Raw genomic sequence first — 72,089 nt, forward strand, 5'->3', positions numbered from 1 at the left:
TATTTTCGTTAAGCTCAGCTGATGGGGATGCAGATGACTGGGCAGCTCTTGAACATAATGAAGTTGTATGGGTAAAAGACCCACATAAAGAGTAAGACAGGGCTCGATGGCCCGTAAAATGCCTGCTAATCAAGGCTAGATCAATGACAGACCAGTCAATCCTTTGATTTAATCTTTGGATGTACATTGCCCATTTAGCCGAGAAGGATTTATGATATTCATAAAAGAGTGTGCACCCATAGGTCATAGCCAGATATGAAATAATACTCAAATAGGTGTCAAACTCTTTTCGACGCTCGGGAAATGACTCGCAGATTACGTCTCTGTATACACTGAAAGCAACGTTAAATTCTGCCATAGTAAGACTCTTTTGCAGCCAGTGATCATTGTCTTTTAACAGTACAGAAATGTCCCGCGCATTCAACTATTCGATTGTCGTGAACATCAGAGCAAAGCAGGATTTTTACTAAATTGATGTCATTACCTGCAAGTGTCTGAGCTCTCAAATTAGGAGAGATGGCTGCGGCAGGAGGGAAGAAAGATGGTCCGATAGAAGGAGCCGGAATAGGGGTTGTCAAAGACCTGTGCGGCGTGATATTGAAGGCAGTTGCTGGATTAGCTGGAAAAGCTGTGACATCGGTAGAAGGGCCTGGAGAATTGATGGTCGCAGTGCTTGAAGAAGGCTGTTGAAGTTCCAAAGCTTGTATCCATGCATCCATGTTTGTGATAGAGCTCTGAATGTTTTGTAGTGCCGATAATACTGGATCCTCTTCCGAAGATTGAGCAGTTTTCTTCTTAGCTGGAGGTGCGCTGTTTGGACGAATGTTTTTCCTCTTGGAGGTTTCTTTCCTGACCGAGGAGGAGCGGAAGACGGCTGATTTGGGTCCTCTAGACTGGCTAGAAAGAAGAGAAAAAGTTCCTCTTGAGTGAGTCCTCCGGGAGCTTGAATATTATTGCCGTGCAAGGTCGAGATGATCCTCTCAGTTGGCCATTCGGAGATGGTTGGCGAGGGTCCTTTGCTAGCGAGACGTGAGCTTCGTCTAACGAGCGGGGGGCTTTGTTCTGGCTCCTCTTCCGGAGAATCCAGGGGCTGATCATCGGACGAAACCGAAACTGACATGATCAGTGCGAGAAAAAGTAAAACAGAAAATAGAAGTAATCGAATTGACATCGCAAATTTAGATGTAACCTGACTCCATAAGCGTAGCATATAACGAGCAGAGCATTAACGAGCAGAGCGTGGCGATCAAGCAGCTCTGAAAGGCTGGCAGGTGCATTTAAAGACGCAGCCTAATCAGAAACGCTTCCCTATTGGATGGCATCGATCAGCTGAATGTCAGCTGACGCGAGCTTGACTAACGTGCCTTGCCAGAACTAACGCTTACGCTTGATGAGTTAAAATATTTTATTTACTGACAACAATAGCAAAAATGAATAAATGAGTAAAATAATGAATAAAGGATGTTGAGTAGAAGAATGAATGAATGACGGTGAGTGCTTCACAATCTGGGCAGAAGCAGTAGGCCATCCGGGAACTTCTCGCCTACTCTTTTATGATTACTGAGGTTTCGAACATACTACTCCTTTCACATACTGTTTTCTCCTACTATATAGTAGGTAAGTAGGCATATTCGAACTCAACATTAGTATACACGTCTGAATCTCGCGAGAAATAGTCCAAAAACCAGGTAGTTCTCGCCTACTCTTTTATGAATACAAAGGATTCAGACATACTATTCCCTCGCCTACTGCTATATAGTAGGGAAGTATGCGGTTTCGAACGCAGCCAGTGTGTTTGGGAAGTTAAGTGAATTGTACATTCTAATTCGTTACAATCTGATTCAAATGTTATGTACCCAAAAAAATGTTAATTCATAGTGTTTGGAAGTTTGCAGAGAAGCTCACAGAGGACTCTGTTATGGGGATGAGTGCACTGATGCCTACTTCTTACCTGTGTTGAGCACGTTACTTTAAAAAAGTAATTAGTTATAGTTACTTCTTACAAATAGTAACTGAGTTACATCATTATAAAAGTAACTAATTACCAGGGAAAGTAACTACTGTGTTACTTTTTTTTCTTCTTCAAATGTTCAAATATGTCAAATAACTTGGATGCCCCCCAATATTAAATATGTTAAACTAATGAATTGGACACTAAATAGAATAAATTATTATTATAAAACATTGTACATTAATTCAAGATTCAAGATTCAAGAGTTTTATTTGTCACATACACAGTTATATACACAATATACAACTGGCAGTGAAATGTAAACAGGTCCGCTCCATGGACAGTGCAAATAACAGTTACAAGAAATTAAAATAGAAATAGAATAAAATTAGAATAAAAAGTATTAACATAAGTAGAATTATAAATAAATCAAGTAAAGATAAAAATAGGAAATAAGATAAATAAAAATATAAAAAATATGTGGATATGATAAGTGAGATAAACTGTAGACTTAAAAATAAGTGGTTAACATAAAATATATATATATGTATATATAAAGAAGTATAATGTGCAAGGTTTATTACAGGTTGTTACGCAGTAACAATAGGAAAGTAAAGTGCAGTGCAATTGCAGTATGTGGATGTTAATGTTAAAAAACCGTATGTTTATGCGTGTGCGGGGTGAAGTGAAGTCACGTGACTGAGTTCAGGAGTCTGATGGCCTGGGGGAAGAAACTCCTCCTGAGTCTTTCAGTTTTTGCCATCAGGCTACGGAAGCGCTTACCAGATGGCAGCAGGGTGAAGTGAGAGTTTGCAGGGTGATTAATGTCTCTGATGATTTTGGTAGCTCTACCTCTGCAGCGTTTGGTGTAGATGTCCTGCAGAGACGGGAGAGCTGAGCCTGAGATGCGCTCCGATAAGCGCACCACTCTTTGCAGGGCTTTGGAATCGTGACTGGTGCTGTTCCCGTACCACGCTGTGATGCACTGAGTCAGGACACTTTCTATCGCCCCTCGATAGAAAGTTTTCAGGATGGCTGGTGAAACCCTGAATTTCCTCAGCTGGCGCAGGTGGTACAGTCTTTGCCTGGCTTTTTTCACCTGTGTCTGGATGTGTGTAGTCCAGGTCAGATCCTCGGAGATGTTCACACCCAGGTATTTGAAGCTGCTCACTCTCTCTACCGGTGTCCCGCTGATCATGAGAGGGGAGTATGACCGATGCTGTCTCTTCCTGAAGTCCACAATCAGTTCTTTGGTCTTGTTAACATTCAGAGAGAGACAGTTGTCCTGGCACCATGATGTCAGTTGCTCCACTTCGTCCAAGTATGCCGTCTCATTGTTGTTGGAGATGAGACCCAGGACAACAGTATCATCAGCAAACTTGATGATAGAGGTGGAGCTGTGTGTGGACAAACAGTCATGGGTGTAGAGAGAGTAGAGCAGGGGACTCAGCACACAGCCCTGTGGAGCTCCAACACTCAGGGTGATGGAGGTGGAGGTGAACTGGCCTATTCTCACCGCCTGGGGTCTGCCAGTGAGGAAATCTTCAATCCAGAGGCAGAGAGAAGAATTCAGGCCTAGATCCAGGAGTTTGTGTGTTAGCTTAATGGGAACTATGGTGTTAAAGGCTGAGCTATAGTCAATAAATAGCAACCTGACATAGTTCCCACTTTTGCTGTCGATGTGAGTGAGGCAGGAGTGAAGGACGTGAGAAATGGCATCTTCAGTCGATCTATTGGGACGATAGGCAAACTGAAGAGGGTCCAAAGTGTCAGGAATGGAGGAGCAAATGTTGTTTTTAATGAGTCTCTCAAAGACCTTCATGACTAAAGATGTGAGAGCCACTGGACGATAGTCATTTAGGCAAGAGGGTTTACTGATCTTAGGTACAGGGATGATGGAGGATCGTTTGAAGGAGGTGGGGACAACAGATGTAGCAAGGGACTCGTTGAATATGGATGTAAAGAGCCCTGCGAGCTGATCAGCACAGGACCGCAGAACACGACCTGAAATACCATCCGGCCCAGCAGCTTTCCTGACATCCACACGTTTGAGTGCCCTCCGAACCTCGTCCTCCGAGACAGAGATCACGTGACCGTTGCTGCTCTGAGGGACTCTCTCTGACGCGTCACTCGCCGGAGTCGCGCTGCCGCGATTACCATCAAAGCGAGCGTAGAAAGAGTTTAACTCGTTCACCAGCAACGGATCAGCTCTCACCTCTGCAGAGGATTTAGTTCCAAAAGCACAGATGGTTCTCAGTCCCTGCCACGAAAATACTTTTTGAGCGGAAAAACAACAAAAATAACGACTTTATCACACTATTATTGTTGTTCAATTTGAGCCTCTGACGAGAGTTCTGAATAGTGTACATTAATGTACACTATTGTAATGTTGCTGTGGGACAATGTGAGAGACACCAATCACATTCAATACATTATTGTAAATATTATCAGTAGGCCTACTATAGTGTAAATATAGCGGCCGCCAGTTTCCGCTGAGAGGCTAAGCAGTGGGATTAACATCTCTGACGCGTTTTGTTTCAAATTAAGATAGTTTTATTAAAGGAACAGACAAGTGTTGTATAATGATAATAAAGCAGAAAACATAAAATAAACAAAATAACAATACAAAAATATATGGGACGAAAACCCGTCCCAGCTACTCACCCCCTCCCTTTACCAAATATTTACCTGCAAGCATGTAAATCATGAATTTTACAAATAAACAGTGTATACAAAAAAAAAAGTGTATGTGTGCAAATGTCCAGTTCTTCAATGTGTGAACAATGTCCTGCAAATCAATCAAAGTCAATAAGTCCATCAAACAGTCTATAGTCAAAGTATCCAGTAAGTCATTTGAGAGCTCTCATAAGTCGGTCAATCGGTCAGTCAGTCAGTCGGTCAGTCATAGAACAGTTAGAAGTCTTCTGTTTCAAGGAGAAGACAAATCTTAGTAATGGGTTGGGTCAAGCAGGTGCTCTTTGTCTTGATTCTTACTTGACGTGTCAATCCTCTTTTATCCTGTATGATTTCAATGATTTTGCCCATAATCCATGAGCTCCTTGGGGCAGTCTCATCCACTACAAGCACAATATCACCCAATTGAAAATTGCGTTTCTTCACCAGTCACTTCTGACGTTCTTGTAGTTGAAGTAGGTACTCCCCGATCCATCTCTTCCAAAATAAATCCGCCATATATTGGACCTGACGCCACCTTCGTCGTGAATACAGATCGTCCTTATTAAACAGTCCAGATGGTAAAGATGGCTGTGTTTTCAGCAGGATGAGATGGTTAGGTCATGGTCATGTAAAACCTTCGTTCATCTTCGGAACATAATTTAGTATATTTTTGATGAAATCTGAGAGCTGTCTCACTCCTCCATAGGCTTTCAGAGGGACTGAAACTTGATGGCCCAGAATAGTAAGTAAAAACGTCATTTACGGAGTCCAAATGACTACAGTGGCTCTGTATTAAGTCTATCATGCGACGAAAATACTTTTTAAGCGGAAAAACAACAAAAATAACGACTTTATCACACTATTATTGTTGTTCAATTTGAGCCTCTGACGAGAGTTCGCGGGAGTGCCACGACGCATGCGCGAGAACTGAGATTAACCCTACTCCGAAAGAGTGAGCAGCCAGTCAAGTAGTAGTAGAAGAAGAACGCCGTAATCTCAGTTCTTGCGCATGCGTCGGGGCACTCCCGCGAACTCTCGTCAGAGGCTCAAATTGAACAACAATAATAGTGTGATAAAGTCGTTATTTTTGTTGTTTTTCCGCTCAAAAAGTATTTTCGTCGCATGATAGACTTAATACAGAGCCACTGTAGTCATTTGGACTCCTTAAATGACGTTTTTACTTACTATTCTGGGCCATCAAGTTTCAGTCCCTCTGAAAGCCTATGGAGGAGTGAGACAGCTCTCAGATTTCATCAAAAATATACTAAATTATGTTCCGAAGATGAACGAAGGTCTTACATGGTTGGAACAACATGAGGGTGAGTAATTACTGACAGAATTTTCATTTTTGGGTGAACTAACCCTTTAACATCCATAGATGCTCTGGATATAGGACGATTGTTTAGGATGGATTCAACTTCACAAAAGAGTGTGTAGAGACCCTCCTCGTCCAAACTTTGTCCTCTAAGGATAGAATTTAGAATCTTTCTATTGTGCAAATATTATCAGTACTCCTTTGGTAGTGGAGCTCACGCTCGCACGCACCCACACACACACACACACATACATACATGTCTATATTACCAACAGGGGACTATCACTCTACACTGGCCAAGAGGGGACCAGTGTTTCTGGTCATTTTAAAGAAACAAAACTTGCATACAAAATTTTCTTTTAAGGTCTTTTTTCATAATATAACTTCAAATATGCATTTTTTTTATTTTAAACATGCCAAGAGGGGACCTGACCAATGTCTACCTATCCAACAGGGGACCTCCATAGCCTGCAATGGAGCTGTGTGTGTGTTAAACACAAAGTTAACTGGCAGTAAAGTCTTTCTCAATGATATGTTATTTCATGGACCTTTTTTGGGGATCAAAACTGTGTTCATTGTGTTCATCAAAAAAAATTTCATTTGTCACAAATAAATTATGTGAACTGAATGACTTTTAACATTGACACTTGTTAACATTGAAAACTGAGTTTTAATTTCCATAATATTATTATAGTGTATTTTTATGGCAAGAACTGATGTTTTAAATCAAGCAGAAATCACTCTTTAAGGAAACAGTTGCAGGTCACACTTTATACAGTGAACAGTGATTTCCTTAAACTGACTTAATTCCCTTGCTGGATGGTAAAACACGACAACGCCTGTTTGATTGCTTCACAATTTCTTGCCATCACAAACACACTGTAGAGATTTTGGAGGTCATATCTCAATTTTATGATGACTTGCATGAAAATGTTCATCCGTCTCAATTAAATTATGTGAACTGAATAAAGTATGTGAACTAATACTTTTAATAAAGTATTAGTAAATCTTGAAATTAACATTAACAAAGATAAATAAATGCTTTTTAATGCAGTTCATAATGTTGTTAAAAAATTGTTAACTAATGAACCTTATTGTAAAGAAATGTCTATGATTGGGCTAATGGTTAAAGAAAATGTCTCCTTTAGTAAGTAGCCAGTTATAAAAAGCAGCTCTAGAGTCTCAGAGCCTCTGGGACAGCAGGCCATTCAAACAATAGAGGAGTGTGAATGACATGTGTGTTTAAGGGCCCTTACAGTTCCTGCTCCAGCCTACAGGGACGCTGCTGAGAATGGGCTTAAACACACACACGTAGATCACCAGAGTGTTTTTACTTTATTTTAACATGATTCAAACTAGGGGTGTCGCAATATACCGGTATTGACGATAACCGTGATATTCAAAGCACGAAATATCGACATCGTGTTAATTTAGGGTGTGGCAATATACCGGTATTGGCGATAACCACAATATTGAAAATTAACAGGACTGGTATGATAACATGACGCGTAAATACTCCGGTGTCCCGAGTCTGACTGTAGCCATGTTTTTTCCTCCCTCTCTATTACACACTGTTGCAGCCATAAAAATAGTTCAGCTTTGTTTGTAATGTCAAATTTGTTATATTTCGTTTCGTTTCTTTATTAAGTTAATTTAGAAAAAATGTTTGGGGCAATTTTCGTTAGTTAAATTAAAGTTTTAGTTTTTTTCCTACTGACCAAGCGGCCAGCGGCCGACAGTGAGTTAACCGCATGTTTGATCAATTTATCCTCTCAAATCAACACTTGACTTGTCTTGCCTAGCCTATAATAAAATCCATATATATAAAACACTTCAAGCATATCACAATGTAAGTTTATATGTTTACTATCACCACCACAGTAAAAACGCATTTATGACAAGCTGAGGCAGGCCCGCACGCAACGGCGCCTGCAAACGAAACGGGCTACACAATCTAAACTATAAAAATAAAAACATGCATTGTCTTACCTTACACCTCTCCGCAAAATGAATATAAATCCAATCTTCAATTTCCACTCTATAGGCTATGCAAATTCAGTTTACGACAACGAAAGCAACAGATATGAGTTGAATTTTATTTATCGGCTCATTTCAAGTTCAAAGGCCGTAATAGGAGAACGAGCGACCTAAGCACTGGTAAGAGCATTTAGTCTCATTCGTTTTAATGGAGATTATTGTGTTTTTGAGCATCTGATTCTGAGCCTTTGGCTACTTTCACTTTCACTGGCGGCCGTTTGCGTCTTTTCTTCCATCTTCGTGTAGTGCCCCTTCAGCACTCGGTGCGCGCAGCGCGTGGTGGGAGCGGTGGATCATCTGAGTGATCGGATTTAAATCCGCCTCGAAATAATTTCGGAAGACATTTACTCATGATCTCTTCACAATATGATAGATATATGATCAGAGAAAACGAATGAAGTGAGCAGGTGTAAAAAGGCCATAACTCTTGCAGCTACGCTGAAGGAACTATTTATTCATCATCATACTGTTGAACTTGACAGTAGGCTATTTTCTCTCTTGCTATTTCATAGGGAGCTTCAAAGACAATTTATCAGTAACATAGTATTACCCTGTTTATCATTATCCAATTATGTTTGTTGGGTAAAAAATAAAACTAAATAAACAAAGTAAAAATTAATTGGTAACACTTTACAATAAGGTTCCTTAATTAACATTAGTTACATTAGTTAACATGACTTAATAATGAACTGCACTTATTCATCTTTGTTAATGTTAATTTCAACATTTAATGCATTATTAAAATCTTACTAAAATGCACTGTGAACTAACATGAACAAACCATGCTTTATATTACAGCTTTATATTAACTAACATTAACAAAGAAGATTAACTAATGCTATACAGCTGTTGTCAATGGTTAGTTCGTTAACTAATGCATTAACTAATGTCAACTAATACAACCTTATTGTAAAGTGTTACCAATTAATTTGATAACTTTCTCCCCCAAGGTTCTATAGATATCGCGATATATCGATATCGTGATTTTTTTTGGCCACAATAACCGTGGTGTGAAAAATCTGATATCGTGACAGCCCTAATTCAAACACACGCACCTGTAGGTCCCCTCTTGTTCAAAAGTAAAAAAAAAAAATCACCAGAGCGTTTTTTTTGGTTGTTTGTTTTTTTTACTTGAAAATGTTTACTTGATTTTAACATGAGCATGACCAACAGGGGACAAAAAAAGGTCCCCTGTTAGATAGGTAGACAAGTACACACACACATACCAACCAGAGGAAAAAAAAACGTTGCAGTCCGTTGTCTGACTGACAGAAAGCCTGTTCAGATGAAAACCGCTTCAGTGAGCTCAATTATAGTAACGCCGCATTTTATTCTCATTAACACTGATGGCGTTGTAACGGGAGAAACAGTAATTAGTTTGATTACTCGTTACTGAAATAAATAATTCTGTTAGTGATGTCGTTTATCTATAACGGCGTTATTCCCATCACTGCTTCTTACCTGTGTTGGATTGTGTCAGCGCCTTAACTAGGATTTAGGATTGGATATCTTCATTGCCTGCTGGGACTGGGACTTCTAAAACACTCGGATAAAAGACTTGCATTGCAGAGTGCATATCCTTTTCCCTACAGCATTTTGAATTGTTTGGTACACCTTCTTTATATTTTTTGCTGTTTTTTGTTTATTTGTGTATCACTTTAGTATTTAGGGTTTGAGTTTGGTTGACTGTTTATTTGTTTACTTTCAGTGTTGAGCTTTTGATATTCACAATACCGTCTTGGATTTCGTCCATGTGCAAATTGTTACTATGTTATCATTCTGTGATTCAATAGCTACAGTTTATTTTCACTCCCTCATTGAGACTCTTACAGTTATAAAAAAAAAAAACTATGGTGAGCCAGTTACAAGCATGAAGGGGTTTGTTTGTGTTTTGATTGTTTATTTCTGAAGTCTAAAAAAAACATTAACCTTGCATCCTTGAGTCCTTCTTCATCCCTTGCCTCACCTTTATTGATTTTAGACAATTTTTTTTATACATAAAATCTATAATAAGACTCCACGACATTTGCAGTAATAGAGATATATGTCAATATACGGAATTTCTGATAGCTGTGCATATTGTTACAATTACGTTTGTCTTGTCTTCACCTGTTCTCGTTTATCCCTGATTAGTTTATCAACTCAACCTGTGTCTAACTAGTTCCCTCCATTACCTTGTGTATTTATACTCCCTGTTCTGTTCAGTCCTTTGTCGGTTATTGTTTGTCTACCCATGTCTGTGTGAGCGTGTACTATGCCTTCTAAGTCTGTGTTTGGATTAAAACCTTTGTTATTCCTCACCTCCTTCGTCGTGTGCTTACTAAGCCACCCAGAACCGTGACAGACAGGGCCGGCCCGTGGCATAGGCGGAATAGGCAAACGCTAGGGGCGCCACTCATCCATAGGGGCGCCAAAACTTATTACTGATACTATTTTATTAATATTAATTTGAAATATTACCAAATAAAGCGCAAAAAAACTTAACTAAGTCCCCCGCATCTTCCCGGTCCGCCTCATCAATCTCCCCCCGCCGAGCTACTTGAAGTGCGTCAGCAATATAACGCGCGATCAGTTTAATGTTGGGAATGTGTTGTGTCGCGTCGCCTCTCGCCGCATCTAATGTAGACAGGATTGCTTTCATTTTTTAGGGTGCTTGGCCGCTCGCTCCAGGTGTAGACCCGGTGAAAGTTGCCTGATAATTTATGACGGATTGCCGAATTGTAGTGTCTTAAAAAAACAGAAGCCCTCTGATGCTGGCAAGATAAGGGAAACACTGCAAAAATGCTCTTCTTATTTAGTATTTTTGTCTTGTTTCTAGTCTAAATATCTAAAAATTCTTAAACCAAGATGCATTTACTAGATAAGTAAAATAATATGTTTTCTTAAGTGAGTTTATGCTTAAAACAAGCTAAATTATCTGCCAATGGGGTGAGAAAAATAATCTTGTTTCTGATTGAAATCTTGTTTCTTGTTTCTGTCCCAAACTGAAATAATAGGCCTATAATTTTCTCACCCCATTTGGCAGATAATTGTGCTAGTTTTAAGCTAAAACTCACTTCATTTTGATTTTTTCCCCCAGAAAACAAGGAAAAATTATCTAATGTAATTTTACTAGTAAATACATCTTGATTTAAGAATTTTTTGATGTTTGGATTGGACACAAGAAAAATTATTAAATAAGAAGAGCATTTTTTGCAGTGTAAAGACAGGTAAAGTGATGTAATGAATGAACAGTTTATTTAATTGCATAGTAAAATACTAATGTACGCTAATTAATTCCAGTTTTAACTTAAACCATATGCAGGCAGCAGTTCTGGGTTCTCCAGTGGCCACAGACAGTGTATTTTGTAAAAATAAATAAATAAATCATATCTGTTTTTTTTAAACGCATGTTATCACTTTTTTAATAGCCTAATGTTTTTAGTTGTGCAGTTTTAAGGGGACATATGGACATTTTAAAATGTATTTGCCGAAATTAGTAATGATATTTATATACAGGTTTATTTAAAATAGCTACATTTTATGTAAATTTCACATTAAATATCTAAATTTCTCCAAAGTTTAATTCATGGTGAAAACATGAATGTGCATATTAGTGGAAGATTGCTGCCATCTACTGGAAAACAAACACTTTTGCTAGTTCTCAATAGTTTGTGCATGAATGCAAGATGCAATTACTTGTTAATTGTGTTTAGGCTGTAATGTGGCATAGGTGCTATTTTTGTATAGTTTAACTATCATCAGCCTTTAAAAAATAAAATAAAAATAATAATATCATGAACATAATGACGGGGTAGAATGGACTGGACATCATATAAAACAACAACAATAAAAATTAAAAAACATCAATGCATTAAAAAAATAAAACAGTACCAGTGTTTCCGCAATTTAGACTGAAAACATGTAGTGCTAAACCTTGATACAAGGGGCACCAAGTAAAATCTTGCCTAGGGCAGCAAATTGGTCAGGGCCAGCCCTGGTGACAGAATAACCGACCCTCAAAGTGAGTATTAAAGAAGATGGACTCACCCATGCTGCAACTTCTTCTCCGTCCAGAGAGCCGGCCGTACCTGGGATACCTGGCCTGGATGATCCGGAGTGGCGGTCTCCTTCCTACAGCCGGTGAGCCCGAGGCACCCACCGAGGTGATTCGAGTGTTGGAAGACGCAAAGGCCCCGGAGTTGTCGCAGGTTGGTCAGTCCATCTTAGAGCCAGGAGCAGACTGTAACCTGATCGATCTGTGGTCCGCGGATCCTTTTCCCACCCTAGTCCCCACCCTCTCTTCGTCACCTTCTTCGCCAGTCCAGCTGGTGTTGTCCAGCTCCTCGGCTCTACCCCCGCCGCTCACTCCGTGCGGCCCATCATCTGCGCCTCGGGCTTCCCTGCCACCAGCTCAGCTAGAGGCCAAGTCTCCGGCTACACCTCGGGCCTCCAGGCCCATATCTCCACCTCGGCCTGTCAGTCCGTCACCATCGCCTCGGCTCTCTGCTCCTTCAACGCCTCCGTGGCCCGTCTGCCCAGAAACTCCGCTGGGCTCCCTCGTCTCTCCAGGTCAGCCTCCGGCGGTCGACGCACAGCCTATGCCACGGACTTCCGGGATTCGGGCTACGCCCTCACCCTGCACCCCTACGGCGTCGGCGTGCTCCTCCCTTCCTCCAGCCTCCCCGTCGACCTCACTCGCCACATCGTCGTTCCGGTCATCCGAGTCCCCGTCACCGCTTCAGTCCCGTGAGCCAGCGACTCAGTGCCAGGCTTCCAGGCCTGCGATGTCGCCCTGGTCCGTCGGCCGCTCGGTTCCGCTGGTTCCTCCCCTCACCATGGTTCCGCCTCCGCCGATCGGTCCCAGGGCTCCATCCGCCCCTGCAGTCTGGACTCCGTCCTGGACCCTCCCTCTGTCAGCGCCACCATGGTACTGGTGCCCGCCTACTCCAGACGCCTGTCTATCATCAGCTCCACGCCCTACACCGAAGCCTCCGCCCCATTTTCTACTTCATGGACTCTGTTGTCTTCACGGCGCGAGGACGCGCCTTTCCGAGAGGGGGCGTAATGTTACAATTACGTTTGTCTTGTCTTCACCTGTTCTCGTTTATCCCTGATTAGTTTATCAACTCCACCTGTGTCTAACTAGTTCCCTCCATTACCTTGTGTATTTATACTCCCTGTTCTGTTCAGTCCTTTGTCGGTTATTGTTTGTCTACCCATGTCTGTGTGAGCGTGTACTATGCCTTCTAAGTCTGTGTTTGGATTAAAACCTTTGTTATTCCTCACCTCCTTCGTCGTGTGCTTACTAAGCCACCCAGAACTGTAACACATATATGTGCATTTATGTTTTTACTCTATATGAGCATATTAGGATATTTCATATATGAGACATTTATGTCAAAATATGTATTATACATGCATAAACATATATAATATATGGGATACATGTATATACATGTCAATATATGGAATTGTTCCAATTTCTAATAGGTTTCATAAATACGTTTTTACTTTATATTTTGCATATATTGATATTTCATATATACACATATAGGCCTATTACATTTCCGTATGGGGTGTATAAATCCATAAATCTACACTCACAACTAAAGCCACACATTAAATATTTTTGCTAAGCACCCTCAAATGCAAGCCAAAGCCCCCTCAGTTGATACTGTAGTAATATTGGCGAAACAGATTTGGCTGATTCAAATGCATCTATTTACAGCGAGTTTTTGGAGCGGTGAGTAATGTAGCCAATCACAGATATAGTTGGTGATTTCTCGAATACAATCAGAATCTCACCCCTCAAAACGCATTCAGTGCTTAGTTATACTGCCTTCACATGCTTCACGATTATCGTGAATACGATTTTCTTAGGTAAAATTGCATATGAACGCCCTCACATTGAATGCAATGAAACTTGAATGCAATGAGCTCATAATCACGATTTCAGAAGTCGGAATTAAATTTCTGATACCATGTGAAGGCGGCATTAATGCAGGCTCACGAAACCTCTCATTAACAAACAAAGTCAAGACACGATGTAAGTAAGAGATCTATTGTTGACGACTTCATTTTTATAAAGGAACTTTGTGAGATCCTGATGAACTGACAAAGCAACAGCATTTTAGTGATTGTAGCGATCTTAGCTTGGCTCACTTTCAAGGCTACAGTCATTCATTGAATAAAACTATTATTGCTAAGAGGACCGACGGCCAAATACATGCAGCAAAGTTTCGGAAGTGACATCTAAATATAAATGCCACTCTGCACAAGACAGAAATATCCTCCTGAGACCCAGAATAGAGGTTTTGCCTCTGTTGAGGACATTTAGCGAATTTCTCTGACAACACAGTTTTTAGTCTGGATATTCTTATGAAATACAAGACATTGTTATGAAAGTATTATTACACGTCTTTTACATTTACATATTGTCCCAAAACTCTTTAATATGCAAACTAGATACAGTGTATTGATGCATTGCCTAGAAATGTGAATGGCATTTATGGCCATGTTTGGACACATATTGCATAAAGTAAATTGGTATATCAAATTATTCTGTATCTTTCATAACATTGAGAATCATCTTTATACGAAGTTTGGATAAAAAAACTTGGGCCCCACTTTATATAATGTGGCCATAACTACTATGTACTCACATCAAAAAATAAGTACAATGTACTTACTGTGTTCAAATTGTATTGCAAAACACCTGTGCTGATATTGAAGTGGGATATGGGTAGGGTTAGGGACAGGTGTGGTGGTATGGGTAAGTTTAAGGGTAGGGTTAGGTGTAAGGGAAGGGTCAACTGTGTAATTACTAGTGGTGGGCCGTTATCGGCGTTAACGTGCTGCGTTAACGTGAGACTCTTATCGGGCGATAAAAAAAATATCGCCGTTAATCTATTCTCAAAGTTGGGTTGGGAGCTGGGTCTATACTACGCACGCTATGATGACTTTCACCTTGATATTTTAGCGCGGATGTACACCTAGCCGAATTGCACTGTAGCGGGCGAGAGAACGAGTCTTCGAACCTGTGTGTATGCCTACTAGTGTTGTCAAAAATATCCATATTTCACTATGTATCGATACTGAAATATCTGACAGAACTAAACTTTGGCTCATCATAAATCTGATATTTGATGGACAGACACATGATCTCTTGTTTTCTGTTATTACCCTTATGAAAATTAAGCATGGTTTTACAACAAACAAAACCAAGAAACATAGTTTTTTATAGTTAAACCATGGAAACCACAAATTAACCATGGCTTTGCTACTCTAACCATAGTTTAACCATGGTATTTGTGAAAACTGTGGTTAAATGGTCATCAATTAGCCACAAAACGTGATTACTACACTTTTTCTATAATAAAACCATGGTTAATTTCCGTATGGGTAAATCAGCGTTTACTTAAAACTTCACATTTATCCTCCTTGAACTGGTTTTATATACTAAATGTTTTATTTCAGACTCAATGGCCCTCATTTATCAATCTTGCGTGGAAACGGGCGTATATGTTGGCTTAAGATTATGCTTACACTCCTCTCACCACCTGATTTATGAAGCTGTGCGCACCTCTGAAATCCAGGCGTACGCAATACCTGCCCTTGATAAATGCTGCGGCGGAAAACAATCGTCATTAGAATAACACGCCCCTATATATTCAAGTCTCTGCCTCCCCCACGCAGAGAAGCGCACTCCAGGAGAGGTAATAATGTTTTATTGCTTAATATAGACTAGTGATCAAGTTAAGTATGAGTTTTCTTGTTTATTGTTGGTGAAAAAAAAGTAGTCTGATATAAAGATCGCCACAAAGAGGCGCGTCTCGGCACTGAAGAGGAGCCAGAGTCAGATATCATTGACAATTGGTGTACGGTGGAAATCCAGTTTAAATAGCTGTTTGAATGAGAAATTACCTATCACAATGCATTATATTTACAGCAGAATTAGCATTTAATTTCGTATCACGTCACATGTATTGGGGTTTACAATAGTGATGATGATGTGATGTGGAGTAGCTACCATTCATTCACATTAATAATTGCATGACAATTTGTAAGATTCTTCTTCTTATTATTATTATTATTATTATTTTAATTATTAATGACGCTTATTGTTATTTAGAAGAAGAAAGTCATTATTATTTATTTTATTATTATTATTTAAAAGAAGAAGAATGTAATTTTTATTATTTTGTCAGTCTGAATTATTTTCAGTCCCAGTCCGTGCGCAGCTGCCGGGCCTAACCCTGAAACGTCAGGTAAAGCGAACAGGCTCGCAACTGGAGGAATACATATGCCTACAAATCAAATGCTTTGGTAAAGTCACACAAATTAAACATTGAAGTCCATGTTGCACAAAAATAAACACTGAAGTTTATAATTACTATGTTGTTGTTGTGACTAGCAGTATGAGCACCATTTTCTCTAGTACATTAGAAACGGTTGCACCGATCAGATTAAAAAAGGTGAGAGAGAAAAGTACTGCACCGTGGTACAACAGTATTACTCACGCTATCAAGAGAGAAACTTGTAATCTAGAGCGCAAATGGAAACAAACACATTTAGAGGTCTTTACAAAGACAGCACTTCCCGTTATAAAAAGGCTCTAAAAGCAGCCAGGGCTGAGCATTACCATAAACTGATAGAAAGTAACCAAAACAACCCCAGGTTTTTATTTAGTACAGGGGCCAGGTTAACAAATAAACGCACATCACCTGAACAAAATATTACAGTACAGTTTAGTAGTAATGACTATGAATTTCTTCACTAAACAAATTGAAAACATCAGAAATACAATTATAAATGTACAACCTTTGACAGCGTTTCATGCTTCAGCCTCAATTATCACCCCTGAAGAACAACTGCAGTGCTTTACAACTATAGGACAGGAAGAGCTAAATAAACGTATCATTGCTTCTAAACCAACGACATGTTTATTAGATCCAATACCCACTAAACTACTGAAAGAGCTTCTTCTCAATACTATTAATTCATCTTTAACTCTAGGTCATGTCCCAAGACCATTCAAGATGGCAGTTATTAAACCTCTCATTAAGAAACCACAACTAGATCCAAATGAATTAGCAAATTACAGACCTATTTAAAATCTTCCATTTCTGTCTAAAATACTAGAAAAAATTGTGTCTGCTCAATTTTGCTCTTACTTACAAGAAAACGATATCTATGAAAAATTTCAATCTGGATTCAGAGCCTATCATAGTACAGAAACTGCGCTCGTTAAAATCACAAATGACTTACTCTTAGCTGCTGACCAAGGCTGTATCTCAATACTAGTTTTACTTGATCTTAGTGCCGCATTTGACATCATAGATCATAAAATACTCTTGGATCATCTACAAATTTACACTGGTATTCAGGGACAGGCATTAAAGTGGTTTAGATCGTATCTATCAGAGCGTTACTATTTTGTCTATTTAAACAGGGAACAATCTATGATAACGTTGGTAAATAATGGAGTGCCGCAAGGATCTGTGTTAGGCCCTCTGCTATTCTCAATATATATGCTGCCACTTGGTAATATTATAAGAAAACATGAAATTAGTTTCCACTGTTATGTCGATGATACTCAGTTATATATTTCAGCACGACCAGATGAAATCTCTAAATTATCCAAGCTGACAGAGTGTGTTAAAGATATAAAATATTGGATGACTTGTAAATTTTCTCCTACTAAATTCAGTTTACCAAAAACTGGTACACAGAATCTCTTGGATTATAAGTGAAGTTCACAACATAATTTCGGGAGGAGTGAACCCATCTAATCTTTCAATCAACTGCTAAGCATATAAGCAGCCTCCTACCTCCTTCAGGCATCAGTCGTTTTGCATCCCTCCACCTCCCCAACTCCACCTACTTACATTCATGTTTACCTTTCTCTTCTTCCTAGCACTAGTAGTCCCTGGGGGGTAAATCTAAGCTTGAGTGGAAGCGGCTTCCTCGAGCCCCTCCACCGCAGTCAGCAAGCCAAATATGCTTAAACCTAAATCAGCTAAAGAGTATATGGGTAAACAAACTCGTGAACTTGCATTTAGAAGGATGTACTGTTACTTCATCTGCTACAGTAAAAGACCTGGGTGTTATATTAGACAGCAACTTGTCTTTTGAAAATCATATTTCAAATACTACAAAAACAGCCTTCTTCCACCTCAGAAACGTCGCTAAGCTACGAAACATGCTATCTGTCTCTGATGCAGAAAAGTTAGTTCATGCATTCATGACCTCTAGACTAGATTACTGTAATGCACTACTAGCTGGCTGTCCTGCCTCCTCAATAAACAAGCTACAATTAGTCTAAAATGCAGCTGCTAGAGTTCTTACTAGGGCAAGAAAATATGATCACATAACACCAATTCTAACATCCCTAAACTGGTTACCTGTTAAGTTTCATATCAATTATAAAGTATTGCTACTGACCTATAAGGCCCTAAATAGTTTAGCTACTGTGTATTTAACTGATCTTCTATCGCCTTATAACCTATGCACATGATTCTCTTTGCTTAATGCTTTGAACAGCAGCTACGCTAATTATTTTTCTGTTGTTTTATCTTGGGACGCCCATCCCAAGGTAACTAGAGAGTCCATCAGCTCCAGTCTGGATCCAGCTTCTCATAAAGACTTCAGATGACCAACACCTGTGAAGAGACGACTCAACTCCTGCGAGGACTTCAGATGACACAGCTCTGCATCAACACGTACCCATGCTCATCTCTACATATCCTATTCATTAACAACATGTATTCTTATTTCACTTATTTCTGTGCCTTAATTATTCTATTGATTAATAATAGATTGTTAGCTAATCTGTGTGCTTTGTATATGTGCATTTCTGAAATGCATAACATGGCTAATCACTTTCAATTGTAATGTAGACGCATACATTTTCTGTGAAGCTGCTTTGAAACTATATGTATTGTGAAAAGCGCTATACAAATAAATGTGAATTGAATTGAAAGACAACCGTTTATCCTGCCCCTCGGATTGAGCCCTGCCAATGGTGTGCCAATCCCTCCATGTTGAAGTAAAATAATATATATTTACAAATAACTTATTTTGTTACATTTGTTTCTAGTCTCTTTTATTTTTGTTATTTCTTTCAGTGAGCGTCCAATCAAATAATAATTCAACGATATTCACATGAATAATTTAATAAAGCACAAATCTTGTGGCATTTCACAGCAACACTAGTTTATTAGTTTCACATGATTTACATTTTCTGATCTGAAGAAAACATTTGCTCACTGTGACACAGAACGACACTTTTTAATATGAGCCACTAGATTACTTGAATATCTAAAACTCTTCTCACACTGAGTGCAGTAGTACGGCTTCTCTCCAGTATGAACTCGCTCATGTGATTTCAGAGATCCAGACTGAGTGAAACTCTGGTCACAATATGAGCACTTGTAAGGTTTTTCTCCAGTATGAATTCTTTGGTGCTGTTTCAGATTTCCTGCTAGAGTAAAGCTCTTCCCACAGTCAAAGCACACATGATCTCTCACTTCATTATGTGTTTTCTGGTGCAGTTTAAAACTATTCAGCAGTGAAAAACTCTTTCCACAGAGAAAACACACATGAGGCTTCTCATCTGAATGAACTGTCAGGTGTTGTTTTAGATTTGATGATGAAATAAACTCTTTACCACACTGATCACAGTTAAATGGTTTTTCTCCAGAGTGAGTGCGCAGATGATACTTGAGATCCGTTACACATGTGTAACTCTTTCCACACTGAGTGCATGTACACGGTTTCTCTCCAGTGTGTATTCTCATGTGTTTGTTAAAGTTTCCTTTATGTGTGAAACTCTTTCCACACTGAGTGCAGGTGTGCAGCTTTTTGGCTTTTGTTCTTTGAATTTGAAAGTTATGATGTTCCTCCTCCTCTTCATTCAGTTCTTGTCTTTGCTGTTTCACTTCCACCTGGTCTAAAATACACATCAAGTTAGAATCAGTTCAAGTGAACCCTGATTTAACAGCAGAAAGCAACAGAGATCAGGTATCAGATCTTTCATGTGGCAAAGTTTTGTCAATCACTTTTCAATATAGTAAACAATATACTTGACAACTACTTTATACAAGGTTATGATAATTTAGATGCATTTCTCTATCATTTATCATCCATATACATATACTTAAGAATCAAGAATGGACACCAACCTGTTTGTTCCTCTTTATCTTCATGTTTTATTCTGGATGGATCTGGATAACTCATGTCTTCAATCTCCTCTTTAATAAACTCCATCTTTAACAGTCACACAGATTTCAGCTGCTACACCTGGAGTTTGTCCTTCTCTTGTAGGATGATGTGGATATTCCCAGTATTTATTGGTGAATTGTTGTGGGAGGGGCTTCACTGCAGGTGTGAACTGTGATCACTGTGTTTTGATTCAATCTGCATTTAAAAAGTACAGGCCATAATGTTTAACTTGTTGCTAAAAAGCCAAAAGTTCCCTGTTTTCACTAGGGGTGCATGATATATCGATTCAATATCGTTATCGCAATATCACGTTGCCCGTATTATATCGTAAGTCTCGCGATAATTATGCGATATTTTGTTTATGACAAAATGAGACGCGTTTCACTGTATATACATTTTTTATCAAATCTATTTTTTTAAAAACAGGGTCCCTCCTACTCACTCCAAAGCTAACCGTCACTCTCTCACTTCTCCCTCCCTCTACACACACACACACACACACACACACCCTTGTCGGGCCGGCTCGATGCACACACCAGCGCACAACAAAACGAAGTGAAAGAAAAGAAAGGACCTAAAGAGAGAGCGAAGGGAGCGAGAGAAGCAAAAGAAAGAACACAAAAGTAAGAAAATGAGTGTTGCTCAGGGAGAAGATGAAATAGTTAAGAACCACCACATTTAATTACTTATTTTTATTTCTCTCCGTTTTAAATATTTCTCTCAGTTTATTTCGGCTCTGTTTGAGTGTGCCTTTCAGTCTACGCACTGATATGAGCATATATCCGATCACTATGCACAAGTTAGGGGGTGAATAGCCACGCTTGCAATGCTGGTGTCAGAGAGTTATACTCACGGAACACTATAGTTATTCACAATCATGAAAGTTCATTATTTTAATGCGTATAAAAGCATTACGTTACCGGTTAAACATTTAATTAGCGTGCTCATGCACTGTTTAACATGCACTAAAAGCCTGTCAAACACGTGATTACTGGACTAAGTAGTCTTATTGCGCTAATACTGTCAAATACACACAAGGTTAACATAAACACAGTCGGTTATGTCTAAAGTGAAAGTAAAATCGTGTGTGTCTGTATATTAGATGTGTAGAGATCTTACATTGACAGCAGCGCAGCCTAGGGAACACACTGCAGCTTGTCCTTAAAGGGACAATTCACCTCTAAAATAATGTCATTATTTACTCATCTAATGTTTTTCAAACCTGTATTCATTTCTCCTGTTGAACACAGACAGTTGAACACAGACAGCTGATGGTAGCCATTGACATTCATATTATTATTTCCTACAATGGGGAGCAGCAACTGTTGGTTTCCAACATTCTTCAAAATATATTTTATGTCCAACAGAAGAAAGAACTTTATTCAGGTGTAAAACAACTTGAGCGCCAGTAATTGATGACAGAATTTTCATTTTTGAGTGAACTCTCTCTTTAATTTTACATTTATTCATACACTTTAGGGATGCACGATATTGGATTTTTGCCGATATCCGATTTGCCGATATTTTTCAACTAATTTTCGCCGATATCGATACCGATATATGTTTATTTTTTTCCCTTTGTTTGGAAACCACTATTTTGAGCAAAAAAACTATTTTTTTTTTCATTCTGGTTTCAGATTTCTGAGGTCTCCTTACTAAAAGGACACTTGTTAAAGATAAATAAATGTTAATAAAGTTATTTTTATAATAAGAGTATATTAAAAGCGCTGAAAATAACAATAATAAAGTCAGTAATTTTTCAACCCAGACAGATGCAGTTGTAATCTAAATATTTTATTTTTGGATTTAATGTTTGTGCACATGAAGTGGGGGTGGCATGGGATCAGTTGATGCTGTATTTAGCTTCAGATAAAAAAAAAATTACAATTATTTTAGAGCTCCTTGGATTATTTTTCATCATCAATTTCATAAAATTTTATTACAGATGAATAAACTGTATGTAAAAGTATTTAATTTACAAGTGCCATGCTTTGACTTCATTACTGCTTTATTTATTCAGATAAAGAAGTAACTTCTATTTATTTGTGTATTCTACTTTTCATTCACTATTACTGTAACAACAGCGCCTCCACTAAATAGGCTATATCGTCACCTTCCTAAAATAATTGCCTAAGTCATTTTTTGACAAAAATGATTTTTTTGCTTAAGTCATCTCCTCATGATGCTGGCCACCTCTGGTAAAATCCTCCACATCCTCAGTTGAACAGATAATACAATTCTACCCCTGTAGTATAATGGCCTATGTCAAGTGTGTGACTTAGGCCGTTTTATTTTGCCCAAGTCAAAAGGTAATTTGACTTAGGCAATTTTACAAGCTTTTCAAGATGGCAGGTGCATCAAGAAGACCAAAAAGCTACTCAACCTCTGAAGTTATTTCCATGATTCAGGGCTCACCCCCTATTGGTAACTGATGAGGTTTACTATAATATAGGCTAGACTATAAATATGCCATAGTTTTTTGTCTTTTTATTGAGTCTTTTTAGTCAGCATTTTAGTCAAGAAAAATAGGTAATTCAATAAAGCTAGCATTAGGGTTTCAGTTAACTCTTTTAAAACAATTTCATCTTTTTGTCAATTTTTTCCACATTACATGATCTAATTAACCCTCTGGTGCTCTTCGTTTAGGGGTTGCATTGGTTGTCTTCCCGGTCATAAGTGACCGGACACCTAAAAATTCAACTTCCTCCACCCCAGTAAAACCCATGCAATTTATTTTTCTTCAATAATATTTTTTCTCTTTAATTTTGAGATTATTTGATGGTATTTTTTAATATTTATGCAATAATTATGGTCTATTTTTGCCATTGAAAATTATACAACATTTTTTTTAAATTATTATTATTATTGCAGTATTTCAGGTTAAAATAGAGACTAGGCCTTCAAAATATATTTTTTTGAAGGCAGATTAGCACCTCTTTTGGAATTATTGAAGAAATCATGCAACCATGGGTGTAATCACTAGAGGTCTCTATGGAGAATTCCCTAGTTCTGTTTTGAACACATGTAATGATTTTTTGTTGATGGATTTGAATATATATTTAAAAAATCTCAAAGACTATTTATTATAAAGTTTTAGATATTTTTTTTGTTTTGTTATAAATATAGATTTTTTTTCTGTGAATTTGTGTTTTTTGCAGATTTCCCATTCATTTCCTATGGTGTCATTTTTGACCAAAGAGAACAAGTGGGAGTATTTTTTTACGACCACTTAGCATGCTCAAATCATGCCCTCAATTTTTTTGGTGTGTTTACATACCTAATGCAAGAAAAGTCACCAAATTTCATATAATTCCAATGAGGCTGTGATTTTTAACATTTCAAAACAGAACATTTTCCGGTCAGAAATGACCGAAGAGCACCAGAGGGTTAAGAAAGATTTGAATAGGCAACCGAACACCGAGAAATTATGTAATCTGTTTGGTTGTAAAATGTATTACCTGAATGAAATGAAATCGAATGTATCGTCCTGTGGAATAATTCATTCACAGACAGCATATTAATAAAGATCTTCATCGCTGGCAAACAAAATAATTAATTTTCAGATTTGCTTTCACTTGACTGTACTGTAGGTCCACCTCCACTTCACCCGACGCTTGAAGTTCTTAAATCTTCCTGTTACGAGACAGAGTGTGAAACCGCTTCAGATTCAGTGCGCGCAGGAAACCAAACAAATAATTCAAACTGATTTGCGAGCTGAAATCGCACGGACATCGCACAGTATGCCCGCCTTAAGACAGTTCTGCCAACTTATTTGAATTTGAACAGAATCGACACAAAAGAGTGATTCATTTGTGAATTGAGCATCGCTCATGCCCAGACAATGAAGATACAGCACGCTTGGAATAAAATATGCATTTAACAACTTAATGTGTTAAAATAAAGTAACAAGAGGAATGTTGCCCAACGTAAAAGTACAGTTTTTTCATTAGAAATTTACTTAAAGTAAATGTACCCACATTTAAATCTACTCTAAAAGGAATAGTTCACCTTAAAATGAAAATTGTGTAATTTACTCACCCTCAAGCTTTAAACACAGAAAGATATTTTGAAGAATGTCAGTAACCAGACAGTTGATGGGTCCCATTGACTTCCATAGTAGGAAAAAAAGTAATTGGGTACCATCAACTGTCTGGTTACCAACATTCTTCAAAATATCTTTCTTTGTGTTCAGCAGAAGAAAGACATTCATACAGGTTTGAAACAATTTGAGGGTGAGTAAATGATGACACAATTTTCATTTTGAGTAAAAATATTCCAAATAAATACTCAAGTAAATACTTCGTTACCATTTCAAGCTTTCCTTTCCGGGGACTCTGTGTGGGAAGAACTGACACAGAGGGTGTAGTTGCCAAAAGAGCCAATACTATGGATAAGAATATTTCCATGTGCTCTGCCAATCAAGGAGAGAAAGTTCCAGGACCTCCAGTCAATGAAACACATCATGCCTGTTGAGTGTAATCTCTACTTTGATAATTTGCCAAATTAATAGGCATCAGGCAAGAACCCAACAAAGAAGAGCTGGAGGTGGAATTGATGAGATGCACATGCCTCCTCAGAATGATGTTTAGTTTGTTTGTTAGTGTTTTATTGTTGACAGAGTTGAACATTTAAAATTGCCTAAGTCACAAAGGCATGTTCAAAAATCTGCCTAAGTCATTTATTCCTGTTACGTTACATAGACATGCATTGTTATTAGTATGTCAATAGTCATCTTCCAACATGAACTTTTTGAGTGACATTATCAATAAATATCATATATTCAATTATTGGTTCAGTTTTTTGTGTTTTCTGAGAAACCTGGAAAAATGACTTCGGCAATTATTTTAGGAAGGTGACGATATATAACACTCTACCGGTTGGGCACTAGGACCTGGAGGAGCTTCAGCTGCTGTAGAGGCTGCTGCGTGCGCTATAGAGTGGGGAGACGCGATTGTGCTTGTTTCGGGCTAGTTTTTTTGTGAAAACCTGGCAATCTGCGTTGATTCACAAATTCAAGGCAGCATTTAAAAACTGTCAATGTAAATCACCATACATGCAATGCATTTGCTTGTTTTCACTTGAAGAATGACCACAGGGCTAACTTGATCTTATCGCTATAGAAGTCCTTGCACACGTGAGTTATTGCAGGCGCATATCAACACGTTATCATATCGGCAAGGCATATCGGCATAATTTTTTCATTTATATTTTAAGCGTTTATCGGCCGATTCCGATGTCGTGCCGATAATATTGTGCAACCCTAATACACTTTCATGCTGTACTGCTCTGAGACGCCACTGTAAATCTTTATATATATTTATTTTATATTATTATACTATAGACTAGGTATGTGTACAAGGTTTTTTTAAAGTAAAGTTTTAAGTAAGGTTTTTCCAAGTCTTTTAAGTAAAATAAAAAAGAGTATTGCAATAAAAAATAATTTATAATAAAAATAAAAATAACTCTTTCTGTTCCTTGGCTGTTGGCTGGGCGGCAGTGGCTCAGTGGTTCATGTAGGTTGGCAAAACGGAAGGTTGGTGGTTCGATCCCCGGTTCCACCTGACCAAGTGTCGAGGTGTCCATGAGCAAGACACCTAACCCCAGCTGCTCCCGACGAGCTGGATGGCGCCTTGCATGGCTGACACCGCCGTCGGTGTGAATGGGTGAATGTGAGGCAATGTGTAAAGCGCTTTGGATGGCCATTGGTCTGTTAAAAGCGCTATATAAATGCAGTCCATTTACATTTACCATTCCTGTCGGCTAAGAATAGAATATCAAAAAACTGATGTGACAAGCCATCAGAACCGAACCCGAGGTATGTATTGAACCGTGGACTAACTGTATTGTTGCATCCCTACTGTACAACCAGACATGATTATTTATTTATTCATGTTGTACCAGTCCAATATGACTGTCTGTTGAAATAAACCTTGTGTTGTAAGAACTTGTTTAATTTGTAACGAATCTATTTTGATGCATTTTCCGTAACTTGACCAACAACTAATTTGTAATTTTACGGTTTAAAAATACCGAAATTAATATCAATATTGCAATATTCATTATCGATATCGATATCGCAATATCACATTTTTGTGAATATCGTGCACCCCTAGTTTTCACCTTTGAAATTTCACTTCCATTGAGTCTGAAATAAAACATTGAGTATTTAAAATCAGTTCAGGAAGGATAAATATGAGGATTCAAGTGAATCCTGATCTCTATCAAATATCAGATTTATGGTGAGTCAATGGATAGTTCTATCATTCTACAGTCAAAATGTGAATAATAACTGCTGTACAAGATTATGATCTATAAGTGCATGTCATATATCCCTAACTAATTTTTACAGCTCTTATGATTGTTATCTAACAATATATGAACTAAGTCAAACAAGCCAGTGATCACAATTTATAAATGTAGATTTACAAACATACCCATTCAACTGTTATTGACATATTATACTAACCTTATACACCTATTGAATAAAAAATGGACTGAATCCCTTATATGACGTTAGTTGTATTTGTTTACCTCTTGTAGTTTGTCCGTTCTCTCGTCTATTTTCAGCTGCCGCAAACGCGCTCTCAGCTGTCGTGAACACCTACCGCACGCATTGAGCAGCAAACGTTACTCTCTTGTTTCCTCCAGGGGGCGCTCGGTGACTCGAAATAACCGAGAGAAATAACAACAGCACCACATTAACCCGAGGTACTGAAAACATCTCTGTCTCAATCCAGTTTAGATCCAGTTTCATTTATCAAGCTGAGACAAACCTTTGACATCAATGTTTTAACAGTTCAATGAACATTGATGAACATAGCTTGCATTTAAGACCAAATTAGACTTTTTAACATAAGTTAACATGACTAAAGTTTTTTACAAAATAACATTAATGAACACAAACCACAACATTAGCACTGACATTATAACACTTGCATAAGTTATTGAATTTTCTGTCTTGAGTTAGGACTTTCTTGGGACTTTCTGTTATTTCTGTTATTGAAAGTCCTGCTCTGCTACAGCTGTACGGATTCTTAACGCATTTATTGCAGCTACATTTAATCTTTTATTCATCAAACAACCAGACTAACGAATGACTCGACACAACACATACCGGGGCAGAGCCTAGACAGGGATTTCTTCTGTGTTGATAGAAATTCACATAGGCCTACACTTCGCATCAGCTGGGTATGACATGATAGGTCTATATGACGGCTGTCCACCCCGTTTGCCCAGTGTTTAAAAAAGAATAATAATTAAGATAAATTAATATAATTAGTTGTAAATGAAATATTTTAAACACTAATACAAAAAGGAAAAAAATAATGCATTGACTTGGGTATGTTGGGCCTATAACGTTCACACAAGAACTGTCATTCTGACTGACAACCGGAGTACAACAGTTCACACAGTTCCAATAGCCTAAGTTGCGATGAGTTAAATAAACTAAAGCAGATAAACACGCCAACAGTCAAGCGCAGACCAGTAGGCCTATTGAAGTGTTCAGGAAATACGCAGCTGTTAGTTATAGCTACCTTTTGTTTTTGAGTTTATCTTGTTAATAGTGAGTGTTAATTGATGTCAAGCAAAACGGTGTGTGTTATTTTCTCTGCCAAGTAAACTTCCAAAGCACATCATGTGCGTTCTCTCCACGCTGTCCTGTGTGTCCCGCAGCTTTCACACATATTGTGAGAGTTGACCATCCAAACAAAACAGGCCAAAGAAGTATATGGGACATGCGAGGTAGCCTACATTCATTTATGAAATAAACACTTACATAGCCTAGCCTATTTCTCTTTTACATGCGTATAGCCATAAGTGGATTGTAAATTTACAAGGACCCCCATAGCCTAATTATAACAGTGATCCAGCAAAAAAAATTATGTTGGTAGGGCAATGAACACAATATTTTTTGTGCATGTGTTTGTGTCTGTGCGCAAATGGCCTCCATCCTATGATTTTTGTATTAATAGCCTGCAACTTTTATAATCGACCGTCGCTATTTGCCAGAAAATGTGTCACACCTGGTCATGTTGAGAGAGAAGCGCGCGTTGCATCGGTGGTAAAACTGCACTTTATTATTAGCCTACATTCAGAATTAATTAGTATAAAATATGCTACCAGTAAATAAAATAGCTACAACAACACCGCATTCTACTTGCCCAAGAGACCAAACCATTGACCATTGTACAAAAGACCAATTCAATTAAGCAGAATATTTTTTTAATGTTTGGCTGTCTGTGTTTTATTTTGATAATAATGTGAGGCGCCAGCGCCAAATTAAATTTTTTCCTCAGCAGGGGAAATAACTTTGCCTAATACTGTCATCATCATAGGCTACAGATGAGTAGGACATCATAATCATCATCAAAACAGTAAAATGTATAATTTTATTTGGGCACATTTAAAATGACTACAATGTCATGCATTTGAAAAATAAATAAAACAGGATGCGCTGCGTGCCCCTCGGTCTCCTTGAACATCTGGCGCACACCACAAACCTGAAACAAAATAGCCTACAGCGAACGAGTTTTAAAACATTTCATTTATTTGATATTAAATGCATTATTTAGTCACTTTGGAATAAATCACAGTATGTTTCATGATGATAAAAAACGTGACGGAAAATACGGTATGATATAGCAAATTCGCGGACCCTCTGGCACTTTGCTGGTCTAAAGCCGCTGGTCTACACAGAATAAACTCCTGTCTAGGCTCTGTCCGGGACGTGTTGTGTCGAGCCATTCGTTAGTCTTGTGGTTAACTGAGAAAGAGATGAAACGCAAGTTCAATAAACGTCAAGAATCCGCATTTGCTCGCATTTGCCCATACATTGTTTTCAGGCGGATGCAAATTTGTAAAATAATCCTATGCAACTCGTGTCATAGGCTATATTCCAAGTGTTCTGAAGGAATAGTTACTGTAGGGTTTGCTGGTGAGAAACAACCGAAATGGCAAGTGAAAATCTTGTGTTGCAGTCCTATGTGCGTGTGCAGCATAAGCGCATTCTTTGAGATATCAATTATAATAAATGTTAATAAAACATTTTTTTAACATCTCTGTTGTTCTCCGGTTGTCAGTTAGTCAGAATGACAGTTCTTGCGTGAACATTATGGGCCATAGGCTATGTCAACGCATTATTCTTTCCTTTTTGTATTAGTGTTTAAAATATTTAATTTACAACTAATTTATTTATATCTTACTTTATTCATTTTTACTGGGCAACCAGGGTAGGCTATGAGCTGTCATATATCCTGCCATAGGCTACCCAGCTGATGCAAAGTGTAGGCCTATGTGAATTTCTATCAACACAGAAGAAATCCCTGTCTAGGCTCTGCCCCGCCCCGGTACGTGTTGTGTCGAGTCATTCGTTAGTCTGGTTGTTTGATGAATAAAAGATTAAATGTAGCTGCAATAAATGCGTTAAGAATCCGTACAGCTGTAGCAGAGCAGGACTTTTATTCTGCTGTGCGGAACTGAGGAAGAACTGATGACGGAACAGTTTGATCTTCGGCTGACCAATCAGCAGAAAGGGGCGTATAATTCCCACCCACATGTAGAAATCGAATATTCAAGCCTTTTGTTAATTTTTCTACTTCTGAACGAAAAATGAAAAATCAAGCTGAATTTTTCTTTTTCGTTTTGTTTAAAAAACGAAAAAACAAAAAAGGAGCCGTTTTTTTTTTAATACCAGTTTCTATAAGGAAAATCAAATGGCCAAAATATACACTGACCCTAAGACACAAGTATATATGTGAAAGAATGTGAGTGTATGAATGAGAGAGGGTGACTTCCTCGACAAATGTTCAATGCTTGTTCAGTGTTGTTTAGTGATTACAGATTAAATGCTAACAGTTTGTCAAGTCTGCGAACTAGGGTTGCCACCTTCAGTATGGCAAAATAAGGGACACCCAAAAAAAAAAACCTAAAAAACAATTCCCTAAAGGACAGAAATAAAGAATACATCACGAAATGATTATTTCAACATTGACAACTTGACAGCTCAACAATAAACCATAAGAAAACATGAGATCAAGTATGTGAACTTGCAACAGAACACATTTTATATTTTTTTTACATTTGATTATTTTATTTATTTCTAAAGAACTCTTCAGTAGCCTATGTGGTGCACTTTAAAGGGATAGTTAAAAAAAGTGATGACTGGTTCAGAATGACTGCTTAAAGGAACAGTTCACCCAAAATGAAAATTCTGTCATCATTTACTCGCCCTCATGAGAGTAAAAACCTGTATGAGTTTCTTTGTTCTGCTGAACACAAAAGAAGATATTACGAAGAAAGTTTGTAACCAGGCTGCTTTGGGGCACCATGTGTCCAATATAACAAAGAAAAGTATACATGTTTGGAACAACTTGAGGGTGAGTAAATGACAGAATTTTCATTTTTTGGTGAACTGTTCCTTTAAGCAGTCATTCTGAACCAGTAATCACTTTTTTGAATTTACATTTTTTTTTAAATGTCATAAACTTTATATGACAGGATTATTTATTATGTATGATTAATATAGCCTAAATTATAAATTAATATAAATATTTATTAGGCTCTAATATATTAATTAACCGGTCTAAAAAATAATAATTCTGTCTGCCAAGCTCTAATGTATGGAATATTATATTAATATATTATCCATTAAAAAAAAAACTATAGACCTAACTTATACCTTTAAAATCACGGATGTGTGTGTAGACCGGTCTGTCAGCGCTGCTGCTTTAAGACACTGAAATGCTTCTCATAAAGTTTGCAGTTGGCCTGAGGTTCATGAGTTACTGGACAGACCCATTGATACCTTTTTGATATTCAGCTCTATATCTGGAGATCCTCTTGCGTTCAAACGGTGGACGCGACGCGAGCTCGACATGTTTTTAAAAACCGCGCAAGTTTACAGGCACACTAGCACAGCGCATGTTCTCGAGACTCCGCCCATGTATGGACCGGTGTAAAATACGGGACAAATCGCGTCCCGTATTGGTTTGATACGGGACGCGTAATTTTGCTTGTAAATACGGGACGATTCCGTATTTTACGGGACGGGTGGCAACCCTACTGTGAACACATACAGAACAAGCATCACCACCAATCTTCATGACCTGATGTTCAGTCATGAAGAAGCTCCATCAGCACAGCAAAGGCATGCAACATCCTTCAACTTATCCAGGACAATCTCCTCCTTTAAAAGCACTGGAATGATCTCCATTGGGGAAAGTCGTTCTCCTTTTTTACCGGCATTCATCCCGGTCACCATCTGTTCATCAGTGGGTTAAAAAGAGGAAAAATAACATTACTAAGGAACACAAAACAAAAACCATTTGCGTAGGATGTTTCAATTTAGGGTGCAGTGTCTCCCTACACAGGGTGTAGCGTGGAGCCCTGTATGATGTTTTCCTGTCATTATGAAGCTCAACAGGCCAGAAAATTATTTTAGTAAAAATATAAATATATTTTGGAAAACGTTGTTGAAGTATTAAAACAGAAATGACATACACAAACCTCACAAATTTTGATGAACTTGGAGAGCTTCTCTTTAAAGGGTTAGTTCACCAAAAAAAGAAAACGGTCATAATTGACTCACCCTCATGTAATAATAATAATAATAATAAGGCAAGGCAAGTTTATTTGTATAGCACATTTCGTACACAATGGCAATTCAACGCTCTTTACATAAGAAATAAGAATACCATGTGTAAGAATTAATAATAAAAACAGGGATAATTAAAACAGTTGTAAAGAGAACTAAAAATAATAAAATATATAGATAAAACAACAATGAACAAGGGAAACTAAAACAGTTAATAAAATAATAAAAAAGATGATGCATAGATAAGATAAGGTGTAATCAGTCTGACGTACAGTGGCACAGCTCATTCAGTAAATGCACAGTTAAACGTGTTTTGAGTCTGGATTTGAAAGTGGCTACTGGTGGAGCACATCTGATCTGTTCAGGAAGCTGGTTCCAGCTATGGCTGGCATAATAGCTAAAAGCAGACTCTCCTTGCTTTGAGTGAACCCTTGGTATTTCTAACTGACTTGATCCTGATGATCTGAGTGATCTGTTTGGTTTGTAATTAATCAGCATATCTGCAATGTACAGGGTTGCCAACTCTCACGCATTTGGCGTGATACTCACGCTTTCAGGCTCAGTCTCACGCTCTCACGCTGCCCAACTTAATCTCACGCCAAATTGGCAAACCTGCTTTTGATATCAAACAAAGTCTAAGCTTTTACATTTTTTTTATTTTTATTGCAAAATTCAAACAATAAATAGCGTTTTGGTGCTAATATGGCATAACAGTTAAAGCCAAAGTGTTGAAAAACGGAGTTGCAACATGCTCTCTCATCTCCCGGGCGCGCGCGGTCACGTGCTTCACGGAGCTCTCAATACTTCTAGCGCTGTTTCAATACATTTGAATGCATGGGCGTCAGTTTGGTTTGAAATGTGCTGGGGACAGAGACGCATTCAGAAGTGCATTTTCAGAAGTGCTGGGTACATTTTTTTTCTCTTTCGCGCAGGTCATGTTTTGAAAGACTATGTCCTGCAGCTTACTAATGTAAATAAATAAAAATGTCAGATGAGAGACATATTGCGGGTCTTATAGCCTATCTTACTCATGCCGACGAAAGCGCCCCGCGAATTCTTTAATATTTTTCATTTTTGACAAGATGAGGCAGGCAGATCGCAACGGCGCGCGCAAACAAAACGGGCTACACAATCTAAACAAATAATTAAAAATAAAAAACATGCAGGTTGTCTTATCTTAGGCTACACCTCTCCGCGAAATGAATATATATCCGATCTTCAATTCCCGTGCTATATGCACATTTAACGGAGTTCATGTCAACGAAATCAACCGATATGAGTAGGCTATTTTATTCATCAGCTCTTTTCAACATCAAAGACCGCATTATGAGAACGAGCGACCTAAACACTGGTAAGAGCATTTAGTCATTAATTTTAATGAAGATGATTGTGCTTTTGAGCATCTAAAACTTAGCTTATTTTCAGTTTCACTTGTGGCAGTTTGCGTGTTGGCTCATTTGCGGCGATGTGTGTTGCATAGCGCCGTCCTATAGCCTAAAAAATCCCGAAGCCTGGCCCGCGTCTGAGGTAGGCTATGACTGGAAAATTGGCCCGAAGCCCGGCCCTAGGGCGTAAAAAAGTCGGGGCCCGTCGGGCTCGGGCAGAAATGTAGGGCTCTACTTTGAGTAAGGCTGAAAGCGTCTTTCTTTTTAATACATTTCTTGAATGTCTCAATTACAGTAGGCCTAGCCTATAGATAATTATGATATTTGTGGCTGCACCGGGGTCCGTCATTACGCTAAATCATGAGCGGTCCATGGCACCTGCTACCCATGGCTGTTAAGAACTGTACATCAATCCATTACAACAATTTCGTGTTATGGGCACTGCCACTGATACAGGCAGCGGAAGAGTCTATTTTACGGAGCTTGCTTCTGCTTTTCAAACGTTTTTACAACAAAAGATGTTGTTAAAACGACATAAGATCTCGTTATTATGAGAAAAGATGTAGTTAAAACGACATAAGATATCGTTATTACGACACAATTGAGCATAGCTGTCAACATTGAACATTGAAAATAAGGGAGATTTCCCGGAATCCATCCACAAAATAAGGGATTTTTTTTTACACGATTCTTACCCACAAACTTAAAAAAAAGAGTCTAAAGAGTTTACAACTACACAAAATATTTTGATTTTGGCCGTCAGCGTCCTGATCCATCATTGCACATCACACTCATCTACCTAATCTCCTTGAAGTTTACTTCCCGCTACTTTTTCCCTCTTCCTCCCGCCCACGTCTTCTTCTTCTTCGATAGTAGCCTAAGCCAGTGTTTCCCAACTTTTTTCAGTCATTTTATCATACGCTACGCTAGGGGTATAACGGTACAGATTGCTCACGGTTCGGTTTGTATCACGGTTTTAGGTTCACCGTTTCGGTACGGTTCAGTATTTGCTATGTTCAGGGAAAAAAGGACTACTGTCAAATAAAAAAAAGAAAATAATAAGAACAAATCATTTATATACAAGCAGCAGCACAAATAAATACTATTGAGCAAAGATACTAATAAAATAAACTATGCTTTTCAGGTTTTTCAGGTACGTCTAACATTAGTTTTCAGGTACAGAAATTGATCAAATGTAAAATAACATTGCATATTTGACTGTATAAATTAAAGATTAATGCTATTAAACTTACAAAAGCTATTCAATCAAGAGCAGTGAGTGATGCCCTTGTCTTTTGTTTGACATTAAACAGACAGCTGTAAAGGCTCCTGCCCCTTTAAGACCTCGGATATGCGTCGTCTTTTCTGGACTGTATAAAGTTTACTTAAGCCATAAACAGACTATGTCTGCTAGAATACTCATCAATATGGACATGTTGACATACTTTTTGCGTGAGTTTGTCCGTTCAAGAGCAAGACTTGAAAGAGAACTCAATATTTGCGCGCTGAGAGACGTGTGCGAGCTCTAGGATAAGTGCACAGACAAATTTTCTCACAGTGCGCGCGACTTCTCATTCGCGTCTTCTGGCACTAAAACAGATAGTTGCGTGTTCTGAGTTAACACAATCAGAACGTAAAAATACGGGATATTTTACGGGAAAATACTAAAACGGGAAGACAGCGGGAAAAGAGCTAAAATACGTGAGAAACCCGGAAAAAACGGGAGGGTTGACAGCTATGAATTGAGTGGAAAAAATAATGTGTGTGTGTCAGCAATGCTTCACCGCAAAATTGAACTCAAGGTTTAAAAAAAAAAAAAAAAAAGTGGTGGGTACAAAAGGACTCATGACGAAATCTGGTGGGTACGCGTCCCCCCCGCAATCGACGCCTATGTTTGAATGGCTTGATACACAACAGCTCCACTTTACAGGTGTTTGCAGCAAGTTTTGGTAAACAGTACAGCATAGTGTGCATTGATTATTATGTCAACCATACAGGATCGTTTTATAATGGAGAGTGATGGAGATGCAACAATGTTAACATTAGTGTTGTTTTTGGCGGCCTGTTTTAATTTTAGTCTTAGTCTAGTCTCTGTGTCAAGATGTAATTTTAGTTTTTATTAGTTTTAGTCACGTTCATACTCTTTTTAGTCTAGTCAAGTTTTAGTCGACTAAAAGTCTGAGCATTTTAGTCTTATTTTAGTCAGAATTATCCATGACTATTTTCGTCTAGTTTTAGTCGAGGAAAACTTAAGACATTTTAGTCTAGTTTTAGTCAATGAAAATTGTATTTTAGTCTCTTTTTAGTAATGCAATTCTATTCAACCCAGTCAATATAGTATAAGTAAATATGTTACCGTATAGACTCAAGAATACATCCATTCCAGACATGGAAGACGCTCTGATTTGAATTTACAACATATTTATTTTACCAACCAAACATGTTAGAAGTACACACACGTTTAAATAAAATAAATAAAATAGCATCACATGACAATGTCAGAAAAAAAAGTATACATTCAAGTTTAACATAAAGAGAAACAAGGTGCTTGAATGCTCGAGCTACAATAACGTAAACGTAATAAAAAGTGCAAATAAAATGTGTGTGTCTGTTACCTGTATTGCTTGTAAACTCAAGTCAGATTTTGCATCATAAAAACTATTAAAAGACTACAAATCGTTTGAACCTTAGAGAGATATAATGGGATGGGAAGCACTGGCTGTGGCTGCATACAGTGGAATTTGTTGACAAAAGAACAAACATTACTGAATTATGCCAACTACTGAACTAAATAACCAGCAGTCTCAACAGCAACTACATAAACTGTAACCTCCAGGATTTGTTATTTTAAGACTGGTTGTCACAAACAACAAAACTGTCTAGTACACATTTCTCTTCTTTGGCTATATTTTTGACCTGATATTTCTATTTTATTTATTTATTTTTTACTTATTATCTTGATATTTTTTTTATATTTTCTCTGGTGGTTTGACTGTCATAAAACCCACATTTGTCAAACTGCTAAAAGATTACACCTTCAGCTTTCAGCTATTAACACTGCGTGTTGGCTTGAACTTAACTGAAAATATGTGTTCAGGAATGAAAAAAAAAGTCTTCACAACCAAATCAGAATAAACAATTTAGGGGCAGCAGCAGGTTTTTTTGCATGGATATGGGAAAGGTTGCTTATCAAAATGCTGTGTGTGTGTGTGTGTGTGTGTGTGTGTGTGGTACATGCATGCTTCTTGCATGTCTCTTGCATGTCTGTTCAGGCCAGCCATTAACTATTACTTAGGCTTGTTTACTTTGAGGAAAGTGCTTCTTTCCAAAATGGCCCTAGCCCTGTTCCTGCGGCCACAGGAGAGGTAACCAGTTACACTAAAGACCCTCTCTGTAAATGCCTGAGAGGCTGGCATCGCCAGGAGGTCCAAGGCCAGAGGTTTCAGTGTTGGAAAAGCAGTAGAACAACACTGAGTTAACCAAAACTCAATGCCGGATTCCTCAACCTCAGCACTAGTAGCAGCAGCCTGGTGGGACTCGGACAGCCCCTCTTTATATTTTAAAATCTCCTGCCTAATGTTTATTGTCTTGGCTGTTTTGGGCCTCGATGGACGATAAGCACTGAAGAACTTAAATCTAGGCCGTTTTGCAGGGGTTGAATCTGGAACCTCTGTACCCTCATTTGCGACTTCCTCATCATCAGTCAACTGTTCTTCTCGTACTTGCACTCTTTGTGGCACAAGATGAGCAATGTAGTCCTCTGCCTTTCTGACAAGATTCTGTACTTCATCGTCATCATTTTCCAGAAGGGTTTCAGCTACACAAGGGTCCACAAGGCATGCTGCTGCTGGAAGCGGTGAGAAGTTGTCAGCCGTTATGTCAAGAAACACACTAAAGCGCCTATCCATGCTGGACAGCATCTTCTGAGCCAGAGTAGCTGCATCTTTGTAGGTTCGCCCATGTGCAAGCGAGAACTCCGACAGGTGGTTTTTGAGATCCAGGAGTGCTGGCACAACAAGGGAAAGTGATTGTGTGTCATTTTCAAGTGACTTGGTGTGCTCTGCAAATGGCAGAAGAAGGTCTCTCAGCATCCCGATCTTCTGCCACTCACTGGGCTGCAGGCTGTCCCAGCCCATGGACTCAGCCACAGCTGTGAGGTGCTCCTTGACTTCAAGACAGCGCGACATCATAGCAAAGCAACTTGACCACCTGGTGGGACAGTCTTTTACCAGAACCAGAGCACACTTCTGCAGCAGCCGCTCTGTGGCGACAGATGACTTTCTAAATTTGTTCACCAAGTGCCTAACTTTCTCCAACAACTTTTGGATTGGGGGTTCCTTCTGGACCATATTCACTACAAGCTGTACAGTGTGAACCACGCATGGGGTCCTCTCTATGGCTCCGAAGTCATATCTACATGGAAATAAAAAAAAGCAATGTAAATATTTAACCATTTTAGCCCTTACATCATTGAAGCAAATTAAATAGTAGATAACTTTCTATGAACTTAAGTCTTTATGTATATGAAATTAAATCATGACCAGTTTCATAAATGCTGAATTAATTATATTGTATATAGTATTTTTTTAAAGTTTCTTACGGTCCCGTTGTTGTGTTTTTACTCTTTATATGTAGAGTGTTTGTTGTGTACTTTAAGAGCAAAAACTAACTGTAGTCAATGTTTGTTTATGCAAACCAGGTCAATAAAGCGGATTCTGTATAATTTCACACACAAACTTAGCTTACCTGTCATCCTCCCCTTCCTGATGCTCATAGTCATCGTCGTGCTCTGCCTCCGAGTCCTCTTCAGAAGTTGTGGCAACTTCTGCATGTGTGTGGAACGAAGCCACCATATTGCTGCCATTGTCAGTAATCGTTGTGAGGACCTTCTCTCTGGGGATCCCCCATTCTTCCATTGACTCCTCCACAAGTGTACTAATCGACTCTGCGGTGTGAGGGTGAACCATCTCCTTCAGGTTCAAGAGTTTGTGTTCAGCCTTGTTGTCCTCAGGGTTGAAGTAACAGGCGCTGACTCCCAGGATCCAAGGATGCTGTAAGCCCCTTTTTAGTCCAAATATCCAATCCTGTTGTTATTCTACGTGCTGTGGCCAGGTTTTGTTTGAGCTTTTCTTTCTCCTCTTTGTACATTTTGTCGATCAAACTTAAAATTTTATGTCTTTTTGGAACGTTAAACTTTTTGTCAATTTTTGCCATCATGATTATGAACTCCTCATCTTCAATAATTCGTGCTGGCAGTCCTGTGCGGCCTATCCACTGCGCTATCCGCTCCTCTTTGGTCCGCTGCTCTGGGGAGTTGTCATACCTCTTTGTGGCAAAGAAATCCTGAACACTAGGCTTTCCCATCGTCTTGGGTAGGACTTGCTTCACTGATGGTGTTATTTTTGGTAGATACAAATGTCAGGACAGATGCAGCTTCTGGAAAACTGTTGTAAATATTAAGTAGCATAAATCCTTGCTATAATTTTTCACCATAGTAAATCAACCTCTGAGTGAGTGAGTGAGTGAGTGAGCATAAAATTAAAAAAAAAAAAAAAAAAGTGTCTACATATTCAAACCAGAAGTAGTCTCGGCAGGAATGTTAATGCCAATACCATTTGTTTACATGTATGTATTGGTCTGTGTATATGTAAATGTATTAGAATAAGGTATTCAAAGTCATGTTGTTGATGCCAAATTCTGTTCAGTGTGATTGCTATGTGAATGACAAAACTAGCTAACATTACAGTAGTTGGCCAACAAGGGATGCTTAGTAGTACACATGGAGTCAGGTAAGAACTAAGAACCCACTTTACACTCTCTCACACACACTTTACACTCTCTCACACACACACACACACACACACACACACACACACACACACACACACACACACACACACACACACACACACACACACACAGACGTATGTCATTTTCAGCTCCAGTGGCTAACATTTAAAGCTAACGTTGAAATGAGACACATTACCCACAGCCTCATGTTGGCATGAACTTTCGAAAATATAAAGTAATGGTACATTAATGTCTTGACTTACCTCAATTTCATTATGGAATGCCTTGAGCCTTGAGAACCTTTTTTAAGGAATAGAGGTGAGTGGCCTCATCACACAGAACAGTGAAAGCAGTGTGGACAATGAATAAGGCACTTTATGCTCATTTCTGCAAAGCCAGTCCTGATGCTGAACACGGCGAAAATGAGAGATGCATGTTTCAGGGTGCTTGCAAGAAAGCTCTCATTAGGGGACTTTATAAAGAGCGTGGGTTTCATGCTTGATGCTCTGGAGGAGCTTAAAGATTTTTCTGAAAGTTTGCAGTCAAGGGACATATCATTATCTCGAGCTGTGCACCTGGTTGAGAGAGAAGTTGGTACTTTTCTAGCTAGACAACACAACCCTTGACCATACTACAGACAGGCAGCTGAAGCAGTGGAGACTGGAACCTTTTATGGGGTAACACTGCAAAAGGACCCTATAGGATAGAGTTTGACAAGGGCCAAATTGTGATGGCTAGACGACTGGGTCAGAGCATCTCCAAAACTGCAGCTCTTGTGAGGTGTTCCTGGTCTGCAGTGGTCAGTATCTATTTAAGTGGTATCTGGTGAACCGGAGACAGGCTCATGGGCGGCCAAGGCTCATTGATGCACGTGGGGAGCGAAGGCTGGCCCGTGTGGTCCGATCAAACAGACGAGTTACTGCAGCTCATATTGCTCAAGAAGTTAATGCTGGTTCTGATACCACAGCATTTACGATTTTTAATATAACATACAACACATTTGTAAATCTTTCGCATACCATTTAATTATTTATTAATGTATAGTCATGTTTTGAGAGCACATGATATTTATTTTATTGAAAACAAAAGGGCGATTCACACTCAAAGATGTTGCTTACATTTGTTTTATATCAGGTATGTTTTCTGTGTTAAACTATTTTCTTGTATAAGTGATTTCTCAGCTCAGTTTAAAGCGAAACTGCTTCCTGCTGCTGTCCCGTGTATAAATCCATAAATCTACACTCATAACTGGAGACACACATTAAAGAATGTTTTCATACATGTCATTTGTTTATAAATTACCACGTCTCACGTTCACTTCAGGTTTGTGAGAGAATATTGTGGACTTGTGCCATCCATAGGCTCTGTATAATAAATGTCCTAAAACTGTTATAATTCTGAGACTGGAACAGATTTTAAAACATAAAGTTCAAAGGTTTGTCTCAGCTTGATAAATTAAATGAAACTGGATCTATACTGGAATGAGACAGAGATGTTTTCAGCAGCTCGGGTTAATGTGGTGCTGCTGTTATTTCTCTCTGTTATTTCGAGTCACCGAGCGCCCCCTGGAGGAAACAAGCGAGTAAAGTTTGCTGCTCAATGCGTGCGGCAGGTGTTCACGACAGCTGAGAGCGCGTTTGCGGCAGCTGGAGAGCGCGAAGAGCATGGTCATCTGAACAGATTCTTTTAGGGGAAAATAAACTAGACTCCCATAGACTTAATCGTACATCAGTTATTATTCACATTTTGACGTAAGAATGAAAGAACTAACCTTTGGCTCATCATAAATCTGATATTTGATAGACAGACACATGATCTCTTGTTTGCTGTTATTACCCTTCTGAAAATGAACCATGATTTTACTACAAAAAAAAAAACATGGTTATTATTGTTCAACCGTGGTAACCACAAATTAACGATGGCTTTGCTACTCTAACCATAGTTTAACCATGGTATTTGTGGTAAAACTGTGGTTATATAAATGGTAATCAATTAGCCAAACAAACATGATTACTACACTTTTAATATAATAAAACGATGGTTATTTTTTCGTAAGGGTAAATCAGTGTTAACTTGAATCTTCACATTTATCCTCCTTGGACTGGTTTTAAATACTCAATTCAGACTCAATGGAAGTGAAAGAGTAAAGACAAGAACTGAAGTAAGATTTCAAAGGTGATGATCCTGTTGTTTGTTTCAGCCTGTTGACACCAATAAAATGTGCTTAATGTGCCAATTTACAGCAGATCTCAGACATCACCATAATGAATGAGGTGAAAATAGGGACCTTTTGGCTTTTCAGCAGCTCAGTTAAACATTATGGCCTGTACTTTTTAAATGCAGATTGAATCAAAACACAGTGATCACAGTTCACACCTGCAGTGAAGCCCCTCCCACAACAATTCACCAATAAATACTGGGAATATCCACATCATCCTACAAGAGAAGGACAAACTCCAGGTGTAGCAGCTGAAATCTGTGTGACTGTTAAAGATTGAGTTTATTAAAGACGAGATTGAAGACATGAGTTATCCAGAACAATCCAGAATAAAACATGAAGATACTGAGGAACAAACAGGTTGGTGTCCATTCTTGATTCTTCATTGTTGACTGCTTTGGTGGATGTGAATTAATACACAGTATATGGATGATAAATGATAGAGAAATGCATCTAAATGGTAATAATAGTACTTGTCAAGCATATTGTTAACTATATTAAAAAGTGAATGACGGGCTTTGCCACATGAAAGGTCTGATCTCTGTTGCTTTCTGCTATTAAATCAGGGTTCACTTGAACTGATTCTAACTTGATGTGTATTTTAGACCAAGTGGAAGTGAAACAGCAAAGACAAGAACAGAATGAAGAGGAGGAGGAACATCATAACCTTATAACTCAAAGAACAAAAGCCAAAAAGCACACCTGCACTCAGTGTGGAAAGAGTTTCACAGAAAAAGGAAACCTTAACAAACACATGAGAGTTCACACTGGAGAGAAACTGTATACATGCACTCAGTGTGGAAAGAGTTTCACAGAAAAAGGAACCCTTAAAAAACACATGAGAATTCACACAGGAGAGAAACCGTTTACATGCACTCAGTGTGGAAAGAGTTTCAGACAAAAAGGAGACCTTAACACACACATGAGAATTCACACTAGAGAAACACCATTTAACTGTGATCAGTGTGGTAAAGAGTTTATTTCATCATCACATCTAAAACAACACCTGATAGTTCATTCAGATGAGAAGCCTCATGTGTGTTCTCTCTGTGGAAAGAGTTTTTCAAGGCTCATCAGTTTTAAACAGCACCAGAAAACACATGATGAAGTGAGAGAGTATATGTGCTTTGACTGTGGGAAGAGCTTTACTAGAGCTGACCATCTGAAACAGCACCAAAGGACTCATACTGGAGAAAAACCTTACAAGTGCTCATATTGTAACAAGAGTTTTGCTCATTCTGGATCTCTGAAATCACATGAGCGAGTTCATACTGGAGAGAAGCCGTACCGCTGTACTCAGTGTGAGAAGAGTTTCACCCGGTCAAGTAATCTAGGGACTCATATTAAAAAGTGTTGTTCTGTGTCACAGTGAGCAAATGTTTTCTTCAGATCCAAAACGTTCAAGTAAATCATTGTGTGCATCCCTGGTGAAATTTTTTTTTATATTGTATATATTCTCTTTTTCAATAGTACATTGTAAATATACTAACCAAAAATTGTACATTCTTTAAATATATAAAAAGTATATTAGCAGAAAATAACCAGAGAAAATGTCCTGCTGTTTGGAGGCAAGTTGTAGCCTACTAGTCGTTAAATTATTCATATCAATCTCACAAACGAAAACCTTTCAATGTTTTGTTTTGCTTTAACAAACAGAAAAGGAGGTTTCGGTTTGATATCTCCTTTTTTTGTTTGTGGTAATGTCTTAGTGTTCTTTTAGTGAAAAACCTATTAAGTTAATTTCGTTCAGTTTTGCTGAAACCTTGTGAAGTTTGAATAATGTTGGACTTGTTAATGAAATATGTCTCTTCATTAGTGATGCGTTACATTTGATTTATTATAATGGCCTTGAAAACAAAAGCATTCAACATAGGGAAAATGTCTTCCAAGTAATTCATAAAAATGTATTTAAATGGCAGCATGTTTAAAATACTGTATTGTGTGACATTATGTAATTCAAAGTATGTTGTACAAACTATAGCCAAATAATAAAGTATATTGTTACTGACTACAAAGTGTGTGTCACAGTGTATTTTGGTTTTGTTTCATGTTCTTATTTTATTTTATGTTCAATGTCTTGTTTCCTGGTTAGTCATGTGATTCCATTGGGTTCATCTACGCTTGCCATCTGTAACTACTCGTTGGTTATTCAACAGTCCACGCTTCTGAACTACTGATGTCCATAAGTTTTTGTATTTATTGATCTGAGGCACAGTGAAAACTAGACATCAACAGAAACAACAAAAACACAGGTTTTACACACAACTCCACAAAGACACAAAATCAAATAAAGAAATACATAAGATATTGACTCTTTTACTGTGTTTGCCTGGTAACCAACAGTAGAATAATCAGGAGCCCATGTATATCTGAATTCACATCTGGCATTCTATTGACGCTAACACTATTGGGTTAAATAACCCAGGAAGAGTCACATGACAATCACTTTATACAAACAAGGAAACACAATCCAATACCACCAAAATTAACGAAATTGGTACACATACATACACATTTGAATCATAGAAATTAAAATATGAAATAAACATTAACCCCTGTGTTGGGGTAACAGCTTAGGACCCAGGGCCAGTAGTGAAAAATGAAGACCAAGAGTCAGGAGTTAGATTAATTAAAGAAAAATTTACTGAAGAATAGTTTGCAGTTTCATCAGCAGAAGCCAGCTCACAAGGAGTTCGTAGGCCGCACTCCCTCTAACAGTCTCCCCGCCTCCGCCTAATGTACATACAATTTCTGAACAGTTACACTGTTTTCAAGGTCTAGCCACTTCATTACCGCCATGTTGAATGATTCTGATTGGCAGAGAAAATGCACAGTCACAGTAAATTTCCACACAATGATAGATAGCAGAGCATCTCACTAAAATGGGTAGACTAGTTGTCGCCCCATGACTAGATTTAGATCACAATGACCCAGGAGGGTGTCGTGTGCAGAAAACGTCCATCTTCAATATTGGGCCTGCACCGATCATGCAACGCACACACAAAAGCACCAGAGAATAACAGTTCCCTAGTGTTAATTTTGTCACCTATTTTTAATTTAGTCTTAGTCTTAGTCTTGTGCCAAATGTCCTTGTTAGTTTTAGTCATATTTAGTCATTCACATATCTTTTTTTGTTAGTCAAGTTTTAGTCGACTAAAAGTCTTGTCATTTTAGTCTAGTTTTAGTCAAAAGACAACACAAGGTATCTTAGTCAAGTTTTAGTCGACCAAAAGTCTAGTCATTTTAGTCTAGCTTTAGTCAAAGGAAAACTCAATATATTTTGTGGCAAAATAAGTTACATAAAATATATATAACCTGCATAATGTGCAACAACACCATAGCTAACTGGTTGATTTACAGCATAGATGCCTAAAATCAGCATTAGCTCATGAGACGATGGGCACAAATGTTGATTTCGATCTTGATTCAGTATGAATTCATATGTATATAGCCTATAAGGAACAATACGTTTTTTACACTTTTTTGGGGTTATATTATATTTGCTTGCATTCTTTACTATTCACTATTATTAACATTTCAAAATTTCACAAATAAGTAAGCAGTTATGATCTGCAATACTTTTTTGAGCAACTAGACTACATGTGTATTATTAAAGAGCCATACAGGCACCCAGTGGGTAATGGCATTACAAGTGAATTTTTGTATTTTTCCAGCCACAAAATGGCTCTAATTTACCTCTTTGCAGTGGAATTCTCTATTTTAACCTTAATTAACACACTAATTGTAATATAAATAATAAAAATATTAGAAGAAAAATATTTTAAGTGGTCATTAATGGACCATAAGTATTGCACAAATAGTATTTAGTACCAAAAGATCTCCTCAAAATATTCAATAAATATTATTGAATTAAAATATAGGCTATTTATTTTTAAAATAGTTAAGGTGTATGGTCACATTTGACCACCAATGAGTATAAGTGTGACTTAATTAGTAAGGAATACCTGAGGGTTAAATACAAGAAAAACATTAATATTAATGTTAACAATGTTGCATCTCTACCACTCTCCCTAATAAAATGATACTGTAAATGTGGCTGACGCACACTATGCTGTACGGTTTACCAAAAATTGCTGCAAACACCTGTATTGTGAAGCTGTTGTGTAACTTGCGCGGCTTAAGCCATTCACATACACTGACACAGCGCTAGAAGTGTTGAGCGCTCCGGGAACCACGTGACCACACGCGCGCGGCCGCGAGATGACAGGAGGAGTATGAGAGACCTGTACTCCAGCAACAGCGGGAACTCTTTCGGAATATTTTGAACAGCTGAATATTCATCTCATGATGAAAAAGTAGAGACAATTGTAGACGAAAATGAAGAGAGATTTTATCTTAGTTTTTATTTTATGCAAAACATTTTAGTCTCGTCCTTTTTCGTCAACAATAATGCATGTTAATTTAGTCTTAGTCAGTGTTTTTGGACATTGGTGCAGTCTCGTCATCGTCTCGTCTTCGTCATGGAAAAAAAGGACGTTAACGAACATATTTAGTCTCGTCTCGTCTGACGAAATTAACACTACAGTTCCCTCAAGGTTGAGAACATCTTAACTAACTATCAACAAGGCCCTTGCTCCAAGGTCCAAAACATGCTGATACTACATCTAGTACAGAAGTGAATTTATTCTATTTAGTAAGAAAAGCATATAAAAGAGGTACATTTATCTGAGTCCCCGAAAGTCACGTAGACCTGTAACATATGTGACCCTAAGGTCACTTTAGGAAGACATATAGTTAACACATGCTGAGGGGCCTTCTCACTCCCGGGGTGTTTTACATAGCACTGACAGTTGCCTGTCAGCACGTCTTGCACCTAAAGAATGTGGATCCAAAAGCACACAGCAAATATAATATTAAAATATCCAAAATCACTCATTAAATATAGAGAGGTTATAGGTGAACTGATTTCTGTGGAGGTCTGTAACTGCATCGAGTGGTTTGCGCTTCACAGCCGCTGTCTATATCACCTCTGTATCAGCGAGACCCCATGCTTGCGCTTTTCCTGTGAGATTTGCAGTGTTTTATGTATACATGTGCATGTGTGATTACTTGTGTGGGTTGCGGTGAAACACGAGTGTGGGATTGAATTACGGAAGGCATCGGTGGTTTCTGTGAAAGCCTGTTAATGTGATTGCAAATACTCTTCTCTCTTTTCGTTGAATCCAGCTGTAGGAAAAACGCTAAAAGCTGTGAAAGTCCGTTGATATAGTTGAAAATACTCCCCTCTCTCCCTGTTTGCATCAAGTTGCAGGAAGCGTTAAGCGCTGTGAAAGCCCATTGATGTGGTTGAAAATACTCAACTTCTCTCTGTTTGAACCCAGTTGCAGGACATGCTAAAAGCCGTGAAGTATACGTATCTTCTTTCTGTCTGAGTCCAGTGAAGGGCCTGCTACAAGCTGTGAGTTAAGAGCCTGCTAAAGGCCGCGAAGTGTGCGTGCCTTCCTTTCTGTCTGATTTACAGATGATTCTTATTGGGGAAAACAATTTTACAGTGCAAAATAATTAGATTGTCAAACCAGTATGAAATAAACAGGTAGGATGATTTTACTGGGAGAATGTTTTTATTGCAAAGTGGTCAGGCTAATGTCTTGTGTTTATTCCAAGACTGATTTATAATTATTAGATTATTTTCTAATTTCACTTACCCTGATGTGCATGAACATAGCTGTTCCTCAATTTGTGTGTTTCACATGTGAATGGTCAGCGTATGAGGGGCAGCTGCTGCTTGCTCTTGGAACTATAGTCCAAGTCTATTTCACCTGTTTGCCAAAAATGACTAATTATATCCTTGGGACTGTCTAACACTGGTGCATACATACTGTAATAGACGTAGCAACAGAAACTAAGGAGGGCGGGGCTTACATTTACATTTATGCATTTGGCAGACGCTTTTATCCAAAGCGACTTACAGGGTCCTTATTACAGGGACAATCCCCCTGGAGCAACATGGAGTAAAGTGCCTTGCTCAAGGACACACTGGTGGTGACCGCTGGGACCAACCTTCTGCATATCAGTTCCATGGTTTAACCCACTGGCCCACCATCTCATAGCTTAGCAAAGGGTCAATTATAGTTAAAAAGACTGGCAGAGTCCTGAGTGTGAGGTGAGTGGCCTCATCACACAGAACAGTGAAAGCAGTGTGGACAATGCAAAAGGCACTTTATGCTCATTTCTGCAAAGCCAGTCCTGATGCTGAACACGGCGAAAATGTGAGATGCATGTTTCAGGGTGCTTGCAAGAAAGCTCTCATTAGGGGACTTTATAAAGAGCGTGGGTCTCATGCTTGATGCTCTGGAGGAGCTTAAAGATTTTTCTGAAAGTTTGCAGTCAAGGGACATATCTTTATCTCGAGCTGTGCACCTGGTGGAGAGAGAAGTTGGTAATTTTCTTGCTAGACAACACAACCCTTGACCATACTACAGACAGGCAGCTGAAGCAGTGGAGACTGGAACCTTTTATGGGGTAACACTGCAAAAGGACCCTATAGGATAGAGTTTGACAAGGGCCAAATTGTGATGGCTAGACAACTGGGTCAGAGCATCTCCAAAACTGCAGCTCTTGTGAGGTGTTCCTGGTCTGCAGTGGTCAGTATCTATTTAAGTGGTATCTGGTGAACCGGAGACGGGGTCATGGGCAGCCAAGGCTCATTGATGCACGTGGGGAGCGAAGGCTGGCCCGTGTGGTCCGATCAAACAGACGCGTTACTGCAGCTCATATTGCTCAAGAAGTTAATGCTGGTTCTGATACCACAGCATTTACGATTTTTAATATAACTTACAACACATTTGTAAATCTTTCGCATAACATTTAATTATTTATTAATGTATAGTCATGTTTTGAGAGCACATGATATTTATTTTATTGAAAACAAAAGGGCGATTCACACTCAAAGATGTTGCTTACATTTGTTTTATATCAGGTATGTTTTCTGTGTTAAACTATTTTCTTGTATAAGTGATTTCTCAGCTCAGTTTAAAGCGAAACTGCTTCCTGCTGCTGTCCCGTGTATAAATCCATAAATCTACACTCATAACTGGAGACACACATTAAAGAATGTTTTCATACATGTCATTTATTTATAAATTACCACGTCTCACGTTCACTTCAGGTTTGTGAAAGAATATTGTGGACTTGTGCCATCCATAGGCTCTGTATAATAAATGTCCTAAAACTGTTATAATTCTGAGGCTGGAACAGATTTTAAAACATAAATTTCAAAGGTTTGTCTCAGCTTGATAAATTAAAGGGGTGGTAAACCACGATTTCACTATTCTAACTTTAGCTAACGTGTAATGTTGCTGCTTGAGCATAAACAACATCTGCAAAGTTACAACGTTCAAAGTTTAAAGCAAAGGGAGATATTTGCTTTTAAAGAAATCAGTTTCTAAGGACTACAGCAAACGGCTGCTAGGGACTACTACACATTCACCCAGGTTTTGCTGACATCACCAGGCCCAATATTTACATAAACCCCTCCTCCGGGGAATATGAAATAAGGGGGGCGAGGCAATTTTGCATCGCCGCGGGGAAGCGTTAGTAGGCTGTGTTTTTGCCGCAATGCCGAAGAAACGCTGTTATTTTCATCCGGATTGCAGGTCTGGGGTACTTGTTCAGCCTTCTTGGGAAGGGGGTGCGTTGCAGAGCGTTTAACATACAGCATGTTATATGCACGTGTGTTTGAGTCAGCGGGGAATCAAGCGTGCGCAGGGCTCCCTGCATCCACCGTCTTCGCGATTTCAATACCAGATTTGCACAACGTCAGCTGCGTGAAAAAAACACTGCCGGTGCGTGGATGCACGACGCGCGCGCTGCACATTTCACGGAGGACAACACAAACTTCGCGAGTTCAATACAGGATATGCACCACGGCTTGTCCTGAAAGCTGGATTTACAAACAGAAGCTGTTTACGGGCCACAACCTGTAAGTCTGATTTATTTTTCATCGATGTGTTTTCCTGTAATAGGTTGTAGCAAGGAAGTAAACAGATGACAACGCTGTTCTGCAAACCAGTCTGTTAAATGCTCATTCATACTTAACGTTATCCGACGAACACCTAACGTTACAAACACTAACGTTAAAATCTCAACAGCGAACCTGGCATTAGTGTAAATGATTCTTTGATTAGAGCTTTTATGTATTGTTTATCTACAGGCATGCTAAACATGGTTCTGTGTGTGATTTGGCTAACTTACTAGTTAAAGCCAGTGCTTAGTGTTTGTTTTGGGTTAGTTCTTGCGACAGATATTTGGCTATAATCGTTCTAAAAATACAAAAGTTAAAGTGCCATTCAGTAGCGATCATTATAGATCCGCAGTCTTTACTCTCGAGGACTGAACAGGTTCTGCTCGATCATCTTCACTCAAATGTTCTGGGTCTGATTCGGGCGGTAAGGGGCGTGACGTTTCCGACGTGCACTGCGGTTAGCGAATCACAACACACCGGGCCAGCTAACCAATCTGAGCCCACTGCGTATTTTTGAGGGACCGGCTTCATACAACCCGGAAAGCATCAGACCGTTTTACAAGGAGGGACAGAGCAGTGTAGAATAAAGGTCAAATATATGAAAAATAAGGCAATTTTTTTTTAAAACGAAGCATGAACACATGTTACAGTGCACCCCACAAACACAATCAAGCCTTCAAAAGAATGTGTTTTACCACCCCTTTAAATGAAACTGGATCTATACTGGACTGAGACAGAGATGTTTTCAGCAGCTCGGGTTAATGTGGCGCTGCTGTTATTTCTCTCGGTTATTTCGAGTCACCGAGCGCCCCCTGGAGGAAACAAGCGAGTAAAGTTTGCTGCTCAATGCGTGCGGCAGGTGTTCACGACAGCTGAGAGCGCGTTTGCGGCAGCTGGAGAGCGCGAAGAGCATGGTCATCTGAACAGATTCTTTTAGGGGAAAATAAACTAGACTCCCATAGACTTAATCGTACATCAGTTATTATTCACATTTTGACGTAAGAATGAAAGAACTAACCTTTGGCTCATCATAAATCTGATATTTGATAGACAGACACATGATCTCTTGTTTGCTGTTATTACCCTTCTGAAAATGAACCATGATTTTACTACAAAAAAAAAACATGGTTATTATTGTTCAACCGTGGTAACCACAAATTAACGATGGCTTTGCTACTCTAACCATAGTTTAACCATGGTATTTGTGGTAAAACTGTGGTTATATAAATGGTAATCAATTAGCCAAACAAACATGATTACTACACTTTTAATATAATAAAACGATGGTTATTTTTTCGTAAGGGTAAATCAGTGTTAACTTGAATCTTCACATTTATCCTCCTTGGACTGGTTTTAAATACTCAATTCAGACTCAATGGAAGTGAAAGAGTAAAGACAAGAACTGAAGTAAGATTTCAAAGGTGATGATCCTGTAGTTTGTTTCAGCCTGTTGACACCAATAAAATGTGCTTAATGTGCCAATTTACAACAGATCTCAGACATCACCATAATGAATGAGGTGAAAATAGGGACCTTTTGGCTTTTCAGCAGCTCAGTTAAACATTATGGCCTGTACTTTTTAAATGCAGATTGAATCAAAACACAGTGATCACAGTTCACACCTGCAGTGAAGCCCCTCCCACAACAATTCACCAATAAATACTGGGAATATCCACATCATCCTACAAGAGGAGGACAAACTCCAGGTGTAGCAGCTGAAATCTGTGTGACTGTTATTAAAGAGGAGATTGAAGACATGACTTATCCAGATCCATCCAGAATAAAACATGAAGATACTGAGGAACAAACAGGTTGGTGTCCATTCTTGATTCTTCATTGTTGACTGCTTTGGTGGATGTGAATTAATAAACAGTATATGGATGATAAATGATCGAGAAATGCATCTAAATGGTAATAATAGTACTTGTCAAGCATATTGTTAACTATATTAAAAAGTGCATGACAGACTTTGCCACATGAAAGGTCTGATCTCTGTTGCTTTCTGCTATTAAATCAGGGTTCACTTGAACTGATTCTATCTTGATGTGTATTTTAGACCAAGTGGAAGTGAAACAGCAAAGACAAGAACTGAATGAAAAGGAGGAGGAACATCATAACCTTAAAACTCAAAGAACAAAAGCCAAAAAGCTGCACACCTGCACTCAGTGTGGAAAGAGTTTCACACAAAAAGGACACCTTAACACACACATGAGAGTTCACACTGGAGAGAAACCGTATACATGCATTCGGTGTGGAAAGAGTTTCACAGAAAAAGGAAACCTTAACAAACACATGCGAGTTCACACTGGAGAGAAACTGTATACATGCACTCAGTGTGGAAAGAGTTTCACAGAAAAAGGAACCCTTAAAAAACACATGAGAATTCACACAGGAGAGAAACCGTATACATGCACTCAGTGTGGAAAGAGTTTCAGACAAAAAGGAGACCTTAACACACACATGAGAATTCACACTGGAGAAACACCATTTAACTGTGATCATTGTGGTAAAGAGTTTATTTCATCATCACATCTAAAACAACACTTGATAGTTCATTCAGATGAGAAGCCTCATGTGTGTACTCTCTGTGGAAAGAGTTTTTCAAGGCTGGACAGTTTTAAACTGCACCAGAAAACACATAATGAAGTGAGAGATTATATGTGCTTTGACTGTGGGAAGAGCTTTACTACAGCTGACCATCTGAAACAGCACCAAAGAACTCATACTGGAGAAAAACCTTACAAGTGCTCATATTGTTTCAAGAGTTTTGCTCATTCTGGACACCTGAAAGTACATGAGCGAGTTCATACTGGAGAGAAGCCGTATCGCTGTACTCAGTGTGAGAAGAGCTTCACAAAATCAAAGTATCTAGTGACTCATATTAAAAAGTGTTGTTCTGTGTCACAGTGAGCAAATGTTTTCTTCAGATCCAAAACGTTCAAGTAAATCATTGTGTGCATCCCTGGTGAAAAAAAAAAAAAGTATATTGTATATATTCTCTTTTTCAATAGTACATTGTAAATATACTAACCAAAAATTTTACATTCTTTAAATATATAAAAAGTATATTAGCAGAAAATAACCAGAGAAAAAGTCCTGCTGTTTGGAGGCAAGTTGTAGCCTACTAGTCGTTAAATTATTCATATCAATCTCACAAACGAAAACCTTTCAATGTTTCGTTTTGCTTTAACAAACAGAAAAGGAGGTTTCGGTTTGATATCTCCTTTTTTTGTTTGTGGTAATGTTTTAGTGTTCTTTTAGTGAAAAACCTATTAAGTTAATTTCGTTCAGTTTTGCTGAAACCTTGTGAAGTTTGAATAATGTTGGACTTGTTAATGAAATATGTCTTCATTAGTGATGCGTTACATTTGATTTATTATAACGGCCTTGAAAACAAATGCATTCAACATTGGGAAAATGTCTTCCAAGTAATTCATAAAAATGTATTTACATGGCAGCATGTTTAAAATACTGTATTGTGTGACATTATGTAATTCAAAGTATGTTGTATAAACTATAGCCAAGTAATAAAGTATATTGTTACTGACAACAAAGTGTGTGTCACAGTGTATTTTGGTTTTGTTTCATGTTCTTATTTTTATTTTGTTATGTTCAATGTCTTGTTTCCTGGTTAGTCATGTGATTCCATTGGGTTCATCTACGCTTGCCATCTGTAACTACTCGTTGGTTATTCAACAGTCCACGCTTCTGAACTACTGATGTCCATAAGTTTTTGTATTTATTGATCTGAGGCACAGTGAAAACTAGACATCAACAGAAACAACAAAAACACAGGTTTTACACACAACTCCACAAAGACACAAAATCAAATAAAGAAATACATAAGATATTGACTCTTTTACCGTGTTTGCCTGGTAACCAACAGTAGAATAATCAGGAGCCCATGTATATCTGAATTCACATTTGGCATTCTATTGACGCTAACACTATTGGGTTAAATAACCCAGGAAGAGTCCCATGACAATCACTTTATACAAACAAGTGTAGTACCTGCCATGCAGTATACCTTATTTTAAGTCTGACTACGCCACCCCCTGAAGATGGGCAGGAGGAACCCCAACTCTTCCCGTGAATGTAGTGTGGCTAATAATACGTTTATCCCCGCAAAGGGACAGTCAACAAGAGGCAGAAATGTAAATGTATTCCAAAATTTAATAAATTAGTAAAAAAAGACGTAGAAAAGTTATTTAAAACGAATCTTAAAAATACTGTGATAAATGACTGGTGGATTTTCCTCAATCTAGGAAGGTTGGATCAGCCGATGCAAAACCCCTGCTCAGGAGGCCCCTGGAGAGACAGAAACAGGAGACAGCAACCCAACACCAGTCGAAGCATGCAACACAACAAGCACTACACACTTAAGATCTTTATATACCACTACAAAATATCACACCGTGTTGTAGTTATAAGTACACACCAATACAGTGTCTCTCCCAGTGTGGTCCCCTGAAGAGAAAGGGCAAAGCATCAGTGTGGATCCGGCCTTGTACAAGGATAACCTACGCAGAAGACATTTAGAGAGGAGAATCACCAGCATAAATGGCAACACTTAGTCAAAATAAGAAATACTATAAATGTAGCACATGAGTGGCAAAATTATGGAGAACCAAACAAAACAAAAAAATCAAACAACAGGAAGCAATAAAGAAATGCCTAATAATTACAGGAAAACAGTGGCTGGCCTGGTCCCTTTACAAAAGAAACCAAGCATGTTAGTTAACAACCTCATTAAACAGCATACCAGTCAGTTAAAACATAACTAGAAAATATAAGCCTACTTTTCAGTATGATCAACTGTCCCACAGCGCATTAACACATGCAGAGAAAAGGTAAACGTTCCGTTGCTACAGACAGAGAAAGTCGTTAAAACATGTTTCAATGCAGTTATAAAACATTCAATGGAAAATGTAAATATTAAGACATTTACCAGTGCAGTTCAGCAGCTCGAGACACACTGGGGTGATTACACAAATGTTAAAACTCCATTCAGCAGCCTGTGTCCTCCGTGAAGAGTAGACACGCGCTTCTAGAATTACCCTAATCAAATAAAATAAATAAGTATTAAAATTTACTGGCAGTAGATTAAACATGCTCTGCAATGACCAATTTTACCTGCATGAAAAAGGGGCCCAACTCACACAACAGTGTCTAGCATCAACACGAAAAGAGTCTGCCTTGCAGCCAGCAAACATTTATCACTTCCTGATTAGTCATGTGACCTTACAACAGATCACATGATTGATTCAGTGAATGTGATGCAGCTGTGTTGTATGCCTGCCTAAGTAGATCCCCACACTCACTCCTCCCAAAAGGTATCGTCGCCCCCGACGATCAAACATCAGCCCCAAGGGATGCAGCAGCCCCTACCATCCCCACATTGGCACTGGATACTGCAGACCTTGGCAAATTGTGAGGATTCTGGTGTTTCCCAGCTGTTGCCCGTCTGGTGCGTCTAAGACCTGGCGACCTGCCTTGAAGTTGGGAGTTTCCCATCTCGTCATCATCGCCCTCGTCACAACCCTCATCTCCTACCGGTGTTTCTGACACTTCGTTGGGAGCCGTTGGTGGCAGATCTGTAGTGACAACAGCGGTTGGAATAGGTCTTACTTCTTCTATCCAGGTATGGACATCCTCGTCACTGCAAGTCAAGTTACTTTCTGGGCAAGTAGATTTTGTGCAGGGCTGAGGGACCTTTGCTACGGATGGTATAGTCTCTAGTTGTGATGCTTTAATCTCTGTTCTGTGGACTCGACGGACATTACCAGTTCCATCAACCAATGTTACCGTATAGGGCCCACCAGGGTCGGTCGGTGCCCTGACAACTTTGTACAGTACTGGTGACCAGACATCCTGGATCTTGCGGCGACCTTGGCAACGATGATGTTTTAAATAGACCAGTTGACCCTCTGTGAAACCCGTATCACACACCTGTTGGTTATGGCTTCGTTGCCGGTAATCTGCTGCCTCCTCCATGTTCTTACGGGCCAGTTCACGAGTTACCTGAAGTCGTTCCTGATGCTGTAAGACCCATTCATCCCAAGAGCTTGTTTCCTCTGTGTCAGTAGCCCCCAAGAGGAAATCCACGGGGAGTTGAGGTGTCACGCCAAACATCAATGAGTAAGGGGAATGACCAGTGGAGCGGTGGGTAGAGGTGTTGTATGCCCACACCAACTGGGAGATGTACTTTGGCCACGCCCTTTTCTTTTCTGTAGTGAGTGATCGGAGGAGGTCATGAAGGGTCCTGTTAAATCTTTCGCATTGACCATTCCCTTGGGGATGGTATGCCGTTGTTCTAGACTTTTCAATCCCATATAGCTGACACAACTGTGCGATGAGTGCACTCTCAAAGTTTCTCCCTTGATCGGAATGTATCCGTTTAGGCACTCCGAAGCGATAGAACCAACAGTCAACTAAGACCTTCGCCACTGTACTGGCACTTTGATCTTTGGTTGGAATTGCCTGTGTGTACTTTGAGAAAACATCTGTCATGACCAAAACATTTTCCCTTCCGTCTGTTGCGGACTCAAGCAGGGTGAAGTCTATAGCAAGTACTTCCAATGGCTGACTGGCCAGCAGAACCCCCTGGTAAGTCTTTACTCTGGGCTGAACAGCTTTAGACAGCACACAGCGTTGGCAGTTCTGACAGTACTTCTCAATTTCCGCTCCCATCCCTGGCCAGTAACACCGTTGCCTCACCAGGTCAGTAGTTCGTCGTACTCCTTGATGTCCATGTTGGTCATGGAGCCCCCGGAGAAGCTCCTGATGGAGACACTGGGGCAGGAGTAGCTGCGTGTATGGCTCCCCATGAGGGGCAGTTGTCTTCCGGTACAGCACGCCGTCCTTCTCCAGGATACGATCCCACTGCCGGAGGAGATGCTGTACATCCTTGGTGAGTTTGGCCCGCTGCTCCTTGCTGGGAGACCTTCCTTGTCTCCAAAGAGACAGAAAGTCTTTCAAAACAGGGTCCGCTTCCTGCAACGTTGCCAGATCAGTATTGGATCGACTTAGGAGGACTCCAATTTGATGAGACATGGCTTCCTCAATTCTGTTGGGAATGGGCGGCTGGTAAGATTCTACTCTCAGCTGGTCAGTCTCCAGAACTGTGGTCTCTGCTTGAGTGCTGTATTGACGAGAGAGAGAGTCAGCATTAGCATTATTTTTACCTGGTCGGTAATGCACGGTGAAGTCGAAAGCTGCCAACTGAGCAACCCATCTTTGTTCAGTAGCCCCCAGCTTCAGGGTCTGAAAGTGACTCAAAGGGTTATTGTCAGTATAAACCGCACATTTGCTGCCAAGTAAATACTCTCTGAACTTTTCCGAGACTGCCCATTTTAATGCCAAGAACTCCAGCTTCATGGAGCTGTAATTTTCCATGTTACGCTCTGAACCACGCAATGAGCGACTAGCATATGACACTGGTCTCAATTTTCCATCCTTCTCCTGGGACAGGACTGCACCTAGTCCTTGGTGACTAGCATCTATCTCCAAGACAAAAGGCCTGGTGAAATCGGCGAATGCTAAAATGGGAGCACTTGTAAACATCCTCTTCAACTCAGTAAAACTTCTCTCACAACTTTCAGTCCACATACTGGGTAGAACTGCAGCTGGCCTGGTCCTACTCATCTTTGCGGCTTTAATCACATCTGCCACTAGTTGGTGAAGTGGAGCCGCTAACTGGGCAAACCCCTTGACGAAGCGACGATAATAGCTGCAAAATCCAAGAAATGATCGAACTTCAGTCACATCACAGGGTCTCCTCCAGTTACTCACAGCAGATATCTTTTCTGGATCAGTGGCCACACCTTCTTTGGACACACGATGTCCCAAGTACTGCACCTCCCTCCTGAAAAAGTGGCACTTATTCAGCTTTGCCTTAAGCCCTTTCTGTTGGAGTCGACTAAGGACCATCTCCAGTCTCTGCAAGTGCTGGGCCACAGAAGAAGAAAAAATGATGACATCATCCAGATATAAAAGAACTGAGTGAAAGCTCTGGTCACCAAATATTCGCTCCATGAGCCTCTGAAAAGTTCCGGGAGCATTACATAGTCCAAATGGCATCCTTTCAAATTCAAAAAGGCCAAAGGGGGTACAGAATGCAGTTTTTGGCTTATCACTCTCAGCAACAGCAACTTGATTATAGCCACTAGCCAAGTCCAGAGTTGAGAACCACTGGGCACCTGACAAGGCGTCCAAAGACTCCTCAATGCGAGGTAATGGGTAGGCATCCTTTCTTGTTTTGGCGTTAAGTTGACGGTAATCAACACACATCCGTAGCTCTCCAGTTTTCTTTTGCACCAGGACAATGGGTGATGCGTAAGGGCTGCTACTCTCCCTAATCACTTTGCTATCCATAAGCTGTTTAATATGGTCTTTCACAGCCTGCCACTGTGTAGGGGGTATTCGCCTATATCTTTGTCTGACTGGTGCATCGTCTAAAAGAGGTATCTCATGTACAATTTCATCAGTACAACCCAGATCTCCATCATATCTAGCAAAGACATCACTATACTTCTCTAACAGCTGTTTTGCTTGACTCGCCTCTTCAGGTGAAAGCTCTGACCAGTGTAAAGCTGCAAGGGCTTCTGAGATTGAGGCAGGTGGCTCACCAGCAGTATGTATATTAACTAGGGCAACCTCTCCATTCTCCCCTTCAAACCTCAGCTGCTCTGCCTGAATGTCAACTACTGAGTGTAAAATCCCCAACACCTGCTTTGAGTGGACTGTAGCACCAGTGGCTCCTACATTAACTACCGGAACATAGGTCACACCATTAGTAACACTAAGTAATGACGGGGACAACAACAAACCTGGGGCAAGATCTGAGCCTCCAGGTTCCAACAACATTGTGGCAGGTGTCGTATGTGGGACTTTTGGGCAGGTGACCTTAATAAACTTAAGTGACCCAGCTGGTATAAACTCCCCGCCCTTTTCTAAAACCCGCACCCGACCCTCATGAGTTAAATGGCACACATCTTGGCGACGACAGTAGCGGAGAGCAGACTCCCAACAGGCTTCAGCCTGAACAGCACATAGAGAAGCAAATAAATCTTCACCCTGTTGTGCAAATAACTCCCTATAACACTGAGCAATGACATTCATTCCTAACAGCCCAGGAATAGAATGTTGTAATGTGCGAGGGGCATCTTTCACCACCAAAACCCCCCGTCCTGGAAGTGTTCTACCCAGTACCTGGATATCCAACTCTAAATATCCAACATAGGGGATGTCTAATCCATTTGCAGCTTTTAAAGCCAACCACCCACATGACTTGAGCTTAGGTGCACCCCAATGTTGAAAGACTGCCTTAAAAAGAGACTCTGTTATTGTCGTCACCATAGAACCAGTGTCCAGTAAACACTTTACTTTAACACCCCCCATCTTTACCTCCACTACAGGGCATTTACCTACAAGTGAGATTGACTCATTTGAAGGGGGCAAGACCTGATGAGAAAGACTAGGATTGTTCGTCACAGAGCTAGGATCAATATGATGCATACCTGACTGTCCTGTAACTGCAGGATTTTCCTCAGGCTGGACATTAGGTAGACTGGCTGTTCGCGGTCTCGGCCCCTGTCGACACTGACGGAGGACGTGCCCAGGCTTACGACACCGGAGACAGATGGGTTGACCTTCTGGGGTAAACTGGTAATTGGGGTTAAGGGGACGAGCAGTTGACTGGCTTAACACAGATTCAATCTTGGACAGACTCTGTAGGATTTTATTAATCTGTAACTGCTGTTGGTTAAGTTGTTCCTGCAAGACAGAAACTTCCGACCCTTTTCCCACCCCAACTGCATGACAAACCCCTTCAACATTTATATCCACCCCACAGTGGTAAAGCCCAGCTCGATTTTGTCCTGAAGGACGCTCACCCTCCTCCATCCATCTAATTGCTTCATGCCGCAGTGCTATAAAATCAACTGCCGGATTTTGGCGCACAATGCTCTTTAGCTCTCTTCTTAGTGAAACATCACGTACATGCTCCATAAACTGATCTCTAACTAATATATCTGGGTCTGTCAACCTATTAGGGTAAGCACGCTTGATTTCTTCAATTAAAGCCCACAGAGAGTGTGAAAATTCTTTAAGAGACTCCCCATCTTTTTGTTTTCGGTCAAAGAATTGTCTTTGCAGGCTGACAAAGGAGGAGGAGGAACCATAAACCTCTTTTAAGATTTTTAAAATTGTGTCCGGATTCTCCCGCTCAGCCAAAGGGCGGAATCTAATTTCAGCTTTTGCTTCTCCTTCCAAATGGTCATAAAGAAAGAGGGCCTTCTCTCTAGCGCTCATATTTCTATTCCTCACGCATGACTCAATATTTTCTATCCAATCATAAATCAATATATCAGATTTTGATTTTGAGCCGGAGAAGTGGGGGCACTTCCTTTCTCTCTGAATATAAACAAAACGTTCAGATCTAGGTTGTGGACCAGGAAAATTTGGTGAGTACAAATCGCCACTGGGGGCTGTCCAACCAGCAGTAGTGCCATTACCAGAGGTACTTGCGCTGGCACCTCTTCCTCTCTGAAGTTGTTCATTAGCCACTCGTAACCTCTGCACTTCCTCCCGAAGAGTCAGAAGTTCCTCTGGCATGTGTTCCTCCACCTCACTCATTTTACCAGTTTAACAGTCTCACTATCACAGAAGAGAACATAAAACAATGCCAAAGACATGAAAAACAAAACACTTCAGTTGCGTAGTAGTAGTCACTAGCCTCTGGTTCCAATCGTGATTCGTCTTGGCCGTCCAATTGTAGTCTTCTGTTGTCCAGAGCCAGCCACTGTTTCTATTTTAACAATCGAAGAATACACAAACAAAACCATACAAGCAATATAAAATGTCAATGCCTTTATTTATTTTTTATTTTATTTTAATTTTTTACCCTGCCGACTACGCCAAAATGTAGTACCTGCCATGCAGTATACCTTATTTTAAGTCTGACTACGCCACCCCCTGAAGATGGGCAGGAGGAACCCCAACTCTTCCCGTGAATGTAGTGTGGCTAATAATACGTTTATCCCCGCAAAGGGACAGTCAACAAGAGGCAGAAATGTAAATGTATTCCAAAATTTATTAAATTAGTAAAAAAAGACGTAGAAAAGTTATTTAAAACGAATCTTAAAAATACTGTGATAAATGACTGGTGGATTTTCCTCAATCTAGGAAGGTCGGATCAGCCGATGCAAAACCCCTGCTCAGGAGGCCCCTGGAGAGACAGAAACAGGAGACAGCAACCCAACACCAGTCGAAGCATGCAACACAACAAGCACTACACACTTAAGATCTTTATATACCACTACAAAATATCACACCGTGTTGTAGTTATAAGTACACACCAATACAGTGTCTCTCCCAGTGTGGTCCCCTGAAGAGAAAGGGCAAAGCATCAGTGTGGATCCGGCCTTGTACAAGGATAACCTACGCAGAAGACATTTAGAGAGGAGAATCACCAGCATAAATGGCAACACTTAGTCAAAATAAGAAATACTATAAATGTAGCACATGAGTGGCAAAATTATGGAGAACCAAACAAAACAAAAAAATCAAACAACAGGAAGCAATAAAGAAATGCCTAATAATTACAGGAAAACAGTGGCTGGCCTGGTCCCTTTACAAAAGAAACCAAGCATGTTAGTTAACAACCTCATTAAACAGCATACCAGTCAGTTAAAACATAACTAGAAAATATAAGCCTACTTTTCAGTATGATCAACTGTCCCACAGCGCATTAACACATGCAGAGAAAAGGTAAACGTTCCGTTGCTACAGACAGAGAAAGTCGTTAAAACATGTTTCAATGCAGTTATAAAACATTCAATGGAAAATGTAAATATTAAGACATTTACCAGTGCAGTTCAGCAGCTCGAGACACACTGGGGTGATTACACAAATGTTAAAACTCCATTCAGCAGCCTGTGTCCTCCGTGAAGAGTAGACACGCGCTTCTAGAATTACCCTAATCAAATAAAATAAATAAGTATTAAAATTTACTGGCAGTAGATTAAACATGCTCTGCAATGACCAATTTTACCTGCATGAAAAAGGGGCCCAACTAGGGATGGCAGACGCGAAACAGACGTTTCGGGGCTTTGCCGAGATCCCGAAGCGCAGATGTTTCGAAACACTGCTCCGAACTGTGATTTGAAACACCCATGTCACGTGACTATGGCTAAATGAAGCTTCAAGTGTTTCATCAGGTGGCGCCTTCCGAAACTGCGTTGATTAAAGGGGGCGGGAACAAGCCACACAGTCACACATCTGTATAAACCTAATTCACCACAGTTTAAAAGTGAAGTAAATCCATCTTCACCTCGTGGGTTTTTGTGAGAGGAGAGTGATTTTGTGATAGCAGTGAGATTTATAGTGCGCTTTGGTTAGTTATATTTAGGCTAGATTTAAGTTAGATATATTGACTGATAGGTATAGACAGTGACATATAGTTAGGATAGATATAGTGACACATTCATATAGGCTAAGTTAGATAGTGACAGATAGATAGCACAGCATAAGTTAGATATATAGAATTATATAGATATAGATTCATAGGTGATATATAGATAGATATATTAATAGAATATATAAAAATGGAGGCTGCACGCAAGAGATGCCGTACATCTGTGGTGTGGGAGCATTTCCATTTGGAAGCACCAAATAAAGTGAGATGTGTGTATTGTGATAGGCAGCTAGCCTTCTGCAACAAAACATCATCCATGTTTTTACATCATCCAAAAATATTTGTGCATGCCAGCAACAAGTGTCCCTTGTGAGAGGATTTTTTTCAAAGGCTGGAGAAATTATATGTAAAAAAAGAAGTCAGCTGAGTCCTTCAACAGCAGAACAATTCATATTTTTGAATAAAAATGTTTTGTGACAAATGTGTTTTGTATAACAAACAAAATATATATAGTTCTTTACAATGACGAGGCTACAGGTTACAAAACCAAGATCATGTAGTTGTCAGACAGATGTTAAAAACAATTTTTTTTACATGGATCATTGTCAAGGTATTTCAGATCAACACATGGAAATGACCACTAGATGGCGCCGTAGAGACGGGTGTCAGATTGATTCGAAGCTTCGAAACAATATGACACATTTGCTTCAACTGCTTCAGTGCTTCACGAAGCCTCGGTCTGCCCATCACTAGGCCCAACTCACACAACAGTGTCTAGCATCAACACGAAAAGAGTCTGCCTTGCAGCCAGCAAACATTTATCACTTCCTGATTAGTCATGTGACCTTACAACAGATCACATGATTGATTCAGTGAATGTGATGCAGCTGTGTTGTATGCCTGCCTAAGTAGATCCCCACACAAGGAAACAAAATCCAATACCACCAAAATTAACGAAATTGGAACACATACATACACATTTGAATCATAAGGAATTAAAAAATGCATAGCAATTGAAAATCCGTTATCTTACCTGTCTCTCCTAACCTCTTGACACGTCTCCTTGGATTTTTTATCGGGACTTCGTAGCCCAGCCACTTTTCTGGTATCGGATGGTCTTCTGTAGGTCTTGTGTGCACGAAATGAAAAGAACAAACATACGGTCGCTTCGGTGGTTTCTTCAAATTTAAAGCTTTTAACCACAGGCGAAGGGATTTCTCATTCTTCGGCAGGGGGTAAAGGTCGTAGGGCGCCTCGCATCCACATTCAGCTCTCGTACGCGTTTGATGAACAAAACACTCCTGCTCCAAGTAAATCTTTCTTTTGTACCTTTCTTTTGTACCAGTTATTATGACAACCTCTAACTGCACAAACAATCCCGGTCTTCCTCGAAGCCATAACGACGAGTTAGTTGTTACGAACGAACACTTGTTCTACGATGAAAGGTGGGTTAACTAGGAAGTGCCAGACCGGAAGTGCCAGACCGGAAGTCTCGCACAAAAAAACGTCAAGTGGCCGTGTCCGTATTTCCGTTAAAAATAAGGTGAATAAGAGTGTCTAAGTCTGGCTCTGCATACTTGGACCACAGCATTTCCATTATCTTGCTCTCAGTTTCAAGAAAGTTTTGCTCACTGGCATCTCTCTTAGCCAGGGCATCCCGCGACTCACTGTCGTCACCCGTAGGATCTATTTTAGGGATGCACCGATCATGGTTTTACATGGCCGATTCCGATACCGATTTTTTTTAGGCAAACTGGCCGATTCCGATACCGATTTCCGATTTTTATTTTTTTTTTATTAAGCAACAAACAATATGAAAGTATACGTGAACAAGATGTTTATTTGGTGTTTAATAGGCTAAATTGGCTTTTGGCCAATTAAAACAAGTTTGTAATCTGAAATTAAATTGGGTTGAACCCATGTAAAAATCAACATATTAACATTAACAACTGCATATTCTGCAATCCAAACAACACAATCAACAAACATTCAACAATCCAAACAAAGATGTAACTTAAATCAGCATATGTTTTTAAATTCAGTGTAAAAAAAAAAAAGTATTTACCAGTTAAATGAAATTAAATAATTAAATTAAATATAAAAAAGTATATAAATACATTGTTCCAAAATGTTAAATCAAATAATGTTTAGTGCAACGAAAAAAACAAAGATGCTACAACAGGTGCTTTTTGAAATTAAGTCAATGTAATTAAGGTTAAATAAAAATGACCATCCTTAAGTGACAGTATTTCACTTCAAAAGTGCAGTCATGTTCTTCTTTACAAAGAGAAGCATTTCGGCTTTGTCACAAGTTAGTCTGTTTCGTTTCTCATCCAACACGTGAGAAGCTGAGCTGAACAAACGCTCACTATCAACGCTTGTGCACGGCGCGGAGAGGTAAGCTCGCGCAAATTCAGCGAGTGCAGGAAAGCAGCTCTTATTTGTGCGCCAGTACACCAACGGCTGTCCGCTTCTTGGTATCTGTGCCTCAGACAGGTAGCTCTGCATTTCCAGTGCTGTAGGGCTGCTCGTGTCCGGAATCACTTCAGAATGTTCTTCTATTATCTCATCGTGCATCGCTAACAGCGAGCTTGCTCTGCGTGGTATTTTTTCTGCTGACGCCTCCATGGACTCTTCATTCCCTTCAGCGCATCTCGTCTCTTCCCTCAGTTCTCCAGTTTCCGTTTGTAACACCTTTTGAAGCATTTCTCGTACTATTTGTTTGATTGTGTTGGAGAAATATCGATCCTTGTACCTTTTAATTAAAAAACAAACAAAATGGCATAGATTATAGCCTGTTATTATCCAATAAATTATTATTATGATTATGATTATTATTATTAATATCAATGTTGTTGTCGTTACCTTGGATCGAGGATCGTAGCCAGACAGTACAAAGGCTCCAGTTCAATGTTGCTAAATCTTTTCTCAACCGCTTCCAAAAGAGTGGATTTGAAAGTTTTAACGCCATGATCCGTTTCAGCACTTTTTCTTAGGAGACGTTTTAGTGCAACGATTGAGGGAATGACATCTGCTGCAGTCGCAATGGAAGAGCTGATCTCTTTTGTAAGCTCCTCAAATGGTGCAAGAATAGTCAATATGTTCTCTATAAGACTCCATTGGTACGCGGTGAGGGTTACAGGTAGTTCGTAGTCTGCAGCATATGCCCCCAAAGCATGCTTTTGCTCCATAAGACTTGACAGCATGTAATATGTGCTGTTCCATCAAGTTGGGACATCTTGCTGCAGCCTTTTCTTTGGCTGGCCCAGCTGTGCCTGCACATTCTGAAGTCGGGAGTATGCAAGCTGCGAATGTTTGAAATGGCCAACTATTTTTCTTCCAGTCGCTACAATATCAGTTACACTGCGCTGTGAGAGCAACCCTTCATTTACGGCCAGCTGAAGAGTGTGGGCCATACAAGGCAGGTTAGGCAGGTGAGCGTCCTGCATTGCTTTACACATGTTTGCTGCATTATCACGCACAATTACGTGCACTTTGCTTTTGGAAATGTTCCAGGTTTTAAGCATCTCTTCAAAAGCCATGGCAAGCGCAGATGCTGTATGTGAACCAGATAATTCTTGTGCATGTAAGAGGACTTTATGTAGTTCGAAATCAGCATCAATATACTGCGCGGTCAGACTGAGCATAGATATTGGGCTCACATCAGCGCTCCATATATCTGTGGTAAAGCTAATGAATTTGACCTCAGCATTAAGTAGACTGTGAACATGAGTTGACACGGCATTGTACATTTCGGGTAGAGCCACATCCGAAAAGTATCGTCTGCTGGGCAGTGTGTATCACAAATCCATGTGTGTCATTAGACGGCGAAACCCTTGGTCCTCTACAACGGAGAACGGCTGATCATCCAGTACAATAAATTCCATTACTTTCTTTGTAATGGGTTGTGCTTTTGGACTATCTCTGCTGTAATTCTGGTTTTTTAGAATTATGGATTTTACCGATGGTTGAGTGAGTGATGAAGGTTTGTGCTGTTTTGCTTTATCAACAGATTGTTGATACTCGTCATGTTCTTTCGGGTGATGAACTTTTAAATGTCTAATCAAGTTTGTTGTACCGAATGTCTTCGCTGTTGTTCCTCCGCGATGATGATCATCCTTCAATCTCGCTTACTCTTCTGACAACTCAACTTCACGTAAACGGCCAGCACTAACTTCAAGGCGGTTTATTCGTGTTGTAAAGTTTCGTTGCGCATTTGAGCGTTTCCGCTTTAAACCCTCTAGATCTGGTTTGTTATCTGACATTTTTGTCGTTCTTCTCTTTTCCGATGAACAGAATCACAAAAATCACCTCTTAGCAAAAAAGATTTGTTCGAAAGAATCGATTCAAATGACTCATTCAAAAAGGATCGATTCAAAAGATTCGTTCAGCTGTTATGGCTTGTAGGTAGCGGCGTTGTTTACAAAGTCACTTTATGAGCCCCGCAGCTGTTATTATCCACAGTCTTACTCACGGTTGTGGAAGTCATTCAGCCCTTTACCGGCCTCCGTTGTAGTGGTGGTTGACGGCCGCTTCCTCCCCAGAATCCGGGTCTCCGATCCCGCGCACCGGTCATCAACGATGGCTCTCCTCCGCTCGGCGTCCGTGTAGGCTACTCTCTAGCACGGCTCCGACGGCGGTTTACAACTGTCCAGTTCTCTACTAAGCTACCTGCTATAGCTCAATAAACTGCCCACTGGAAGGGTTTCAGGACAAGCACGGCGGATACAACTCGAGTCACTTTATGAGCTTTTATTGCGCATGTATACACAATAATCATCCACAAAATAGGTAACGTTAGCCTGAATGCTCCTGCTACATTAGCCTATCAGCTGGATATTAGTGACATTAGCTCGTTTTAGCTAGTTAGGTTGTAAACCTGCAATGAAAACACAACCACAAAACACCAGAATTAACTAATGAACTTACACATTCATGTGATATTAAATGTTGATCTGAATTACAAGCAATGCCAGTTTACAGTCACTCACCGGCAAGGCGTACCAGTCCCGACCATCAATAGAATGAAAATGAAACTTAAAGGCGACGTTAGTGCACTGTGACTAATTAAGCATATACGGACACAAAATGATTATCGGAACGATAATAAAACAAACCTGTAACCTAGTAAGATTGTAACATATATGAAATATAACATAAATGTGCCTGCATTTGGAATAAGATGGTAATTGTACACACTTATTTCCTCAAATACCCCAGAACATAATAAACACCCATCGCTTGAAATATATACACATATATATATAAAACAATAGTTACACCTGCTGGAAAGTTCAACAAACCTATTGAGGAGGATAGTGTGAAAGATTGTTTCAAAAGCTGAACTCAGGTCGAGGAGAATGAGAATGGTAAGGAGTCCAGAATCAGCTGCCATAAGGAGATCATTGGAGATTTGAATTAGTGCTGTTTCGGTGCTGTGGAGTGGGCGAAAACCAGACTGGAACTGTTCATACAGGTTATTATCGGATAGATGGAAATGGATTTGAGAGGCAACTGTTTTTTCAAGAATTTTGGAAATGAATAGTAAATTTGATATAGGACGGAAGTTGTTGAAGTCGGATGGGTTGGCACCAGTGATGCGCGGGTTGATCCAAAATGAGCCCCGAGGTTACCCGCGGTTACGAGTCATCCAAAAATATTTTTAATGATATTCGGGTCACGGTCGGTCGGATCGTCAATAAATCCTTATTTACCTTTTGAATGTTGAGCGTTATTAACTTTTGAATAAATGCTGACGCGGGACAAAATGCCCGATTTCCCAAAACGTTGAACTGAGCAATGCCATTGTACCATTTTAATAGGCTACTTTTAAACGCATTTAAAGTCAGTTTTATGTATTTTCTGAGAGGGGGCGGGATTTTTGTTGGGAAAGTCGGGGGAGAGACGCACACTTCGATTAGACTGGATAAACACATGCAGCATCTTAATTGTTAAGAAAATTAAACGAAATAAATGAATAAATCAAGCCTGTATTACATAACACTAGGCTATATCATACAGCATTCAGAAAAATAACAGTTTGCGCTCCTAAGGGCTTTCACACTTTTCCAAATGTTTTCCAAATGTGGGCTGATGAATTCTTCAAGCCGGGTCGAAACATAAACATCGTGTTCATCAATAATATGCATCTGGAGCTGAAATGGAAAATGATGGGCCGCCTCAAGAACTTCCTGCTCTCGCTGCTGCACCTCTGAGCGCACCACGCCAGGGCCTGAAACATTTTCTCAATGGCCCAATGAGCTACGATGAGCATTTACTACTTTTAAAAAATGCGGGTCAGGAAGCGGGTCGGGTACAATATTTTCTTCTTTTTTTTTGCGGTCCGAGTTGCGGGCGGGTTAGTTGAAAACGTCGGTCGGGTGCGGGTTGTTTATACATTGACCCGCGCATCACTGGTTGGCACCATGTTTTTTTTTTTTGTAATGACAGCAGTTTTTAATGATGTAGGAACAGTTCCAGTGGTGAGAGAGGAGTGAATGATAGCAGAAATGTGGGGAACCAGCGACGGAAGACAGGCTTTAACAAGTTGTGTGGGAAATGGGTCAAGTTGACAAGTAGAAGCCTTGGATGTTCCAATTAGTTCTGTGATTTCAGAGATGTATGGATGGGTCAAAATCAGCTGAGTTGCTGAGGTGAGGGATAAATCCAAGGTTCTGGTGAATATTCTTTATTTTCTCAGTGAAATACGACATAATGGAGTTGCAAAAATTGGTTGTATACAAGTGAGGGGGGAGAAAGTCCTGGGGTTGAGTGGAGTTATTAAGTAGAGAAAAGAGTGACTTGAAGTTTCCTTTATTAGCAATGATTATACTGGAGTAGTAGTGGGTTTAGGTGCTAGCAATGGAGTCCTTATAACGTAAAATGTGATTATTGTACATTTCTTTGTGAATAATGAGAACAGTTTTTCTGTAGAGACGTTCAAGTTGCTGACCTTTGGCTTTCATGAGACGAAGATCGGGGGTGAACCAAGGGGTAGAGACGGAAAATGATTAAGATTAAATATTAATTATAAAAATATTATAAAAATTAAGAATATTATGGAGTCCAGTGTTGTAGTGAGAAACCAGATCATCAGGGGTGATAAATTGTAGGAGTTGGGGGTGGGTAGAAGGACTGGATACTTGAAGTGAGCATGGTAGGGTTGATATTCTTTATATTCTTGAATGAGATTAACATGTGTCTTTTCTTCACCACCTGTTTTTGTCTGACCCAATGAGCATTTCACGGTCCAATGGTCATGCCTTAACTGCAAAGTCTAGTATTGCATTAGTATGTACATTGACTTTTCAGTTAAATCTCTGTTTTGGCTCATTTTATCAGTAAAAGAAAACGTACTTAATAATTCTGCACACCTGAATATAAGATGTTTTTCATTTCCAGCCTTCATGAACAATTATATATCACTTATACATGAAAAAATACAAAATTAATAGTAGTTATTAAGATTAATGTGGTTTGAAGTTGGTCAAATGTGCCTGGAAAAAAATATGATCAGAAAATCAACGTGCCCAATAATTCTGCACATGGTGTATATTTTTGTTATGTTAGTGAAGCATCGTTGCTAAACTGTGTGAGTGGCATGTTGGTGTTTTTCTTTTGTATGAGATTTAATTTATTCTGATTTGGTAAATGGTAAATGGACTGCATAATTTATTCTGATTTAATGTATTTTTGTATGTATATTTTAATGCACTGTAAACGCTAGTGAGGGATGGCATTTAGTTTGTGTATGTAAATGACAATAAAAATAAAACTATGAAACACTTTGTAGATGTTTTCCATGTATGAGCAGAAAAGGGGCGTGGCACTACTTGACCCGCCTCTTGTTGATAGGCTACACAAACCACCCATGAACCAGCATAAATGTACAATGTCTGTTTGTATAATATAAACAACAAAAGAGTGAAATAACAGCAGCACCACATTAAAGGAGCTGCTGGAAAATTTGTGAATTTAAATAAATGACATTTATGAAAAATTTCTTGCATTTATATATTGAGATGAAATTAACAGCTAAATGACAAGTCAGAAAGTTACAACTCAAAAAACTACTTTCACAAAATATCACAGAACACAAGTTTATTTCAATACACAATTGTTTTATTTGAATGTCATTGTTCATTTTAATTATTGGATCCTTTTGGATCTGAAGAAAACATTTGCTCACTGAAACAAAGAACAACACTTTTTAATATGAGTCACTAGATGACTTGATTGTCTAAAACTCTTCTCACACTGAGTGCAGCGGTACGGCTTCTCTCCAGTATGAACTCGCTCATGTAATGTCAGAGATCCAGACTGAGTGAAACTCTTGTCACAATATGAGCACTTGTAAGGTCTTTCTCCAGTATGAGTTCTTTGGTGCCGTTGCAGACCTATAGCTGTAGTAAAGCTCTTCCCACAGTCAAAGCACATATACTTTCTCACTTCATCATGTGTTTTCTGGTGCAGTTTAAAACAGTCCAGTCTTGAAAAACTCTTTCCACAGAGAGAACACACATGAGGCTTCTCATCTGAATGAACTGTCAGGTGTTGTTTTAGATTTGATGATGAAATAAAATCTTTACCACACTGATCACAGTTAAATGGTTTTTCTCTAGAGTGAATGCACAAATGATTATTGAGATCAGTAGCACATGTGAAACTCTTTCCACTCTGAGTGCATGTATACGGTTTCTCTCCAGTGTGAATTCTCATGTGTGTGTTAAGGTCTCCTTTACGTGTGAAACTCTTTCCACACTGAGTGCATGTATACGGTTTCTCTCCAGTGTGAATTCTCATGTGTGTGTTAAGGTCTCCTTTATGTGTGAAACTCTTTCCACACTGAGTGCATGTATACGGTTTCTCTCCAGTGTGAATTCTCATGTGTGTGTTAAGGTTTCCTTTATGTGTGAAACTCTTTCCACACTGAGTGCATGTATACGGTTTCTCTTTAGTGTGAACTCTCATGTGTGTGTTAAGGTTTCCTTTACGTGTGAAACTCTTTCCACACTGAGTGCAGGTGTGCAGCTTTTTGGCTTTTGTTCTTTGCGTTGTAAAGTTATAATGTTCCTTCACTTCATTCAGTTCTTGTCTTTGCTGTTTCACTTCCACCTGGTCTAAAATACACATCAAGTTAGAATCAGTTCAAGTGAACCCTGATTTAATAGCAGAACGCAACAGAGATCAGGTATCTGGTCTTTCATGTGGCAAAGGCACATTCACTTATTAATATAGTTAAAATATGTTCGACAAGTACTATATACAAGGTTATGATTATTTAGATGCATTTCTCTATCATTTATCATCCATATACATATACTTGAGAATCAAGAATGGACACCAACCTGTTTGTTCCTCACTATCTTCATGTTTTATTCTGGATGGATCTGGATAACTCATGTCTTCAATCTCCTCTTTAATAAAGTCCATCTTTAACAGTCACACAGATTTCAGCTGCTACACCTGGAGTTTGTCCTTCTCTTGTAGGATGATGTGGATGTCTCCAGTATTTATTGGTGAATTGTTGTGGGAGGGGCTTCACTGCAGGTGTGAACTGTGATCACTGTGTTTTGATTCAATCTGCATTTAAAAAGTACAGGCCATAATGTTTAACTGAGCTGCTGAAAAGCCAAAAGTTCCCTGTTTTCACCTCATTCATTATGGTGATGTCTGAGATCTGCTGTAAATTGGCACATTAAGCACATTTTATTGGTGTCGACAGCAAGGGCGTTTCTAGGATTGTCATTTTAGGGGGGCTCAGCCCAGTGAGGATATGAAGAAAAAGGAAATTGGTAAGACTTTAGTTTAGGGTCCAATTCTCACTATTAATTAGTAGCTTATTAGTATGCATATTAGGATTTTGGCTGTTTATTATTACTTATACCTATAAAGCATATATTAATGCATCATTCTGCATGACCATATTGTAGGCTACATCCCTTAATCATACAATGTAGGCAGGTTTATAATCAATGAGATCCCAAATGTGAGGCTGGGGGGGGTTTCGGGGGCTCCCCCGAGAAAATGTTGATTTCTATGATCTACATATGTGCATTTTAAGATGTTCTGAACGCCAAAGAATTAGATAACAATAGCTTGAAAACCATCAGATATGTGGGCAGATATGACTGATGAAGTTTTTCCATTTTTGTCAGTGAAGAAAGTAAACATATGTTTAACTGATATTTATATGTTTTATGAATCACAATATTCTTTCACAAACCTGAAGTGAATGTGAGACGTGTTAATTTATAAATAAATGACATCTATATCTGACAATAAAAATGACATAAATAAATGACAATTTTTTTTTTTTATGTGGATCCAGTTATGAGTGTAGATTTATGGATTTATACACGGGACAGCAGGCAGCAGTTTCGCTTTATCTTTTATTCTCTAGAGAGTGAATTGCTCTTGTTTTCTCCCCCATTCAGTTACAATTCAAAAGGGACATATACAAATAAATTTGAATTGAACTGAATTGAATGAAACGGAAATTGACCAGAGAAATCACTATAT

General features: G+C 39.2%; 1 protein-coding gene and 1 long non-coding RNA gene across 3 annotated transcripts in view; both read right to left on the bottom strand.

Annotated features, from left to right (window-relative positions):
* Positions 1-19,084: 19,084 nt before the first annotated feature.
* On the bottom strand, positions 19,085-26,782 carry LOC307130005. Its single transcript, XR_013816985.1, has 3 exons — positions 26,715-26,782; positions 20,144-20,378; positions 19,085-19,911 (listed from the first exon to the last, which is right to left on the bottom strand). It is a non-coding gene; the product is annotated as an uncharacterized lncRNA (long non-coding RNA).
* A 42,892-nt stretch (positions 26,783-69,674) lies between these two features.
* The window catches only part of LOC307130565 (uncharacterized protein), a 4,022-nt gene continuing 1,607 nt past the window's right edge, over positions 69,675-72,089 (bottom strand). For both annotated transcript variants that reach the window (XM_079823603.1, XM_079823604.1), the window contains exons 2-3: positions 70,916-71,150; positions 69,675-70,687 (exon numbers count right to left, since the gene is read on the bottom strand). In XM_079823603.1, the coding sequence (XP_079679729.1) occupies positions 69,753-70,687; positions 70,916-71,000 (1,020 nt within the window). In that variant the 5' untranslated portion in view covers positions 71,001-71,150 and the 3' untranslated portion in view covers positions 69,675-69,752. The remainder of the gene's footprint in view (positions 70,688-70,915; positions 71,151-72,089) is intronic.

This window comes from Gobio gobio (assembly GCF_949357685.1).
Source record: "Gobio gobio genome assembly, chromosome: 8".
Lineage (NCBI taxonomy): Eukaryota > Metazoa > Chordata > Actinopteri > Cypriniformes > Gobionidae > Gobio > Gobio gobio.